General features: G+C 32.6%; 3 protein-coding genes across 11 annotated transcripts in view; 1 reads left to right on the top strand and 2 right to left on the bottom strand.

The window, feature by feature from the left end:
• The first annotated feature begins 1,797 nt into the window (after positions 1-1,797).
• Positions 1,798-7,106, top strand: LOC148598655 (uncharacterized). The gene is made up of 6 exons (XM_088560548.1): positions 1,798-1,942; positions 3,000-3,075; positions 4,720-4,783; positions 5,065-5,189; positions 5,424-5,448; positions 5,997-7,106. The coding sequence occupies exons 1-6, from the start codon at positions 1,816-1,818 to the stop codon at positions 6,075-6,077; spliced, it is 498 nt and encodes a 165-aa protein (XP_088416674.1). The 5' UTR covers positions 1,798-1,815; the 3' UTR covers positions 6,078-7,106.
• LOC148598654 (RCC1-like G exchanging factor-like protein) lies at positions 7,107-19,695 on the bottom strand. Of its 3 annotated transcripts, none has more exons than XM_088560547.1 (11): positions 19,672-19,695; positions 18,315-18,540; positions 17,542-17,639; positions 15,733-15,862; positions 15,245-15,373; positions 13,251-13,369; positions 11,923-12,007; positions 9,945-10,214; positions 9,387-9,560; positions 8,215-8,300; positions 7,107-7,351 (listed from the first exon to the last, which is right to left on the bottom strand). In XM_088560547.1, exons 2-11 carry the CDS (start codon positions 18,529-18,531, stop codon positions 7,274-7,276), a joined length of 1,386 nt encoding a protein of 461 aa, XP_088416673.1. In that variant the 5' UTR covers positions 18,532-18,540; positions 19,672-19,695; the 3' UTR covers positions 7,107-7,273. The 3 variants fall into 3 exon arrangements, with proteins under 3 accessions (XP_088416673.1, XP_088416671.1, XP_088416672.1); XM_088560545.1 differs by lacking the exon at positions 19,672-19,695 and adding an exon at positions 19,199-19,558; XM_088560546.1 differs by lacking the exon at positions 19,672-19,695 and adding an exon at positions 19,293-19,557.
• A 34,436-nt stretch (positions 19,696-54,131) lies between these two features.
• The window catches only part of LOC148598653 (transcription factor GATA-4-like), a 22,073-nt gene continuing 14,014 nt past the window's right edge, over positions 54,132-62,190 (bottom strand). For 3 of the 7 annotated variants that reach the window (XM_088559936.1, XM_088559937.1, XM_088559938.1), the window contains exons 3-7: positions 61,548-61,720; positions 61,188-61,295; positions 57,224-57,349; positions 56,243-56,345; positions 54,132-55,579 (exon numbers count right to left, since the gene is read on the bottom strand). In XM_088559936.1, coding sequence (XP_088416062.1) covers positions 55,269-55,579; positions 56,243-56,345; positions 57,224-57,349; positions 61,188-61,295; positions 61,548-61,720 — 821 coding nt within the window. In that variant the 3' untranslated portion in view covers positions 54,132-55,268. Of the gene's footprint in view, positions 55,580-56,242; positions 56,346-57,223; positions 57,350-61,187; positions 61,296-61,547; positions 61,721-61,770; positions 61,833-62,190 lie in introns of all 7 variants that reach the window. The other 4 variants (XM_088559941.1, XM_088559942.1, XM_088559939.1 and 1 more) reach the window with 4 other exon arrangements.

The raw sequence follows: 62,190 nt of genomic DNA, 5'->3' as shown, positions 1-62,190 counted from the left end.
GTGATAGACGAAAATCTGCATGGCCATTGCACCCAAAGCATAACAAGCGAACATGTCCGAGAACTTCCACAATAGTACAAAGATGGAAACAAATGATTCAATAATATTTGTTTGTGATAAAAAAAATCATGAACCCAAGGGTCAGTGGTTTTTATATTGGAAATGGTTAGAATAATTTTGATAAAAAGGTCTGGAATGAGTGTAAGGATAATCAATAAACATCAGATAAACATGTTTTTTTAAACTAAAATTTATACGATTTTTTTTATAAATAATATAATCATCACCACGAATGTTATGCCTACATTATAATGGATATATGTACTGCTACAATTGATTCCTGTTCTCTGACTACAAAAACAGTTTCATCGTCTCGTATCTTATTTTTGGTATGAGAAATTATAGATAGTAAGAAACTTATGACAACCCTTTTTGATTGTTCTATACTTGTTTACAATGTAGTCTATAATAGGAGGAAACTGTCTATAAATAACTCGATACAATTTAAAGTTCTGACATCAGTGATGCACAATTAGAAATAAATACGAAACCGTATTTTTTAAAAATTATATAGACCCCCTGTTTGTGTCAATGCTCACCTGGTCATGGGCAGGGACGGATCCAAAAATGTCTATATAGATTCCCATTTGGTGCTGAGCAGTTTAAATTAATTATTTCTTCGCTCCAGATAATAAAAATTAAGATTTTCAACGCAAACTTAAGCGATCATGTTAAAATCTGAATTAACCTTATCCTAGAAAATCTAGCTGAAGGAGAATAGGTTTATCCCATGCAATCTAACCCCCACCCCCCCCCACCCCCCAAAAAAATGGTTTCAAATGGGAGAAATTGTATTACAGGCTTTTAGTACCCATGTTTTGTCCTTAAACTGACAATCGCTTTAATTTATCCTCGGAAAGAATGTGAGGTCAGCAACCATGCATTTGATTTTCTGTGGGGCTATGGATATTTTCCTGATAAACATGTACTCTCTCTTTAATACGCCTTTTGCGAAAAAAAAAAGACAAACATATTTTTAATTGGAACAAGTCGATTTTTTTTCATCAAATATACGATTAAAGCTAGAAAAACTGATAGTAAAACAGACAATTTTATTCCCAAGTTGCTGATGACAAATTTTATTTAAAAAAAAATGCAAACAAACTTTAAAAAATTCCATAGCCTCCCTAGAAAATCAAATGCTGACCAAGTAGTGGACCGGTATATCCAGAAAAAGAAGGAGGGGTCATAGCAATGATATTCCATGCCCTTTCTGCCAAAACTTTGCATAAATGAAAATAGCAAAATTTTCAGAAAAAAAAATAATGTGATGTATGTTATCCATAAGATAAATTTTAATTTCACCAGGACAGTACCATATATGTCTTTCAAAAGGGACGACACTATATGATTCTTTTAAGCACAGGGACTTGTTTAAAATAATTTATTTTATTCCCTTCCCTTTACACGTGATATAAAACAAGTGGGGTGGGCAATTTTGATCGGGGCAGAATATTTATAAAATCAGGAGAAAAAAAAGAAAATATGGAGGCCAAACAATTATTTTGTTAGGAGGACCGAAGAATGTTTATTTCTAAAAATATTTAATTACAAAAACTGCCACCCCTAATCAAATGGTCGTCCCCTCAGCATCCCCATTTGACAGTGTAAAGGAAATGGGTACTGCCGATCCAGGCGAGCCTTTTTTTTATTAAAACTCGTGACTCGGTTTTTTATGTCATGTGATGTGGCTTTTATTTAAACTCGTGACTCAGTTTTCTATGTCACGTGATCGGTGTTGTTAAACAATACAAAATGGCGACCTCCATGAAGTCTTATGTCGGAAGCTTTCTTTTTGCCTGTTTAGTGATAGATGCGTCATGTCATCTGTGCTTATTGAGTCCAAAGCAGAGAGGCTCAATGACTGGGCTCAACAAAGCAGGTCTGTTTTTCTGTTCATTCTACTGTCTATTTTTTTAGCTGTTTTAAAGAAACTACCGGTATTAAATGAACCACCGTGTAAATGTGAAGAAAAAATGTAGAAATGTGTACAATAAAAATAAAAGATATAGTGTCAGTGTGTATATAATAGAAGAAAAAATATAGTATTAATGAGAATAATAAAAGAAAAAAAATATGCATGGTGTCAATGTGCATAATGATAAAAAACAGTGTCAGTGTGTACAATAATATGCATTGACGTTATATATATATTTTTTTCACAATTACTCAGTTTATTAATCATGAGAACCTGTAGTGCCTTAGTCGCATGGTCCTCGGGCTTATATGGGAACGGGCGTTGAAGGAAATCTATTTCCAGGTTTGAATTTCGGAGAAATCCCCGGGCAAAGTTAGGTGCCTTGATACCTAGATACATGTTGGCTCGAACCCACAGAGGTGTCGACTTCGTGATTACAAAGTGCAGCGCCTTAAATGGTTTATCAAAATGCTTTTTATCAATATCACTCATGCATGCATGTATCTGTAAACAAGTACTATCTCTAAAAAAGATAGCCGACGCAGTGATTTTTTCTTATTACTTAAAATTTTCTACGCTTCATTCGGGAAGTAACACGACTTGCAATTTCAATTCCCGATGCAATTTTTTCGAAGGCCACTAAGTTATCAGTATTGGCTAATCGGGAAACATAATTTCGGTCAGGTGATTTGCGTTTCTATGGAAGAGCGTCTTTGAGGTCAAAGGGTAATAAGCGAAACTATACCGACTGCGTCGGAAAAAGAGAGAATAAATGTTTTCAACCAAGAAACATTCAGTTAAGCAACACCACCATTTAAACAAAAGTTAATGAGCAACCCGGACTCCACCTAAAAAATGGGAGCACAGACCAGAATGCGCCGGTAACGTAAGCGCCCTTTGCTTTTCTTATAAACTGTCACGTCAGGGGTAGACGAAAGAGGAAAGAAAAAGAAAAATAAAATAAAGCATATAATTATTGTCCGTACTTGGGTAAACTTTGGTTGATTTGATTTTATTCTAGGATCTCCTGACTGTTTTCTGATTAAGCCACAGTGTGGGGGTCGTGGAGCAGAACCCGATAGTGTCATGCTTTTAAGGTATAATGCACGTACCATGGTAGAAAATATTAGATTTAAAGTGTTCTAAACCATATACCATAACTGATTAGAGTGGAGGCTATTTTTTGCAATCACCTTGTCTGTTACAACTTTTTGTAACATATTCAAAACTTCTATGGGAGGGAATGCTTGGTCATTTGTTAGATTGCTATTGCATGATGACTCTGTTTTTTTTTCGTTTCCGGGTTTGACTTAAATGGTTCAAAGGGGTATATATTCGTGGCATGACGTAGCGTGTATCTTTTTGTTGTGTCAGTCTGTTATCCACTTCATATACGTCTATTGTAACCGGAAATAAACACTAGGACATGTTAAGTTATGAAAACAAAACAAGTGAATTGTTTAATATCTAGTTGTATACAAATTGGACACGTGGTATAATGAATCCACCAAAAACGAAGCAACGAACGATTGATTTTCTGTAGATCACCACACGGTCGTCAATGATGGGCAAAACCCATACCAAGCTGTAAAAGGTCCCAAAATAAACGAGGGAATGAAACTATCCATAAAAGACGAAAATCGACCTAATCTATATAAAAAACGCAAAACGAATAACAATAAACATAAAAAACGACAACATGACACAACTGTATAACTTGAAAAGTATTATACATCACGTGGTATTTTAAGTGTCTGCACGAGATGCGTAAAAATGTATGAAATATCATTTGTTCCAGTTTTCCGTCTTTTTGAGCCACATGCACACTTTACAAAAACATGAATTCATTTAAGCCAATAATTATTTTATGTGTACTTTATTTCTCACAAACTGCAATTACTGTGGTGTAGAGAATAATTAGCATAAGATATAAATTATACCAGCAATATAAATACATGATATACATAGTTCGCTAGACTTGTTACAAGTCCCTGTGTTTATATTAAAGAAATATGAAAAAGTTAATTGATTGCATGTATCCCTCTGATAACAGATCTACTAATTATTGAAATGGCATTATTATATAGATTTTCTGGGTCATTTATAAAATAAAGGGGGACTGTAGCAAGTCTAATATTTTGTATTTTGATTCAATTTTAAGCACATAAGTAGATAAAATAGATATAGCTTGGAGAGTTCACGTTTTTCCATTGTTCTTGCATAAATTCCTTCATCTTTAAAGTATTTGGTCGTACTCAAGTGTGTATTTCTATTCATATTGAAAAGGGAACAGACAAATAAGAAGTGGAATTCATTACCAATATCTGCTAAGTTACATATATTACATAAACGATCATTACTGTCTATATTTCTCCATCTTCCTGTTTCAGTCTGAAAACTATCTGTTTTTCTAAATCGTATACAGAGTTTTTACTGTTTAAGATTCTGAAGTACTCGCCAAACTGAAACGTTTCTTTAAAATACAGTAATTCAGCGCTTTGGGGGACATTTGTAAAGATGAATTCCAACCTTGGATAAATTGATCAATAAGAGCTCGTGTTACAGAGTTGTACAACCAAGGATTACTATTCGATTGCACCATTACTTATAATACCATGGCTTTTTATAATTTATACCCTGGCAGTATACTGTGCTAATATATTCAGATAAACTTGCATCTGTTAGTTTGGTGAGAATGGCATTTTTACTTAATATAGTCACAATACTTTTATCATTTACAGAGCAGGAGAAAACTTCACTGTAACATTCCAAAAGAATCTCAACCACTACACAAAAGCAAGCCCTGTGAGTATTTAGACACAGACCATTTTCTTCTCGAGGGGCTGGTATTTCTTGTTGAGTAAGAATTTTTTTTCCGCGTAAAATGAAAATGATTTTTTTTCAGAAGCAGCTGGAGTTGAAAAAATATTTGAAAATCTACATTGTTAATTTTAAGTAATAGGGAAAAATTGAACCATATTATTTTTTGTCAATGGCTTTGTACAATCTTTACTGAGTACTATCAATTAATTTTCTCGGTCAAGATCGAAAAGTTTTAACAATGTTTTGACTATTAATACTTGTAGGGAGAATTCCGAGTGATGCTTGGTCAAGAAAATACAGGAAAGTTTGAAGCACTGGCTGTAGTCAAGGACAACAATGAGCCTGCTCCTTACCTGTACAGTGTACAGGTCACCATTCCTTCATACAGGTCAGTATGTGAAGGTCACTGTCATTGTTCTGAACTAGTCACAGAACTTCCAAGTTTCCATATCAACAGCCTTCAACCACCAATATCTAGACAAATGACTTCCCTCAATAAATAGTCTTTGTCATGGTAACACATGTATGACCTTTTGTAGAAGTTATGTGTATGAGTGTCTTTGGCCTTGAAAAATGAAGTCAAGCATAGATATATCGTTATTTTTTTCTCTTTCTATTTCAGAGTTAAACAGCCACTAGTAATGCAGGTAGGTACTATTCAATCTTTCCCCTAAACATTATATCACTATATAAAAACTTGAATTTGGTACATATGTATATAAGGATATTGGACTTTGTCAAGAGTTCAGAAGATTCATATACATTGCAGTTCATTTGGTAATGTATTGTTGTTTGCAACATCTTTGTCTGTTGTCTTCTAACAGAAAATATGTAAATCTTTTTATACATTTTGGCATGACATTGTTGTCAGCACAAACTCTTGGGATCAGGATTTTTTTAATCACAAAAAATATCATTAAATCATTTTGTTTCCATATTTGAGTTATTTTGTGTGTTTTCAGACATGTCCGCTTGCTATTTAATGCTGTTTATACAATGCCCAATTTTTCGTGCATCTCCTTCTCTATTCATAAGAATTTATATAGTTTCTGGCCTCGCTAGAGAAGAAGATCGACGAAAAACTGGGCATAGTAAGGCTCTGGATTTTCTGTTTTATTTAAAGTTTTCTAGACCCCCCAAAAAAATTACGTAGTGTGCAAGCTCTGATTGTCTAAATCACTTTCCTGTATTTCAGGCTGTGTATGTGACCAACAACCCTAAGGCACCACCAATGTTCTATCAGTGTAGTGATGTCATCATTACAGACAAGTATTGAAACAATTGTGAAGAGATGATGATGACTAAAAGATTGTTTTAAAAAATATCGTGTTCTGTGAAACAGTTTAATTTGTATTTTCAGATCTTTCTATCAACTAAGACTCATTGCTGAAGAAGCAGGGTTTGCATAATACTCTTTTGTGTTTATAAAAATTGATACTGAAAGCCAGTTCCAATTTGACACCAGATTGTTATATAATATGCCCATACCTACCAACTTAAACAATTTAATCATGTTTTCATTGTTATGACCATTTGTCCTACTTCCACAATTTTTCATCAATTTCCGATTTTGTCAAAATTACCTAAGAAACTCTGAATTCAAACCCTAAATTTGTGTTTCTTTGATAAGAAGAGTCATAAATCTGACAACAGATGTTAATTACTGTCTTAACAGGTAAGGGTACATTTTATGGCATGTAAATAATCTCAAAGAAGCAATCAGCTGATCAGGCTTTGACAATTAGAAAATGGATCCTGATTGGATCTACTACTATTTTATGAACACCCTATCATAATGCCATAGCAAAGGATTAATTTTGTTTTTAGTTGGCTTCCTGCTATGAAGTTAACACACTGCTTATTCATTCACTGTCAGATTAAAAAAAATTATGTACAGTAGACTCTTTCAAGACTGTATTTTAAACATATGACTGTTCTCCATCATTCAAAAATCCTAACAGGGAACATACTCACCCAAAAATAAGGTTACATATTTGTTTTCTTCAGATGATCTCCTTTACCTCTTTATGTTGCTTGTTTTCTTGCTTTGTTTTTGTTTTTTGTTTTTTAATTAAGTATAACACATTTATTTTTGTGGGGAGGGGGTAAATATAATACATTTATTTTTAACTTATATAAACATAAAATATATCTTATTCTGTAATAAAAATTTGAATCTCATAAAGTCACTCATTATCAATTATAGGTAGTATTGATTAATTCATCTTTTACAAAATCTACTCTGCTTTTTTTTTGTTTATATTAATGTTTGTTTGACATTTTCTATTAAAAAAGCCAAACGAAATATTTGTATCATTTTTATCATTACTATTCATGTTAAGATGATTGATGTAAACATTGTAAGTGTTTAGACACTACAGTGTATTTATGTATATCCTTAACTTCATAAAGAAATGTCAATCAATTAATATCACAGGGCCATAAATGGGCATTACAACATCCACTGCTTTGTCAACTAAAAGATTTACACAATACAACTGTATGGTCTACTCCACATTGTACTGTGTGTGCTTCTGCAGGCATTGATACCTAAAATAAAAAGTAAAAGTACATGTATCAAGTACCAATCCCATTAGGCACTGCCAAAGGTAGATTCAAGATGAGAAAAACCCACCAAACAAATGATGCTTTTATAATGTGACTAAAGGGATTTTGGGATACAGATCTGTACTTTGAAGAAAAACAAACATTCATCTCCACCTTAAATCAACCTAATTAAGAAAAATAACTCTTGCAATGTGGCAATTTTATATACTATTTATACAATGTACATTTCAAAAGTGCAAAAACCACATGACAAACAATATTGATTACTTTAAACAAATTAATTTTTGCGGTGCACTAACTTACTAATGTACAAAAAACTTTGAAAATCACCACCTACAAAATTGATGTTTAACATTATATAAGGCTAGTCATTTTTGAAACCGTGAAAATTGATGCTCGCAATCCACTTTACAGAATCCACGATAATTAGCAGCCGCGAAATTAAATAGGTTTAGAGTATGTAGTACCAGTATGCAAGAAATTAAAGTGACTGTACAAGAAGGTCAACAGATGTCTTAGCTGCTGTGGACTGCTCACTTTCTAAAGTTCAACTCTTGTACTTTGAAGAGTTATTGGTAGCAATGTTTACAGACAATTCACTTTGATGCCATTCTGGTGGACTTCAGGTTGGCTATTCAAGTACAAATTTGCCATTAGTTTTGATAGAATAACAGACTGTCAGATGCATTACCAGAGGCAGACCCAGAAGGTTGGAACCTTTCTTTAGTTGAAAAATTTGGTTAAGAAAAAAATAGCCCAATTCCCTCTTTACAAAATTACAGGATCTGCAACTGCATTATATATACCTTGCTGTAATTGGTGATCATGATAAGCTAATAACTTACTTTCAGAGGGAAATACTGATCTCTCTCGACACCCAATCCTAAACAACCATGTTTGTCTTTACCCCAAGTGTATACAGATCCATTACCTGAATTGTATAAGGAACATATATATGCCATTGTAACAATCATTCTTTTATCTGAAAAGGCAAGCTATTCTGACATTATTTCGAGGCCAATTAACCTGAAAATGTTTCATATCTAGGAATTATTGCTAAAAATCATATAAGTGTATTTCTGTTGTATAAAATTTATCTTTCCTTGAAAGTGTTGTGTACATAATTGAAGTATTCATTATATTGTTCTCTGGAGATTAGTACCTTTATCAAATTGACAAGATTATTACAGCTGCCCTATACACTCTCTGCAAAGAATTGTTATATTTAATAATGTATTTTGTTATAAAAAAACAACAAATTACTTGTATAACTTTTTTTTGTATACAAGGTGTGCTTTTCAGTTGCATTTGGATTTTGAAGTCGCTTACAGAAAAAAGCGAGTACTCTTTCGTGGTAGATACAGCTTGTTGTCCTTTGTCCTATTTGTTAAAGTGTTTGTATTCAAATTCAACAGATTTTTGTAGCTTTTTTTATTGTTGTATTTTCCCACCACTGTGCCTGGTTAGGGGAGGGTTGAGCACTCACAGATTTAACCCAGCCACATACTTTTTGTGCCTTTAGTCCAGTAGTTGTCGTTTTTTTTATGTTCGTTGTTATTCATTTTAAGTTTTTGTATGGATTTTGGTCTTTTATGATTAGTTTCACTTGATTTATTGTGAGGCCTTTTACAGCTTGCTTTATGGTATGAGTTTTACCCATCATTGAAGACCATGTAGTGACCTGTAGAAGTTTAATTGTTTGTTGCTTGACTGGATCATTGGCAATCATACCACATATCCTAGCTTTATATTGTTTGACCTGTCCCCTGATATTCTTTTAAAAAAAATTACTCTATACACGATTTTACAGTTGATCATTACTTTTAAGCCCAACAATATTCTCTTAAACTTTGTGAAAATTTTGCCAAGTTTTTCATAAAAAAATATCATCTACAAACCAACAGTGTGGCAGAGAAACAGCTGGACAGACAAATGAATATGATGCTCACATATACCCCAGCTCATCAAGCTGTACATAGGGTTGTTGTTAAACATAATGATAAATTAAAGTACATACTTGTTAAAGCAACAAAATGATGGAGTCCACAAACAATATCAGTGACCTTGACATTAGGTTCCAACTCATTACAACCAAACAGGGGAGGAGGTATCTTCTCTGGAAGTTTGGCTGATTCTAATTTAGGACCCTTTCCTAGGATTCCATAGCCCCATACAAATAGCTCTCCTAGATCTGAAAAAAAAAGATATGGGTTTGATATGGATTGATTGCTTTAAATGCCCAAAACGAGCAGATGAACTTACATTAAAATGTGAACCAGGAGTCAATTTCATAATAAGATGTAAGTCTATTTGAAATATTATCGATACCCATGATTTATTTTTCTTTTTTTTTAAATGTTTTTGTTTAATTTTTTTCTCTTTGTATGTATTTTTGTCCTTTAAATTTTTGTACTAGCTTACAAAGTTGTGCTAACGAAAGTGTGACAGACAGACTAATACATGGATAGGACAAAAACAGTAAGTCTCCCCACCAAAGACGGGGGAGACATTATAAAACAAAAGTACATTCACTAAACCTCAAATATAGTTATTTAAATCAAACATCAACACCAACCATTTAGTATTGCACATTTTGATCCAGCAGAAGCTGCCTTTACAATCTTCCCACAATCCTTCAATGGTAGATAAGTAGGTGTATTTATCTGCGTTTCCTCTGTAACCAATGACAACTGATTGTACTCTGAATTTCCCCAGGCAAAAAGGTCACCCTCATTTGACACGGCAAGAACACAGTCCCCAGTTGAAGCTATTTCTACAATTTTGACCCCATCAATGGCACCTTTAACTCTTGTAGGTTTTGATGTAAGCTGGTAGTGCCCAAGTCCTGCAAGTAGATATATTTATTATACAAACAAATTTGTCTTTAGTGACTTTTTTACTAACAAGGAATAGTCACATGAGACAGATGGTCTTAAAGTACAGGTCAATTTCACATATAATACATAGGAATAATTTAATCATGTCCTTTAAAAAATATTATTGAATTGCTGAATACACATAGTTCTCATGAAATGTGTGATTGTATAGATAGCAGTGAGTTTTCAAATATTTCACATGTCAAATTCTATAATATCACTTTCAAATTTTCTTCCACCAAAGGGTTACAACCCATTTCATTTGTGATGTTAACTTTATTTGAGGCCAAAAAAAAAATTATGTTTCCTGTCACCCAACTGACCCTCCTTCAGACCCCCCTATCCAAAAGTTTTTATTTGTGATTTGAATACAAAATATAATAAAAAAGGCTGCTTACTGTCTTACAGAAAATCAAGACGAAAAAGCCAAAGACTTTTTTTTATCTTAGGTGGAAAAACAAAGAAATAGAAATAGTGGTTGTTTATATATAGAATTAATTGTAAACAAACATGTGAGTGTGCTCTTAGCCATGGATTAAGTCTATTACATTTTTAATCTTTACCGATTTGGTTTTTATTGTATTCTGAGTCTGGTATCACACTTACTTCATTTCAAAATTTAAAAGAAAAATCCTACCTAACGACACTACAAAATCATAGAGGGGTGATCGCAATCACATCATTATTTTTTTTTCAGCCTGACATTTCTGATGATTTGAAATATTAATCCACAGTTCACAAAAAAAAAATATTCAAAACAGTAAAAATTCTTTTAGAAAATCTATATAGTCAGGAATTAGGAATAACCAAAAAATAAAATAACTTATGCAGAGAATGCTTGAACGTTTTACTCATGCATTGAACAAGCTCCACACTTTGTTAAATCTTGGCGTTCTTCGGCACTTGTGATCATATTTTAGTTATGAACTCTTTCCATTTAATTATCATGTTATTATGTCATTTCTAAATTTATGGTAAGTTAGACTTCCATAAAACTGGAAATAATTGCAAAAGTGGTAAATGTAATTGCATTTACTTTAAAAATGTGCATAGTGGAATTTTTAACAAAGCTGAAGTGGGATTTTTTTCTTGATATCACAAAAAAAGTCAAATTTTGGTAATTAATGACTTAAAACAATATAAATACACAAACTTTTTTACAAACTGACTGTTACCATCTTTTTAACAAAATTAACTTAAGTAAAGCCATTTATAAATAGTTTTTTTTAATCAATTAAAGTGTTCGATTAAAAAAAAAACACAGTACGAACCTTAACTGAATTTCATATTTACTCGACAGTATGCATTTGTATTAAAACATTTCAGTGTATTGGAAAAATTATGTAAGTTTAACATGAATTTCACATGATTTTCACCTGAATTGAGCAAATAAACTTCGTGATAAATTTCACGTTAAATTCAGGTGAAACGAGTCTTCACATGAAATTCACATGAATTGATAACATGAAATTCGTGTTAAGTGAATTTCACGTGAAAATCACGTTAATTTCATGTCAAGTTCAAATAAATTTCATGTGAAGCTCGATTAACATGAACTTCACATGAAAAAATATTTGCCTGTGTACGAATTAAGAAAGACGTGTCTGCATTCAGAGCTTTATACTCATTATTAACTGCGTTGATCTAAAAATGTACTAGTTCTAAATGTGTAAATACCTGTCTGTCCATCACAACCTAAACCACAGCTATAGACTTCACCATCAGTTGTCAAAACAAAGCTGTGATCATGGCCACAAACAACCTAGAAATACAAGACTTTGTTAACTTCTGTAGTAAATATATACAGTGAAACCTTATTAATCTCTTTCTGATCAAAGGTCTGTTCAGTTTAGGTAGGTGCTAGGTTTAACAGTTTCAAAATGTATTTTAACTATTAAAATTTCATTTGTTTTGTTACAAGCTTTCTGATTGGTTTTGAGCAAACCAAGTTATTTTGTATAACTTGCTTAGGTACTGTGACTTCATAAATGCCATTGATCAGTCCACACTTCACATTTTCTGGTTATTTCAAGATTTGGTTAAACAGGTCTCACTGCATATCCCCAACCTTAACATAACGCCAAAAAAAATTTGTCTGTTTAGGGTTACATTCCTCCCAAAAATAGGGTAGGTCTGTCGGCATTTTTCATTTTATTTTATTTTTTTCATTTTATTTTTTCTCGACTAAAGTTGAGCCTATATTTGTAAAATAGCATCATGTTTAAGTCATGAAAGTGTTTGGTTTTAAGTACAAAGTTTAATTTTTAACATACACACCTATTAATCATGTATTTTATTACAATACACTTATTTTTTGTAGGAATTTTTAACAGAATATAAGTACACTGTATTTACGCTTGGATTTACGTGATATAAATAAGTCTCCTATTCAAATGCTATTGTGACCTGGTTTTTAACGTACTTTCGGTTTTACTGGAAATGATCCGTATTATACCGGAAATTGGTGGAAATTACCGATTTTGTCAATTTTGGAGAAAAAATGTATTAGGGTTGGTCGGGAAACCCGAAACAGACATATTTTTTTTGTTGGCCTAATGGATATTGGTTATGATTTTATTCAGGGTTTATTAAGACAGGTTTCACTGTACACATAAGCAAAAATTACATTTAAAAACCAACTCACTTTTCCTAGCTGTAAACAACAATACAAAGCATTAAATTAAATTACCAAATGATTGTTTGATTGCAATTATAAAATACAGAATGAGTATGACAGTGAATTTGTCATTTTTCCATAGCAAATAACTACAGATAAGATAACTTAAACTCATGGCGTTACTGTCCACACAAAAACAAATTGTACCAAATGTACAAAATAAACTCCCTGGTTCACATATCAGCCGTCATAATGCTAGAAACTCCCTGGTTCACATATCAGCAGTCACAATGCTAGATAGCATTCTTTTTACCAAATCACTTTTGATGGGGTGGACACGTGATTCTCCCTTCCTTTTTCTTTTCCCTGTTTGATTTCCCACATTTACCTTTGCGATATTATCAGGTATATCCTCCATCTTGTGTACACGTGGGTTATGTCCATAGATTTCTCCCTCGACAATACGCCTTCCACACTGTCCATAAGCATTGTTACCAAGTGTAAAAACTAAAATAAAAATTAAATGCTTTGCAGAATGCAGCTTAATATGACCATACAGATTAAACCCTGAATGTTTAGGCATATTTGTACACAACATGCAAGCCTGCTACATCTCTTGATTTGGATTTGTGATAAAAGGTTCATGTTACTTCCTTAAGTACCAGTCCATATAAAATTCAGACACTGCCTATAGTAAGCTGATTCATGGGGTCGAAAAAACCCACGGAACAAGCAACTCCTTTTTCGTATACAAATGCTATATTTTTATGTGACAATAGTCCTTTCTGTATTTAGATCTGTACTTTTTGCACTATAATAAACCAAATCAAACCAAATCAAGATCAATAACTCTTGCAAAGTGCTAATTTCATGTACAATAGTTTCTGAACAAGAAATTAAACAGAATTTGGTGGGTTTTTGACATGCATGAATCATCTCCTGTCTGATTCTTATAAAGACTGCTACTTAAAAGGAACAGTTCAGCCTAATTTTGGTTTATTTTAGTATAACATCTAATGGCAAAAATTTCATGCATTTCAGGATGATGAATTGAACAAAACTGCATAGTGGAGATACAGTGATAACCAATTTCAAAGTCTTGGTAAAACTTGCGTGGAGATCAAAACACATCCTCCACTGCAGTGGGGTTCAACAATTAAATTTATGTGTTAATTGATAATTGTAAATAAAAGTAAATTACAGACATTGAAATATATTTACATTATTAATTTTTACACAGCGGAAGTTAGAACAGATAATTAGAACAGAAACCAGAACATACGCAAAATTAGTAACTGCAAAAATAATACTAAGTATGGTATAAACTGGTTCACTGCTCACACACTACCTACATAACTCTGTATCTGCCAGCACAAGAGTATGGACCATTCCACATGCCAAATGTACAAATTTCAGTTAAGTTGTCTCCCTTTGTACAAGATTCTTTAACTACCTGCCTCTGTGACTGTCAGGACTTGGGTATGATACAGAGTTGTTGAAAACTGTTGGACCTATAGACCAGAAATTTAAAGGGGCAGCAAGAACTGGTTTGGGCATTTGGGGCTGTCAAAATCAAATTTTTGTCAGTCCTGAATCCTTCCTTGCTTCGATTTATCCATAACAAATGCTTACTGTAACTTTGAAACTTTGAAATTTTCCTGATAAACAAAATCAGGAAACAACATTCTGTTACTTATTGTTCTAATTTACTGATAGCTTTGCACCAAGCTTGAAAATCGTAAACCAGTCAGTTTCCGGATTTCATGTCCTCACCGTCAATATTTGTAATTATTGTATTGTTTATGAAAAACAGCATGGCTTTGTTTTCTAATAAAGTTTGTATCTGATGTGAAACCAGGTAAAAAAATGGGCTCTTTCAAAAACCCACGATGCTGACGACAAAGCAACAAATGTTTTTCTTATCTCAAAGAATTTTTGTAAATAATGTGAGTCAATATTCAATGAAGTATTAATAAGGTGGTGTTGTTCATAATTTAAAGATCAATGTCAGGGTTATTCAGGAAGTAGACTACTTAACAGAGGTAGGCAAGTGGTTACTCTTTGTATCAGTGCTATTCTGTTGTTGTCAGTCAACAATGATGTAACTTCATATTTATATGGAAATGATTCAAATTTGGTGAAAAAATGCAGATCTGGCAAAGATCACTTTCTTGCTGGACCCAATGTCTGACCAAAAAAAAAAAAAATTTCAAAATCTCTGGTGAACCCTACCAGATCCAGTTGGACAAGTTTAGTTATCATCCTTTAATCAAGTTTCTCTACCTACCTCCCTCTGTGTCAGTCAGTACTAAGGTATGGACCCTCCCACATGCCACTTGTACAAGTTTAGTTGTCTCCCTTTGTTCAAGATTTTCTACCTACCTCCCTCTGTATCAGTCAGGACTAGGGTATGAGCCCTTCCACATGCCACCTGGACAAGTTTAGTTGTCTCCCTTTGTTCAAGTGGTAAATCTATATAAACTGGTTCTATCAGATAATCTAAAATCCTCCCTAAAATAAAATGATTACAAGACAAATACAATTTAAAGTTAATTAAAACATGAAATGTTTTATCTCATTATTTACTCATGTGATAATTGTTTTTGTTCTCCTCTTAAAACATTAAAACTTGTACGAGTTTCTATAGCCTCACAGAGAAAAGGATATCCATGAAAGTTATCTACCAATCCATAATTTTTTGTGTTGGGATGTGTACATGTTTTTTGGAAGAACTAATAATCATGTAGTAGTAATTTTTAATGGTCTTCCTATTCTGGTCAAACCAATGTGCTCACTTTTATCAAGATAAACATAATTTTCAGACAAAAAAAAAGAGGTGTGTTTCCAACCCAAGACCTTCAACCAAATACCTGAATTTCTTGGCATTTCATGGAATCCAATCTGAGAGTCTGTATTTATACCAGTACCATATAATCTGTTGCCACGGAAACTCTTTGTAATGTAAACAGTAAATCCATAGCCACAACCCACTTTTGTAACCTGTTTTAAAAATAATTCAATAGGAGAGTTTGTCAATCTCATTAGTGATGTCATATTCACTAATTTGCGTATCATTAAGTGTCAAATTGCTTGGCAAAAAAACAACTAAATAAACAATTGACAATTTCATGATTAGAATCCCAATTTTCAAAACTTTTTAACTTTGTTATTTTATATCCAATTTTGGTTCTGTAAAATGTTTCATTTAGATAAAATAATTCATATTATGTATGTGAATTTATATGTAAACCTCTATTTTTGTATAAAGTTATAATTTAAATCTTACGTACATATAGTCTAATTACTGAATATTTATTTAAAAATTCCATGGATAAAAAGAATTTTATTTGCAAAGTTGGGAACCAAAAGAATTTTTCAATTATCTTTAAAAATGAAAAAGTTATGATGATTTAAAGTTGATACCCTATGCAACTCAATGGATTTTTTGCCAACCAAAACCAATCACAGGTAAGTGATGACATCACAAAGAACTCTCCTATTAACTGACTTATATCTGAATATATCATCTTGTATAAAGAACTTTTGTTTGATTTATGCAGAATAAACCGCAATGTGATTTATGCTATGTGTAAATAGAACCAAAATTCATTATAAAAGATTAGAAATTAGTTACATTCCTTATAATTTAATATTTATGCAAAAACTATGACCAATTCATAATAATTTATTCCAATATACATGCCTCAATTCCATTGGTAAAAGTAGTCAGGTTAAAAGGGGTGTGGTTTAAAGTTCATGACCTTGTATTTTGACCAGGAAAAAAAATTGTATCCAAGATAAAATAAAATTTCTAACAGTAAAAATGGTCATATTAAATCATTTGAATTTAACAAAATTTACTTGGTTAAGCATTCTACTTATTTAATGAATGTATTCAATTTCTGATTAGTTTATAAACTATAACCTAATTTGGGTCCGTTTATGCTGAATAATCCGCAAAGTGGATTATGTTTCAGCGTAAACGGACCCAAATTAGGTTATAGCGTATAAACTAATCAGAAATTGAATACATTCATTATATTTTAATTAAAAATAAAAAATTATATATCCATCACTTTTATTAACACTGAGTAAACATCAACTTTAATTTTCCCGCCGTGTAGTAATTCTAGTAAACAAATTGGTCACCATTTTAAGATCAGCGGCAAGACGCTGTCATTTCATCACTGGGAAATGTTCAGTTATTTTCCAAAACTGAAGACAGTTATTAAAGCAGGAATTTGACATAAACCCGGCGGACATAAAGTTAGTTAATAATTTATTGTCACAAAAACGTTTCAACGTTACAATGTGACTGAAAACGTTGTTTCGGATGTTGACAAACAAAAAGAAGTTCCGTAAAAGGTGGGCGTGGCCTAAATAGCAAGTTATTTATACAATTGAAACAATGTTGATTTTTGTCAACAAACCAATCAAATGGCAGGATTCTCATCAAATTAAAATATTAAATTATAGAAAACCTTCGCTTTCCTTATAATCATTTGTGTCTTCAGGTTTTAATTGTTTTGCTAGTAATTCTTTGTTTTTTTTTATATGACAAATGACTAAATATGGATTTTAACTATCAGTTCTATTCCCAATTTTTAAGTTGAATGTGATTTTATTCTCAACCAATTTCTCCCAAAAAATTAAAACAAAGAGTTGCTGCCTTGGTATACCTTTAGATTAGCTTTGTCCATAAATTTGACTCTAACAGGATGTCGAACTGTATTTATTACATCTTGGTGTTTTTCTGGACTTAAATATGACCGAAGACCTAAAATATACAAATGCAACAATGATATATATCTTCTAATAAACAGAAGATATTTTATTAGGATTCTACCAGTCATTCCATACATCTTGTATCTGTCAAAACAATCAAAGAGGGAAAAATCGTGTTAGTCTGCAATATTAGATTTATAAACAGAAATAGGGAAAAACTACATCTCATTCTCTAAATGGTAGAGACTGTTTAAGAAATAATTCTGAAAAACTGTAAAGGTCAAACATGGAATTTACTTCTTCACAAATATTGAATCTTTCTGCCCAGTAAAATTGGACTAGGAGAAAATTTCATGAAAAATTAAATTTCAACAACATTGAAAGTCAAAAAGATAATGGACCATTCTGATTATCATGAGCCACCTTGACTCATCATAATCATTAATAGGCCCTTTCAAGTTCTGATTCAATAGCACAGGTCATATCAAATTCTAGTACTATTTGAGATCTAAAACAAAGGTCCACACAAAGTGAAAGTCCTTTATAAATCATCAGTTTTTAATTATAGAAATACTTGGGCTTATGCAATCTTATTCTAAAAGGTTCATTTCTGAACCTTGACCTTTCCTCTTATTTCGACCACTGAAAATGATCCATAGGTCTAACATTCAAACATTTTGAAGCTAAGAAGATGAATACTGAGATAATGAAAAGTATCTGTATTTACCAATAGCACCTGTGGCTGCACAGCCCCAAGCATATACCCTATCAGCTCTCTTGACATTATCTCCAACATACTGAATAATTTTTTCCTCCCTTTCAAGCCTTTTCTGGTCTTTCTTTGATAATGTTTGCTGCTGAGATGCAAATCTCACAAATGTCTGTTTCCATGGTAACTGTTTTCTTAAACAATTCTGACAAACTATTCTGGTAACTGGGTGCATTATTTTGACCTAAAAGTGTATTAACCACTCCTGAAATATACTGCATTACAATTTTAAAAAAATTAAAATCACTATAGAGTTATTGTGTGAAACATGTGCATGAATCATGCCAGCATTGATTATTCCGTCACTTAGTGTTACTTTTGGTTTTTAAATAATTTACATGTATACATACATGTATATACATGTATGCAATGTATAATTGGGACATTTTATATAACAATTTGCCAACTGTCAATATCTTCCTTTTCAAATAAATACATGTATTTCTAGGTCATGTAAATGATGGATTTTTATGCTCCAATTGGGTTAAAGTGTGAAACATTGAAAATTTTAATAAGTTGTACTGTCTAACAAGCTATCACAAGCCTGCCTGCAAGACCAGCCAGCAGGATGTTTCATTCAATATTCTGATAATTAATTCGCATGTTTCATGGTACAGTTACACATATATATTTTTTCATTGATGTTCATTAAATACAAGTTGTAACCAAAATTTCTGGTGTATTAATATCTCTTTCTGTAAATTAGACCAAGTTTGTTGTATGATGAAATCTTCACCTCTCATGACACGTTTCAAAAAAACTATTGGGCACATAGATATAACTGGTGTCAATTTGCATTTTTAATATCACTTTATGGAAATAATGTAGGGTAATCTACTGACCGTGGTCAATCATGTGACCGATCTTGAAAGAGTTCAATCAAAGTCATCCTGTCAAAAAGGTATTGCTTCGGCTTCGAGCATTCAATAGTCATACCTTTAAAACAAATTGCGATTCTATCTCTTCAAAAATACTTTTTTATGACAAAAGCTATAGAAAAATATCCAGTTATCTGAGAACACATAAAATGACACTTTTTAATTTGAAATTTCTTCTTTCGTGTTAATTTTCATGGGCGCAGCCATCTTTAGAAAATAATAAATGGACGAAACGCGGTGAATCTCCGGATTAGGCGTCAACTGTATTATTCCCCTTTGGCTATTTAGTATTAAACTTATAGGTCTCCTGTTTTAGGTCTATTGTTATTTCATACAGGACAGAAAGTTCAATAAAAAGAAAATTATGCTTGAAAATTGTTCACATGTCTCCATATAACCAAGTAAAGATATACACTATCTTTTAAATTCCAATTCACCTCAAAATCTTTCTAAAATGGCATTTATACAACAAAAACTAGAACTAACATGGTAATTGAGTTATCAGCCTCAACAATGAATTTGACACGACTATAAGTCATGAGTTTAGATAAACAATTACGTTAATACCTCAGAACATTGATATAATCAACTATTGCCCAATAAAAGAAAACGATAAAATATCATTTCACCTGGCGGTTGTCACCACAAATTATATCATTGTTTTGATACACCTTGATAAAACAGTCACATCATGTCTCAAAATTAAGTTCGAAGAAAAAAAAGAAAGAAAAAGAAAGAGAAAACGGGACGATTCCATGAAAGCACCAAAGGACACTAATTTGACAAAATGGCTATCACCCACATTTAATTAACTTTTTTATTAAAACAATATAAGTGTAAGAAGAGTCATGAGTTATGCACACAGGGGCAGATCCAAAGATTTTGAAAAGTGGGGGTTCCAGAAAAAGTTGGGTCTAACGCTATTTTTTTATATACATTTTTGCCTTAATTTGGCACAAAATTAATAAAATTTTTCAGCAAAGGTGGAGGGGTCCAATCCCCGGACCCTCCCCTGAATCCGCTACAGGCAAACATGCTTTAAATGCATGTGATGTACTTGAACGTAAATATGTATAATGATTTGTGATAAATTGTTTTCTTTTTTCATCATGAGTATTGGCTGCTATAACAAATGAAAGGACTTATTATTTAAGCACTGTAGGGGCCGGGGACAACGGGACCACTTCCTCCTTTTTCAAAATTGTATTTGAATTTTCCCTTTTACTGGTTAATGAAATACACAGTGAGTGTGCGTTGTCTATCCAGTCCTTTGAAAAACGGAAACGAAACTTTTCTTGCTTTGGGAAGCATTTTCATATCTAGTCCCTGGATTACATTCTTTTGATTAACGCTATAACATTGGTTCCCTTGATTACTCTTTGTAACTTTTTGCTAACGCCATTAGTTTCAAGCCTCTCATTATCCTTTTCAAATATCATTTAAACATCAAAACGATAAATGCTGTATTCAAACCCATGAAGCGTCCTACGAAAGTTTCACCAATTTCCATTGAGTGTTGTAGGGTCCATAGCGTATAAGATGATGGGTACCCGTTTGCATAACGGAAACTTGTGCGGACGGACGGGCACCTTATCACTATGTACCCTAAATGAGGGTATCTATATAACTAGTTGCTCCAAAGAGCCTAAATCGCTCACATGGCCTGATAAGCTAAATTCTATTTTTTGTAAAAGCGGCCACGTTTTTTTTTCATGATAATAAATCACTAAATCCCTACGGTAATTTTGTGTAGGATGCATTAAATAACGATCATATCAACTTCCACTGAATTCTGTCTAGAAAAAAATAAAATAAAACAAGAGGTTCCCAGGAGCCTGAACATTCAAATTCAGTTAAAGTGCCCCAATAGGAACAGAAAAACCGCCATACATTTTGAACACTGAAAACAATTCAAATGATTCAATTTCAATAAAACAAAGTTTGAATTGCATGAAAACGCATAAAATAGCTCTCGATGGGTTGATTTATGTCCTGTACGAAATTTTGAACATGTCAAGTGTATTTTAGTAGTGAATTTCGTTACTTCTGGACACCCATGTTAAATAATAATACTTTCATCATACAATTATTCAAAACTGCGCTTCAAATGATATCATTCGATGGATAAACAATAAATTCACAATACGAAACAAAATATTTTGTTCAGAAATTGTTATCGTTTTTAAGATACTCCATATTTTATAACATCCAGTAAAAAAATTAATTAACCAAAATGAAATTGAAAACACGTTTTCTTTATTATTCTTTGGAAACATAATTAGCAAAAAATGAAGGCCAACTTAACAACCTATTTCCATTAATACATCTTTTAGGTGATACATAGAAAACAATTGTGCATTCAAATCCAATTTGAATGTTCCACGGGAGCATGGACCAGATGTACCAGTAGGGTAAGCGTCCTCTTATATTCTAGAAACATCCGCCGAGCTGCTCATAAAAGTCAAGTCAAGGGTAGACGAAAGAGGAAAGGAAAACTATCACACTTGAACAAATCAGTTTTCATGGTGCAGATGGATACAGCATAACGATCCACGAGTTCAAGAAGACGAACATAAAACTTATGTAGTGATGACTTCAATTTTGTAGCAACATAACCCTGTTCCAGAAGCCTAACTGTAAGTCTAGCGCGATACAAAAAGTCTACGTAGCTACGGCAAACTCTGGAATAACGTATGAGTTGTGATATGAAAACTCCATACGCTGGTGCTGAAGGGATGTTGCCACAGATGAATGGAAATTTGACAATTCTGAATGAAAAGTCATCACGTTTGTCGTAAAGTTTGGTCAGTAGTTTTCATTTACCATCGATCTCTACGTGTAGGGCAAGATATGAGGCTGACATCACATTGTCTGTAGTATCCTTTATCTCAAGTTCTTTGGGGTAGATGCGATGTATCAAATCCCCGAAACTAGGATTGTTTAAAGATAATACGTCATCTGTATAGCTGAGAAATGGAAACTGATCGTTGGTGTATGCTTAAAGGTGCATTATCAAATATTTTATTTTAATGATGCTTGATTTCATTTTATATTCCTTGTTTTCAAGTAATGTGAATAAACGAAAATAAAAAAAAATAACTATAAGTTCTCGAAGATGCAAACATCGTTTTTGTGATTACTTAAATTCTTGCAATTATTAAATCGATTTGAATGGCTTTTGCCTTTTGAGTTTCTTCTAACTTTGTTTACCATTAATATAATGTTTCTCACGAGAAGTTGTCATGTAAAACCATTTTCTGTAATCAAAATACAGTTTATGAACCGGTGAATTACGTTACACCGTAATATATAGCAATGTTTGATTTATATATCATACATAGCAATATCCCATTGCCATAACATCTTACCAATACATGTATTCTCCGTTTCTAAATTAAATTAAACTGAAAATCAGTAATATCTAAATAATTGCACTTAACAGAAATTAAGGACACTTACGAGTAGAGGGAATGTTTACACCAGGAACGCCTCTTCAATTGTTCCCGCGTCACAACTTCCTTTCTAAAGATGCCCGTATGATAGGCGATGTCACTGGTAATGATTTATAGTTAATTTGTTCAAAGAACAGTGCTTTTATCCGTTTAAGAGAGAAATTACCGTAACGTAATTCATGGACGTACTTTACCAAGGATGTAAAAAAATACGTAGCACCTGAAAAATCTGTTTAAGAGTCATTTACGACTGAAATTGGTGTGTGTACAATTAAGAATATGGAAAGTTTGCTACCACCATGAACAGATGCAAGAGACACCGTAACTTAATTCACAATTAAATGCACATTTGGAAAAAAGATAAAAATCGTGTATTTTTTCAATAAAAACATTATCTTTACGTGGGAATCATTCATTTTCATATTGTTTAGAATTTTATGGTATTGTTTCCTTACATAGACGTACCATATGTGTCAGTTACATTTGCATTACAGCTTCAGGAAAATTGTAACGTAATTCACTGTGTTCCATGGGACATCCGTATTGTGTGGAACAAATTTTTAAATCGTTTTCGATGTAAAAATAACTGTTAAAATTGTGTTTTCTAGCCATTTTTGTCCCTAGAAAACTTATTGGGCGTTATTCATTTGGAGTATTTTATATTTTTCTATGTATTTTTTTAGATGAACCCTAATTTGTGACATAGGTTTCTTGTCGATTGAGTCTTAGATATTTATCGATTTGTTCAGTGAATCGGATCAACGTCCCGTAAACTATGTTTTTACAGTCTGGCATAACCATGATAGTAAATTGAAACCAAAGCTTTATCAAGAAATAGCTTTTTGTCTTTGAAAATAGATTGTGATTAAGAAAATTGGCTTTGGCGCACTTTAACTGAATTTGAGTGAATCGCTCATCTGGTTAAAGTTTGCCTTTCAATGGCTGTAAATTTAACAAGGAATTGTCCAAAAATTTTGACTCAAGAAGAATTTGGTAGGACTTATGATCAGGATCATTTAAGCAACTGAAGGTTTCTTTCTATCTACAATAGTTATCAAGATATTAGCTGAAAACTATAAAACAACACATCATTTTTCACCTTTCAAACGCAATAACTAACAAGGAGTCGTCTGCCAACTTAGATTAATTCAAGACTTTTATAGGTCTTATAATAAGGATCATTTCAGCAATTGAAAGAATTTGGCTAAACCTAACGGTTTTGGCGATATGATATGCAAAAAAACTACTGTCTGACCCCAATGATCTATTTTTAGTGACGGCAGCCATGTTTTTGGACAGATAAAAAATCCCCAAATCAGTCCTATGCAGGATACCCAAAGGAACATTTTATTAAGTTTGGTTCCAATTGGTCGAGTAGTGTCAAAAGAAAAGATTTTGGACGTCAGAATTTGGCTAAACCTAACGGTTTTGGAGATATATACGAAAGACAGTACTGTCTGGCCCCTATGTTTTATTTTTAGTGACGGCGGCATGTTTTGGACGGATCGAAAATCCCCACATCATTTCTATGCATGATACCCCAAGGAACATTCATACCAAGTTTCGTTTCAATTGGTCAAGTAGTGTCAGAGGAGAAGATTTTGGAAAGAAATAACATTAAAAATAGCTATAACTCCAACATGGCTTAAAACATCAAAACGAAAATTGGACCATATATATAGATCTCATCATGCTGAACACTTTTATCCTCGTCAGAATTTGGCTAAATGTGACGGTTTCGGATATATATGCTAAAAACTACTGTCTGACGCCTAAGTTCTATTTTTAGAAACGGCGGCCATGCTTTTGGACAGATTGAAAACCCCCACATCAGTTCTGTGCAGGATACCCTAAGGAACATTCAAACCAAGCTTGGTTCCAATTGGTAGAGTAGTGTCAGAGTTAGAGTTTTGAAAAATTGTTAACGACGACGACGGACGCCAAGTGATGGCAATAACAAATGGCAGTAAACTCCAACATGGGTTAACAAGGCATTTGTGAAAACAAGGTTTAAAAAATAGACAATGATTTGAAAATCGAATCCTTCACGAATAAATCTATGAAGGTCATGAGATAAGTAGATAAATCAATTGGACTTTGTTTTAACAAATGTGCTTTATAAACTTTATTTCCATAAAAAACTGGGTGAGCAACACATTTTTAATTAAGAACCTGTAAGTGCTACTGAATTATGTTTGTGTATCAAACTTTTATTGCGGGGAAAAAACTTTTTTTCAGAAGTTTGTGAAATTGATAACCCTGGTGCGAAAGCTTTTTCATGAGGAATCTGTTGCGTTAATTAAAATCTGTCCTTAGTTTAAGCATATTTTATTCAGAAATAGTTTGATTACAATAAATTAAAAAACATAATAGTAATAAGACAAGGATTCGGAAACAAGCATAGCTTATACTAAGTCCGTCTCCTCATAAAAATGACAATTTGGTTAGCACATATGTTCTATTGCACGCTTACATGTTGAAGAATATAATATGTGGCGAGGAGAAAATCAAGTATTTAGAAAAAAGGGATGAAATGCATTAATATGTAATTGATTATAGTTAAGTGTTCACAAACCGTTTACTGTCTACTATACACTTTTGCACATTTGTATATATATATATATTGTTCTTAAGTTAGAGCATCTGATTCATGAAGCAAAAGTTTTTTGAGTTGGTAAATCTAACGACAATATGTATGCCTGGCGAATGGCTGCATACTTGCTACAGTGAAGAAGATAATGGGCTCACGTTTTAGATTGACCGCATGTACAATATGGGTTATCGACAAGATTTCGCGCAAATAAATGATTCAAAGAACTACTATCCATACGTAATTGTGCATTGAGCACCTGACCGATTCTACTGCCGATATAGAAGTATGTTGGGCATTTTACGTTTTGAACTTTCAAATAGTTCTTGAACGTTTCTAACGACGACGCCTTACGAATGTCGAGAGGCAAGTTGTTCCATAACTTGACACTTGAAGGTAAAAAGTAACCAGAATAGATATTGGTTCTCGTACGTATTTTGGCCACGTTATTGGAATGTCCAGTAAAATGACGATGCAGGTCTGAAATCGTGTTTGGTATCAAGTTACAAAGATAGTCAGGAGCATTCTTATGCACCATTTTATGAATCATGATAAGTTTATGATTCTTTCTACGATCTGCGAGTTTTTTCCACCCTGTCTCAACGTATAATTTTGCTATAGAAGTTAGTTTAGTCCCACCCGTTATTAATCGCATGGCCTCGATTTGCACACTCTCGACTTTTTCAGACAAATATTCTATATTGTCCAAATGACGTCGCCATATTCCATTAGTGGTCTAACGTAGGAGAAATACATTTTTTTCGAGTGTAAATCTATCAAGAGCTAATCTCAAGCGACGAAGTGCATTTACACGGGTAATTGCTTTTTTGACAATATTGTCGATGTGATTATGCCACTATCCGTTATCTGAAAATGTTATACCCAAATGCTTATGGCTTGTCACCTCCTGTATGTCGCGATCGTTCATCTTTTATACCGGATGTAACACTTAAATACGAGCAAAACGTACCAGTTGTGAAACTTTAATACTAGAGGAGGGTGTTTCGGGAATATCAACATCTAGGAAAGGAATAATAACAATAGGAAAACCAAAAGTCTCTTTTATCATAATTTTTTTGTATGAAGGCTAATTTTATTTCTAAGTATAATCAAGGGAACCAAAATTCTAGCGTAAATCAAAAGAATACACATAATTAACATTAAAGAACATGAAATAACCAAATAATACATACAAAGTAACAAAAGTAAATGATCAACCCGGACTTCCCTTAAAACCGGGAGCATGGACCAAGTGCACTGTATTTGATGTTCCAATTTCCGGCGCAAAATATAGGTTCCTTTAGTCGGGCGGCCATTTTGAAAAAATGGCGGCAGCTGGAAATTTTTTTTCCGAAGTTCTGTATCCTTCGAAGAGTAGTTCTAACTTCTTCAAAAGTTTCATCTCAATCGGACCAGCCACTTTCGAGAAAAAGGGCGGACACTTTAAACAATTTTTATGACAGGAGAATTAAACTAATAATAATAATAATAATAATGAAAAGAAGAAGAAGAAAAACAGTAAAACAAAAAGTCACCGCCACTTCGTGGTCGGCGACTTAATTACTCAGATGTCAGAGAAAAAGCCGAGCAAGAAAAAAAGTTTGCAGGAACAACAAACAACATAAAGAAACCGAGAAAAATAACAACAACAACGCACATCGTTAAAGGATCAATTATGTCAAATTTTAAAATTGTATTTGTGCCTACTCTGTATGTAAGATTTTAGAATTTACGAGCTAGCTAGGTCGTACGAGAATTTGGACCCTTCGCATACATTCATGTTACTACAACAATCAACACAAATTAACACCGCGTTAAGATTTATAAATGCAAAACAGACATTTGAATAACAATGCAACAGTTCTTTGACAGCCGTAGATCTTTTGAAGCATTACTTTTAAGTGACACAGTCCTTCATGAAAAGTTTTGAGATCAGAATTTAAGAACGATCCATGCTGCACTTTTTGGATTCAGCAAGTGTTCCAACATTTGTTTTAAAAATGAAATGTGATTTGAATTCATCAGAATTTCAAGTTATGTTTGATAACTTTACACGAAATGTTGATGGAAAATTAAAGTGGAAAGTCGATTTTTACTTTAACATAACTAGAATTTATAAATCGTCACATGACAACATTTAATCCATTAAAATCTAGTAGACACATTTGTATAATTGTTTATATCATAACAGAATGTTTCCTTTACACCATTTATTTACATATTGCTGTTATTTTTTGCTTGTCTTGGTTCATTCCTAATATTGCTTTTTTTCATTTTTGTAGTGATTTATTGTAGTTCTAAAATGTCCCTTGACGATATACACCAATATTTCTCTCTATTTCTGGTAAAACAATCGGCATAATTTTATGACATTAATTTAAAATTCTGTTCCTTTTTGCAACCTATTGCAGAGCTGCATTAAACCACGAGAGAATATTTATCTGTTATGATAATCATGTATACCACCTTGGAAGTGATTGTGACTAAATGAATCGCTCAGGGAAGATAAGATTTCCGTACCCTTAGTTCATCTCCGTTCCGATGCGTTTTGTGTTTACATTCCATCACGTGAAATTTATAAATAACGCTAATTGAACGCTGAAACATTTTTTTGTCGTTGCGGCGATGTAATCTGTTAATCAAAAATGTGTTGATTTTAATTCTCCTATGTAATATACGGCACATTAATACAGATAAGTTTTTTCTATTTTCCAGATCTTTGAAAGATTGATGAAACTGGCTATATGGGCAGAGCAGCTGCAGCGTATTTTTAACCTCACAAGAGACATACTTACACGGAGTGACAAAAACAGTTGAAATTCGATAAAGAACTTTTTTTGCATTATGATTGAGAAACCGTATGTATCACCATGTTATACATTTAACGTTAAATTCAGAATTCGTGACATTACCATTTAATACAAGCTATATACAACTGGGCGATCAGTATCGGAACGTAATTTTTGCTTGAGTTATTGCCTAGTTGTGCAGTGTCTATTACTAAAAAGATTTAAAATATGCTGCTTGATAGAGTAACTTGGTGCACTTTATTGTAGTATAAACATGTTTAGTAACAAAAATTTCGTCACCAATTCATCTGAAATTTACACATGAAATGAATATGATATTTCACTTTATTTTCTTTCTAATCATAGTTTTTGTCTCTGTCAAGAAATTTATAACCAAAATCCTTTTAAATATACAACAATACCAATCATATATATTTCAATATTTGCTGTACACGTGTTTCAAGGAGTAACCTGCAGCATTAAAATAAAAAAATGTAGGACGATCTAAATCCAAGAATTAATTGTATACAAGAAGTATTCAAAACAATACTATGTGCTCTTCATAGTTATTAGAGTTAAAGAACTTCTCGAATAAGGAACATATCTATTGTTTTAACGATTTTGTATTTCAAATATCCATAATTATATACTTTATCAAACATACGACTGATATACAATTAAGTTAATTCTCGAAGCCCAAGTCTAATCTCCTTTTCGGCATTCAAATATATGATAGTACCGATGTTCACCGTTAACATTTATAAACACTTTTAAGATTGTAATTAATCGCCCACATACCCATCGATAACTTATCGATCATTTATATCGTTAATTGATTGATGAATTTGGCATTATGAAATATCTTATCGATATCGGATTAATTGGTGATAAGAAGTAAGGAAATATACTGTCTAGCAATTAAAATTCCACGCGTGTACACATACATTAATTAAAGGTATGTTTACATTTCTTAAAGACCTTTTGTTGATCTCTGAAAGTATTATACTATTATACGCTGTTTGTTGCGTTTCATCCGTTCTTTTTTCTATCCATCCATTTGTATCAGTCGATCATGCAAGTCTTGAAAATTGTCATAATTAAAACAATTCGTAAAATGATCACAGATAACTAATAGATAAAATCCATGTATGAATTATCAAATCTAAATGGTAAAGGCGCGTGTTGTAGTGTCAATGAAAACAGAAAAAAATATGAATTCCCCTCTAAAGCTGATCAAGAAAAAAATGATCATCCCTCTAGTTCTTCTAAAATATGACACCCCTATTTTTTTCTACATTTTATTTCATCGATATATACACTTCTTGTTCAGTTGCAAGGTATTTGAATGAAACGTTTCCAGGTCGCTGCTTTTCTCCCTAATGTATTTTTACACAAAAAGTGACCCCCTTTTTTTTGGTATTTTCTTGATAAAAATGTTCCCCTTTTATCATTTTCTGCATAAAAAATAACCCCATAATAGCTATGTCAAAAAAATAACACTCCTTAATAACTACATGAAAAATGACCCCCTCAGAAATGAGAAGCCATCCATGCCAGTAAAAAATGATAAGTCCCTTAAGACTGAGAACGCAACCCTTGTGACAAGGAATCTACCGTAGTCTGATAATTCTATTGATTATTCATCATGGAATATTGTGCTTACATCGCCCACAACCCCCCCAAAAAAAACAAAACAAAACAAAAAAAAAAAAAACAAAAAAAGTAGAGCACACGGGAGTCTGAATTGGCTAACCATGTCATACGCCAAACACTATATATTCTGCTATAAGATATCACCAAGTTATTCAAAATAAAACTAAACATCTCAATGGATCACAACTCACATTATCAAATTGATCAATTACTTGTGTCTGGACATATCTCGGCGATGAATGAAATATGTTACAATCTATGAAAACCGGGAGAAATAGTAAATATGTTAGGGTCAATAGTTTTTTATAATGAACAAGCTGTAACTTATATATATAGCCTAGCTGGCCGAGTGGTCTAGGGCGCTGGACTTAGTGCAGGCGGTGTTGCCATAGCGGTACGAGTTCGAGTCCCGCGGAGGGAACGACCAAACATTTGCATCGCAAATTTGACAGTTCTAACATCGTTGGGAATTTTTCAGACCTTTCTATACGTTTATATATCTTCCCTGCATCAATTTGATCCGATGGAGCAATGTAGCGAATTACTTTCCGTACATCAGCTTTCAATTATCAATCAAACTCTCTAAAGCTTTTGACCGATTAAGTTGTATAACACAGCTAAACGATTGCTAAGTGATTGGTGGTACATTTAAAAGAGACATCAAGGGAACCAAGACTCGAGCAGTAGTCAAAAAGAATATATTCCAAGGATAAAGATAAGGCATGCAGGGAAAATAGACACACAGAGAAAAGAATATGAAATAAAACTAACACACAGAGAAAAGAATACGAAATAAAAATAACATGTACAAAGAAATAAAAGTAAATTAGCAACCAGGACTCCAATAAAAATTTTACGATAAGTTTAGCGCTGCTGCAGATCTATTCTTTTGACTCCCGGACCTGCACGGGACATAAAAATCTGGAAGCATGACCAGGTGCACCGATAGGGTAAGCGTCCTCTGCTCCTCAAGAAACATCCACCGAGTTGCTCGTGAAATGTCACGTTCTGGGTTGACGAAAGAGAAAAGAAAACATTGAGTGATTATCTATGCCTGAATATATCGGACTTTATTACTAGTATTTGTCTAATTAAGACCGGTTTACGGATTATTCAATTCTGAATATTAAATCACAACTTTATAACAGACAAAATGTGAAAAGAGGCCTCTGGTCGCAATTTTGAAGACTTTGCAATAACGTTTTGAATAAGATGTTTCATAACAGACAAGATTACGGAAGAGATAATCATTCACTAAAAATCTAAAATCTAGACCTGTGTTTTGTCAAATCTGTTGCAAATGATGTTCATATGGCGCAAGATTGTAATCTTTATAAATGTTTTAAGGAACATCCCATTAAAATACCATTCTCAAAAACACAAGGCGGTTTGATACTTTCCGGGAGGGTGAGTAAACGGTGTGAACTGCAAATTCAGAAATCATCGAGATATCCATGTTATTGCGGAATGGTGACTGGGCTGTAATAACTATAATTCACAGTAAAGAAACTTCAAAATCAAATTATGGACGCTACTTTTTTCGATATTGCAATAAACACTGAACAAAAATTTGTAGATAAAAATAATAAGAACACAATGATTAATGCACGCATCTTATTTTTATTTACAATGATACTATATTTTCGAAGAAACTGATAAATCACGGTATGTTACGAAGAGAGATACGATGACGACGAAACCTATCTTAAACAAAATCTGGATCGAACCAATCTGATTTTGTCCCTATATGCTAAGACAATTATCTTTCGTCTTAAAAAGTCCAGTTTTCCTCATAATTTCGGTGTTTGTAATACGTCAAAGAGTTGTTTTTATCTATTATGCCAAGGATTTGTATCTACTATAAAAATTCTTGATTATGCAAAAAGTTAATGAGAAATTTTGCTCTAGGTATTGTTTAAACGGGTTATTATAATCTTGCCTACCATTGTTCGAAAATGGTCAAACATCCGAAATAAGAACCAAACTTCGCTTTGTTATGAATCAAATAAAGAACATGAGTTTGCCCGATACTTTTTAGGCTTTCTAAATAAATCATCCCATTAAAATTCAACACGATTTATAATGAGATATTTCAAGTTTATACTGAATGGAAATGTTCTTGTTCATTTGCACGTGAAGAAATAATTTAAGATCCGTTATCTTTTGAAATTCCTAAAATCTACAATCAAACCGCATGAATCAAGATATCGCGATAAGGCGCGAGATAAAATGATACCGTTGAAGACGAGGTCGTGCGCCGCCATGTCAAAATATAAAAACATTTTCAAGTATTAATGAACATAGTTATTTTTTTCGGCTGGCAGCTGTTCCATAGTATCAATTCTAACGAGATTTGCTTCATTTTATTTCATACATTTTCAGCCCCCTTAAATCTTCATTAGAGTGACCAATTTTGATGGGTTAGTGCTTAATATCATGCCGAGGCTCGCATAATTTATCACCAAGCATCACACGTTGGTAGAACTTTTCCATCAAAAGTAAAATCAGATATGAAATTGAAGAAGTTTATAATTATGAAAGTGAGACGGGTTAAGTGCGTACTTTGTAATACTATAATACTTTTATATTTTCGCACCTTCTCAAAATAATTTTAAGTAGGCAAAATTATTTAAGCAGTAAAGTGAAAAAATGCAGGAAACATACCAGAGGCGTAGCACCAAAGTCTCGAATGGAATTTCGTGAAGGACGCTTAGTCATCTTTGAAATTGTTTCAATTGTGGTAAAACAACACTATTTAAATATTGACATGAATTTGTGGTACGGCATGCCGTAACAGAGACACTTGTTGGTACGACTCTACCTTTACCTGCCGTACCAAGCGCTACGCCCCTGCACACAGGCCATTGCAGATGTCGAAGTTGAACATATTTTATAATTTTTTTCATTGATCTCAAAAGAGATGATTTAAAAAATAAATCCAAAATAATTTTCAGAAATTGTGGTCATTTATTCTTCATTATATTAGAAACATTTTTAACTTATCATCATAACAAAATACCAGTGAATCTCCCTTCAGCAGTAGAAAATTAAATTTAAGCCTAGAATGGTAATATATTAAAGCCCGACTACTCATTAAAGAGGCATGGCAGGCGGTACGACATGGACTAGGTTATCTGATAACTGAATCATGATCTATTTATTTTTCTGATGGCTTGTCAATGGAAAACGGGGCTTTGCTTGAATGACTACATATAGTAAAATGACTCAAATAAATATCTAATAACATGACGAACATGCTTTTAAAAAGTTTTTTGTACTTTACAGTTTTAAGGAAGCGAATATGAGGTGAAAGGTAGCTGGAGAAAATGCAAAAACAAATATTGGTTTCAATCACTATATTGATTCTATATTTTTAGCACACTTTCTATCTATGGAATCCATACTTTAATAGACTTCCATTTCATTTTTACGATGTGCATTTTGAATTTTGAACGCAATCGCGTTATTTCTCAGCTTAATTTGCATCCAAGTTATTAAAAGGATACAATTCTATTTCATCAAATTGGTCAAAAATATTTCTGTTCTTTGCCAGTGTGTAAAAAACATCATACACTTTGGCCCAGAGAACTTAGACAAAGAATAATATGATCGTGACAACAGGGCTATATATAGTAAAATGTATCTTGTCATGGATTTGTATAAAAAGTAGGGCTATGCATTTTTTTTTCTTTTTTTATCATAATTTGATGGCGGAACATATGAGTAGCACACATTATATACAGAACATATGAGTAGCACACATTATATACAGTAATAAGACCTTAAACCATGTCCGTTTGTAAATGAAGATCATCAAATACAAGAAAAAACTATCATTGAAGTTTACGATTCAGGCCTGTTATATTTGAATAATATCTGATAAACAAAGAATGGATTTCAACTCAGGCCTGCTCTGTTTAAATAATAACTGAGAAAGTATGGCCTCCAACTCATTTCTTATGTATTTGAATAATAAGTGAGATCCAACGATTTGACTCCAATTCAAGCCTGATGATTTTTTTAAAAAAAGAATAACCGAAATGCAACAAATGGACTCTTATTCAATGCTGCTGAATTTGGACAACAAATGAACTCCAATTCAAGGTGCTGAAGTTGAACAAGTGGACTCCAGTTCAAGGTGCTGAATTTGAACAACAGATGGACTCAAATTCAAGGTGCTGAATGTGAACAACAGATGGACTCAAATTCAAGGTGCTGAATTTGAACAACAAATGGACTCCAATTCAAGGTGCTGAATTTGAACAACAAATGGACTCCAATTTAAGCCTGCTGTAGTTGAATAATAACCGAGGTCCAACGAATTGACTCCAATTTAAACCTGATGTATATGAAGAATAACTGAGGAACAATAAATGGGAACATATTAAAGGATGCTTTATTTAAACAATAAATGTACTCTTATTCAAGCCTGCTGTATTTGAAGAATAACTATGAAACAACGAAGATATGTTTATGTTCCATAACGGCTACGATGATTTTCATTGGAAAGCATACCTCCAACCCTTAGCAAAGGCTCATCTTCGTTGAATAAATATTACTTTAAAATGCTTGTCTCCTTTCTTAAGTAATATATTACCAAATCTACACATGTGTGGGACAAAGCTAACTGTGCTGTGGAATGTAACATTCGCTTCTACAAGTGAAATACAAATAAAAGCTGAATTGAAACATTTCATTGAAATAACATAAAAAATATGAAAAATTGAGTGAAGTTGATAAGGGTTTTATTTCGTTTAAAGCCGCTAAAAGGACTTTGTTATAAAACTATTAAAAAATCATTACATATCTTTGTACAGGAAGTGAACACATCACGCCGATAGATAAATACGTAATGATTATTTAGGCCTCTAATGTAAGAGTAGTTTAGTAGTACAGGCAAGGTTAATCCTGCACAGTAGGAATAACAACCTTAATTACTTATCTCTTAGGTAGTTTTGTTAGAGTGAAACACATCTTGACCGAAGCAAGCAAGAACTTATATACTTAAGAATGTGTTCGGTTAACTCAGGCTCAAAATACATTTTAACTGATACGATATTACTTCGAAAGTGTCTGGTAAAACAGTTTGTCGGTTTACTGTAAACTATTATTTTTCGCAGTGTATTATTTTTTTCCGTTATTTTCGCAATGAACAGAAAGGCGCGAAAATAGTAACCGCGAAATGGAATTCTAACACTTTTTAATGCAAATAATGTTTTGAAACCGCTCAGAAATGACAGAATCTGCGAAAATTAATACGTTTATAATATTCAGGTTTGTTTTAAGGAGGTTTAACTGTAATACCTATTTACATAGCAGTGTTTAAGCAAACCACATTCATGAATATTCGCAAAAAGGAACTCGTTCAAAAATTATGTGCTATTCCATTTTAAATTCAGACACTGCCAATGGTAAAGTGTTGGTGTAGAAAAACCACCAAACAAACAATGCTTTTTGGTTCTACATATGCTATATATTCATCAAAGAATAATCCTTTTTGTATCAAGATCTGTAATTTTGAGAAAATCATACCTTTATTACCCACTAATATTCAACCGAATAAAAAAATTAAGAACAGCAACTCTTGCAAAATGCCAAATTCATGTACAATATATAATTTGTATCTTAAAAGCTTAAAACTATGTGGCCAGACAAGAAATAAAACTGAATTCGGTGGGTCTTTGACATGCATGAATCACCAGGTGTCTGATTTTTTTAAGACTGCTACTTAAAGTCATATCTTTGGTCATAAGGTTGACATTTCTCCTCTGTTGATCCTTAAAGAAAGGTCAATATGTTAAGAAGTCAATTGTATTGATATAGTGTCATAGAAAATATAATACTATGGAAGTACTATTGTTCGTGGGGTACCAATTTTCGTACTAAAAGTGATATTTGATAATTGTCACAAAACTTTGTAAACACATTGAATAAATGATAGAGCATTTTGGATATAGTAACGACTTCATTGCATTCCTTGTATTGCACATGCAGTAATCTCTTTTGTGGTGGATTTGACTTCCTATTTTCGTTAGGTCGGGTTTTGAGTACTTTTTGTTTACAATTATTTTTTTTTATATATTTAGGTATTCCTTTGATTTTAATGCTGCTGCTGAGAGGTTACTCATTGAACCACGTGTACAGCATATTAAATTTCGCAATATATATGATTAGTATTTTCGTTATTATATAACTGGTTTTCGATTTCCTAATTTGTGAAAAAAAAACACTTCACGACTAAGAGATATCATTAACTCCACCAGAATAAAACTAAATGTTAAGAATTGTGGAACTTGACTTACATTACAAGAATATAGAAGACCCTATGACAGAAAAAGGTCAAATATAAGTGGAATGTTTTTTGTGACTTCACGGTAAAACCAGAAAAAAACTAAAATTTGGGTTGTTGGTTCCCTCTTATAAAATTTTAAGTATTTTAGTAAAATTACTAAAGCACATGTATTTCTCCGACTTCAAACTTACCAAAGCACATATGTTTCTCCGACTTCAAAGTTACCAAAGCACATGTGTTTTTCCGACTTCAAAGTTACTAAAGCACATGTGTTTCTCCGACTTCAAAGTTATCTTATGTTACTATCAATTTCTTTTTCTGATGACTTGTCAATGAAAAACGAGGCTTTGCTTTAATGACTACATATAGTAAAATGGTTAAAATAAATATATTATAACATAAGATACAAGGGGAAAATGAGTATTTGCAGAATAACTGAGAAACAAATAATAGACTCTTAGATATGTTCATGGTCCACAACAGCTTCATTGATGGCAAAAATTAAGCTGCATAACGACAACAAATATATCAAAATCCCTTTCCTTTTTTTAAACTGAGCTGATTTATTCAGCGTGTCATAGTTTTCCTTTCATCTTTCGTCTATCCCAGACTTGTCTTTTAATAAGCACCTCGGCGGGTGTTTCTAGAAAAGCAGAGGACGCTTACCCTCTCGGTGCACCTAGTCCATGCTCCCAGTTTTCAGTGGAATCCAAGTTGCTTATTTACTTTTGTTACTTTGTATGTATGATTTCAGTTACTTCGTGTTCTTTGTTGTGTATGTCTGTTTTCCATGACTGGTCTTTGCCCTTGGATTACATTCTTTTGTAATGGTAGGGTAAGTGGGTAAAAGTTCGGGGTAGACAAACGAGGAAAGGAAAACTATGACCCGTTAAATAAATCAGTTTTCATGGTGCAGATGGATACACCATAACGATCCACGAGTACATGATGACGACCATAAAACTACTGTAGTGATGACTTCAATCTTGTAGCAACATAATCCTGTTCCAGAAGCCTATTTGTTAGAGTTCTAGCGCGATACAAAAAGTCTGCGTAGTTTAAGCAAGCTCTGGCATAACGTATGAGTTGTGATATGAACACTCCATACGCAGGTGCCGAAGGGATGTTGCCACAGATGAAAGGAAATTTGACAATTCTGAATGAAAAGTCATCACGTTTGTCGTAAAGTTTGGTCAATAGTTTTCCTTTACCATCGATATCTAAGTGTAGGTCAAGATATGATGCTGACTTCACAGTGTCTGTAGTATCCTTTATCTCAAGTTCTTGGGTAGATGCAATGTATCAAATCCGCGAAATTAGGATTGTTATAGATAATACGTCATCTATATAGCGGAAACTGAGATTGAATGATCTAGCCAAACGATATTCTTTCTTTCTGATCATATCAGCTATAAAGTCAGCCTCGTGAGAGTGAAGGAATAGGTCAGCAAGTAAAGAAGCACAAATTGTTCCCATTGGAATACCGACCGTTTGTTGAAAAACACGTCCACCACACTGGACAAATAAGTTGTCGATTAAAAATTCCAGCATTTTGTAAACATCTTCCTCTGTATACTTGGAAGATGATTTGGAATTATTTCTTACAAAGTATGAGGAATCTCTACCAAGAACTATATATTTGTATCTAGGTGTACCATCTTCTTTGGAAAAACAATGATGTATAATGTTTTTAAGTCGGGATTTGAACTGAGTATGGGGAATAGAAGTATACAGTGTTGAAATATCATAGGTTTTAATGCTATTATATTCAGATAATATTCTTGAACTGATTGTCTCCAAAAGATCTTTCGAATTTTTCAGGATCCACATTGAATTAATACCACTACGGGAGTAACAAGTGTTGTGGTAAATTAAGCAACAGAAAACAAACATTAACGCAGATAAAAAATACTTAACAGACTTCAAGTTGGTTAGGACTCTCTGTTTACACTCCCGTATTGTACAAGGACTTAAGGATGTTTGCTGGTCATGTTCAGCCATATCCGTCAGATTTCCGGGCTCCTCTAGTTTTTTTCTCTCCATTTGATAGCATTAATATTTGTTACTCAGTTACCTCCACTTTTCTTTCCTTAATTTCATCAAACACATCTTAAAATGTTATTTGGAAAGGATTTATGAATCCTTGAAATTTCTTTAGTGTCTTTGATAGATGAAAGCTACCAAGACAAAATCTATGGAAAATCAAAGGAAACTTTTTCCCGCCAAAATTTAAAATGCTTACATCTAAAAACGAGCACACTGACCGTTTAATTTTTTTTCTTCTGATATTTTTTCTAGCATAAAAGATCTCATAAAGATTTCATAACCCGTTGAAAACCTTGTTATTCTTAAATAGGTCAGCGAACAGTCCATCCATAAATTAAATGCTTGCTTCTCGTCTACTGTTTACCTCAGAGCAACTTTAGGGCCAGGGGAGACTTCTGAATGGAAAGAATTTTGGAAAGTAATCTTCTTCTTGAATAAAAAAACCCAGGCTTGATCCTGATCATACACTTTTTATTTCTTCCAAACAGCAATATGTTTATTTATATAATAGTTTAATAGCTATTTTAGGATCATTTCTGCCTACATGTCTGTTTTTCATGACGTTTTATACACTTGACATTTAATTAACATTTCGTTGTGTTCATTGCATGTGATTTAATTGTATATTGTCACATGACTTTGCTTATGTTACGTAATAAACAATTTGATCTTTGATCATACCTAGTTATAATTTTGCTGCATAATTGAAAAAGATAGGATATCGGAAGATAAATGGGGTGACTGTTTCAGATAATTTTCACATGATAACATAGAAACCATATCTCGTTCATAGTCTCGTCCATGCAAGTCGTACACTAAGATATCTCGTAAAGGGAGATAACTTGGTTGATAATAATCCGCACTGGATCCAATTTTGGGGGCCAGTATCAGTTCGTTCGTGTAGTTCTTGTCTATGAATACACAAAACAACGATACTGGCTACACGTTATCATATATTTGACAAGATTTTATTATAATATGAGCTAGTTCTTGCAAGTATAGGGATAAATTTATCAAAAATATATCAGATTTGCCTCAGTTTATTTCGTTTTATCATTCACTCAAATTACCATAGATTCTAGTATCTATTCTAAGTTGATAAAAGTTTAGAATATAATCGTAATGAGATGGGGTTCCTGTCAAATTTGCTCCCTAGTTTTGTTGTTAAGGTTTACTTGTTATTTTTAAAGGAATAAATTTCCAAAGTATTTTTCTGGATTTTTATTTTGATACTCACGGTAATTTTATTTCGATTCAAATTTGGACTAAATAAGGGATTTATATATTTCCGGAATGTAAGTACATTGAAGGATTGTAGTAGCAAAAGAGACGTTTTGATAAATATATGTCTATGCGCATAGTAGACTTTGCATAATGGCTCAATTTATTAGTCCGTTGGATATTCCTGTTTGACGAAATATGTCAAGAACTCCCTCCTCCATTCAGAACTCGGTTGGTTTGATCTTATCGAGAAGCAAAAAAGGTTATTATATGCAGAAATCTTTCAGGGAAGCGGAAACTGACTGGGTTTCCAAAAGTATATGATCGGATCGCGGAAAAGTTTGATTAAAGCATTGCATTTAGCTGTAAACTAATCAGGACTATCATATCTAGTTCTCGAGTATTATATCAGAAATCAAACATTGTATGGATTTCTTCCTCGGTTTAGAAGGTTAAAATATGATTCCGATTTTTGTTATCTGTTTATTGAGCTGTTTCCACCAAACATTTCCTCTTTGTCTCCGATGAATTGTTACTGTATGGACAGTAGTCGAAATCGTTTTTTTTTGTCGCATAGGCATAAATGTTTAAAATTTTTCTGTACTTTCTCTTTCTTGTCATTAGATGTTTTCTAGAACTTAGCTAAAGAAATGTTGCTTCTTAATGTGTTTAAGTTTTAGCACAATGCGGTTACATGTATTTACATACAGTTATTTAAAAAAAAAATTCTCAAAAATTCGGAAAATTTTATCTATGGATTTTTTGCAAACAAGTATTTTACCAGAACTATGCCTATATGCCATAGTTATTTATTTATTTTCTGGGTTCTCTTTATTACACAAAACTCACAAATTGAGATATTTCTCAATTCCTTCTTCTAGTTAATTTCAGACCAATCAGAATCATTCAAATTGAAGATTTTAGCAATATTTTAAGAATGTTATTCCTTAAGCCCTGGAACGATTATCTATATTTGGTTTACTAAAAACATGCCTCACAATATTGAAGTCTAAGGTATTTGAGGAAAATTTTGAGAATTTTTGTTTTTCAGGCCATATGTTATTTACTGGGGATTTGAAAAATAATTGTTTTTGATTGCATAAAATTCAAAAACTTTATCCTAAAATGAGCTTTGGTAACTTTGAGTTGGTAACATAAAGCATAAAATATAACAATTGGTCATATTGGGAAAAAATATAAAGTCATATTTTTATTTTGTTACTTTATGAAAAAAAAGATAAATTAATAAATTGATAGAAAACAAATATAAATTACCATAGAGGTAAAATACAAATAGACCATAATTCTTTACTTTTAAATACATTGATTTGATCATTTAGATGGCTATAGAAAGGTACGTTTGTATTTAATTGCATCGGGATTTTTCTGAATTTCTTACAAGAGACATTTTAGTATATAAAACTCAGCATGATATTTTCCCACAGAGAGAGATAAACAGGCATTTTTGTATCACATAATAAACTGGTGTATCTTTTTTAATGAGTTTCCTACTAGATGTGATTTAATATATTCTATTCCGAACTGTTTGCTCTATTTTGTTTTTTGTTTTTGTTTGTTTGTTTCTTTTTTATTTCTTTTTTTGTTTGTTTTCTGTTGTTGGTTTGATTTACTTTGATTGTTGTTTTATAATGATTTTTTCCGTTTTTTTTTCAGTCTGTAAAATTTCTACACTTTGTTTCTTTGATGTTTGAATACATTGACCATTTTAGTGTATACAGGAAAGTATCTATTTGCATTGAGATTTTTCTGAATTCGTTACAAGAGACATCTTAGTATTAGACTCAGCTCAAATATGTTGTATCATTTTTTGGTATTTTGTATCATCATCCAAAATCATTTTTAAATGACTTTTCTGATGGATATGATTTAATTTATTCTATTTATATTATTTTTCCCCTTTCTTGTATCTTTTTTTATGTTGCTATTGTTGTTGTTTTGTTTTGGGTTTTTTGTTTTGGTTTTGTTCTCACAACGATTGTTTCTGTAGCTGTTTGGTTGGCTTGATTTATTTTGATTATTGTTTTATACACATTTGTAACGTTACTGTTGTTTTTCAGTCTGTTAAATTTCTATACTTTGTTTTTTGTTTATGCTTTTACGAAATCGTATGTTTAATTTTGGAATTTAAGTCGTCATAACAGTGCAGTGCTTAAAACACATTAATAACAGATAATGTTTCATAGAAATTTTCCCTTAATGAATACTTTGGATCTGTCATCCATAACCACAAGTTCCTTAAATTACCTTTATTACACTGTTCTGAATTTTAATTTTGGTTTATTTCTTGGGGAAAAAAGCGTTACTAAATTTATCTATAGAGGTAGTCATCGTCTACAAAAATTGCTATCTTTCAACAGCACTTACTCCTCTGGAGAAAAAAGAAATCAGATAACTTTTAGATTAATGAAAATTTAATACATTTTGACAGGTAATGTGTTGTTAGCTAAAGATATTTCATAAACCTAAATATTTTATTTTACGAAATTGTGGCTGCATGATTTCCAAATTTATTTTGACAAGAAATCAACTGTATAAATTAATGAGTCAATTTTCGGGCACCCTGTTGAGTCCCAACTGCATATCCCTGGTCTCAAATAATTTTATGTTTTCATAAATGGGCGATGCACGTTGTAGCTTGGTAAAATGAAATTTATTTTAGCCTATCAATTCGATCTTTGTGCGATCAAATTAGATATAAAATGGCGTACATAAATATCTCGAGCAAACAAGATTCCGATAAGATAGTACATACCACTGTGTTTGTCAATCAGAAGACTAAGAATACGAAGCTGTCATATTCGTACCGGAAGAGTTCTGGCAATTACGCCAAACTAAATTGGTCGATAGTGAGAGAGCAATTTTTGGTCCGCCATTTACGATGGGGTTAAAAAAAAGAAAATCAATTAGAAAGATTTTATTTGAATACTTATTGTTGTCTTAAAAATGGGAGTTTATCTGATTCGTTCATTAATCCAACATTAAGAAGTCATTGTATTTTGTTTAAATTCAGGCTGGTGAATTTCAAATGTAGTCGGTTTATTTTGAAATGATTCGTTTTTATATATCATATATGTTGTTATTAATTGTTAATATATAGGAAAATTTCCCGAACTTCATTCTTCGGTTTTGTTGTAACCATCTCTACAGTGTAGGTGTTAACTGCATAAAAATCGAATCTGTCGTTTTTGGTTTGGTGTCGGCTTTTATGAAAAGTTTCCTTCTTTATTTTTTATATACAAACTGCACATCGATAATAGGTTGTAAAATAATTAGTGGTAGATTGGGCCAAACCCAGTCAGTCGAATTGTGAATGCACACCCCTTAACTTGAATTGTCATGTCCTTAGTACCCCGACTACTTAGTTTTACTGACGAGGCAACTTTAACGTCGAAACAAGTTTTTATTGCCGTTAATGTTCGGTTTCCTATCATAACAAATATGTTATAGATGTCAAATCAATATATTATCATGCATTTACCACATTAACTAATTCCCCGACATGGCATGCGCGTGACGTTCTATTTGTTTAGACCTGTTTTATTACCCACAATGCGTTTTCCAATTTCGCGCCACAAACCAAAAACACATGTAGGCCATTATGTAAAGAGACACCTCTCAAATTGAATATTAATTAAGCTGGTTTCTGTCCCGTTTCATTCTTCAACTCTGCTCATTAACCGGAAAATTCCCTTGAGAACAGTGTTACTGTTTTCTCGTCAAATTAACGCGAGATTTAATAAGCTAAACCGTGAATTTAATGGGGATTTTAATTACCGGGGGATAGTTTTATGAAGGTTTTATACGTCTAGCTATTTATGTTATTAATGAGGGGCGAGTCTGGACATTTTCTTAATTATGGATGGGGAAATTTTACAAGTTGTAAGTGACTTGTTACATGAACTGTGCGTCAGTCTGTTTGATGATTTCCAGAACCACTGATTCCAAGCTTCACAGCCCAAACGTTGAAGTGGTATGATTTAGATCATATAATTAATATGTTAACTTCATATTATGATATATAACATACAGTAAAATTCATTCCAATCACAATATGTAGACTGTCAGTATTCTAAGGCAACCGACGCCCTTAGGAAACTGTGTTAAATGCAGGAGCAGACAACCAGCCGTTGACGAAGATACTGGATATGTTTTACTATAATTGTTTGATACTGAAAGCCGTTTTATAAGGATACGGATAATATCTTTAATTTCTTAGAGAATTCTTACATGAGAAAAAGCCTTTCTTGCTTTCATGATTTGAGACATTTTCGACCTTAAAGAATTCATTAGATTCTTATGGAAAATGTCAAAATCCCACTTTTATTTTTATTTATATATGTAAATTCTTACAATGAAAATTACTACAAATCATTAAAAAAAATCAATTATGATACTACTAAACAGAAAATACAAAAAAAAAACAACAACAACAACGACGACAAACAAACAAACAAACAAAGTTTTGCCGATGTGGTTTCGACAAATAAAATCAATTTTTCAGTGGAACAGGGGTGTATAATTTTCATTATTATAACTCAAAAGCCGTCCGTAAAAACGACCGGAACTTTCCTGATACCACTAGAAATCATGTGTATTTGACCGCCTGGTGATTTCTACGTCAATTAACATCATTCTTTAGGAAGAAGAATCTTGAAAAACTAAAGTTTTGGATTTTTACCTCCGTGATGTATACAAAAAAATATAATATATAAATATTTCCCTTTACTTTTGGCGCTAAATTTATTTGTAAATGGGAGGAATAAAGGTACATGAAAGAAAATCACATTGAAGTTGATGAGTGTGAGGGGTACACGGGGGCTTATCTTAACCCACATACAATAATTCGATAGTATTAGATATTAACTGATATCACATTTTTATTTTGAAAAAAAGCCAGTCAAATATGCATAAAAATGCAGGTTTAAGTAAACAGTATAACAAGATTGCATGGATGTGGTAAATATGTCAAAGAGACAACATACCCACCGAGATGAAAAATGTTAGCTCAAGACCATCCGAAAACTACAGGCACTGTTTAAAAACGCGTGCTAACAGTCCGTTATTACTGTATTTGTAATAAATTACCAAGATTTGTTTTAATTTTTTTTTATCATTTTACATTTTTTTCGACTTGTTAAAACGCGGTTTTATTTTTAGTATCAATCCTTTTTTTTATCGTCTTTTTTATCTATCTTTATTACTTTTTTTTAGCAGTTGGCCCGTTTAATTAAATAAAATAAATATTAACCCCCTTTTCGGGGTTTCAGTATTTTCTAGATCCTTTTTATTTGGTGTTCGTTGGTGCGTTTCCGATTAAAGCAACTCGAATTCATTTTTTCTCCGAATCATATTAATATCCTTATCAAAGGTAATAGGGTTCCATTCTCAACCCTATTAACGACCACGACGGATGGATTTTTTGTGTCTCTTTGACAACAAACGCCCTAATTATGTTAAATTAAGACAAAATGAACAGCGACACCTCATTGCATATAAACCATCATTATTCAGATATCTTTGAAGAACGAAAACATTTAGATATGGTGTATTTCAACCTCGAGATAAAATTTTGAATAGCGATAAGACCCGAGGAGTAACGATCGAGTTGAGGATTAAGAACTCTCCTGCGATGAGATATGAATTCATCATTTGCTCGTAAATTACATGTAAAGTGGTCAATTTTGTCAGCTTTAATTTAGTTAAAAATATAATTTATGAGCTTTGTCGAGCGTAAACAAAGCATAAATACATCATACAATGTCTAATTTAAGAAGTCGAGACCACGATATAAGATTCCGCCTTTCTCAGTAGCAGACAAACTGGTTCCATTTCGCTTTGATCTTTTTTCTTTTCTTTCTGAGAAAATTGTAATTGGTTACATTCAACTTTTACTTTTGTGTTTCTTTTAATTGTTGCATTTCCATTCCGTGTCAGTCCGATCTAATGAAAAAAATTAAATTTACAACCTTTTGTTACAAATATCACTAAACTTCCAAACTGTGATGCTAACCGCACATCAATTTTTTTCAATTATTATCATATATTAATTATTATTATTATTATTATTATTATTATTATTATTATTATTATTATTATTATTATTATTATCAAATTTGACTAGTATATCATGGGTGGAACCTGAAATTTAAAAAAAAAACAAAAAAGAAAAAAAAAGGTCATGATCAAACTTCTAACTTGGAGAGCACTTTTTAAAGTTTTTTTGTGTTTTTTTAATTATTAGGCATACCATTTGCAATACAATTGCGTCTATGATAATTCAAATAATTCTCACGGACTCTGTTTCATATGTAATTGAAAATTAGATACTGATGAATTCGATTCAATAAAGTAATATCAAAATGCTGCTATTTCAGACGTGTCGTAAATACTGTCCCAACCGGTCTACAAATCTTTCCGGCGGTCACTAAAAGCCTTACGCTTTATGACTTTCTCCGCCCTAGATCGTTACGCCAACTTGTAACTAATTGTTCAAACTTTCACCTAATCATTATTAACTTGTCGGACTTCGAGATAATTATTGATACACTATCATATTTATCAGGGAGTTTGATAATTTCCATACGTGTTCAATTGTCGCGATATTGGTACATAATTATGAAGTTAATTTTACAACATTAACGTTCTGATTTACGGTTTGTTTACAGAGCAATGCAAATTAGGACGGAAGATAAGTATGTCAGTCCGTCAATAGTGACATGTGACACCAATAGCAATCAGAACATAGAGAATTGAGACTCGGACGGTGTTGACAATTTGCATGCCGTGAAATAGGCTTAATTATTTAGAAACTACGTCGAAAGCCTACATGCATATAAGCCCAGATTATATTTTCGCAAGGTTTCAAATCTACCATTCACCAGATGGATTGTAAATCTTAAAGGAAATAATAAAATGCATGATAATCATTTCCCATGTTTCGAAAAAAAAAATACGCCTCTAAGTTGTGGTTAGTAAATTGACATAAATATGCAATTTCATAGTAAGACTACAAATATTTGAAAAACTAATAGTTCGTCTTTAAATTCATGAATCATTTTATGTTTGTTTATCAAAATAATAAATGCTGTGTTTGTTATTTTTCTTAGAATCTTACACTCGTGTAAAGAATTGTTATATAATGCAGGATTGCAGATATTTCTAATCAAAATATTGGGTGATTCAGTGCTATTTTTGTGGTGTGTCTGGAAGTTTTTGTCCGTTTACTAGTTTTCTTAATGCTTCAAAATAGTTGTAACTATGACTCTCAGATCTAGCGATAGAGTGAATATAGGTTTTGTTGTAATACATAAACTTGACATATACTACGGGAATGACTTGCAAATAAACTAATTCCATCGTGATTTCTAAATTTTGTTTAGCAACAATATTCCATTCATAGAATGTTTCTCACAAAAACAAAGAATTCATTTTAAACCCAAAACCAATAGATTTTATCAGAACTTTAATGCTCTAAGCAATCGTCTCGTGGTGCATGAAACTATATTAAGACCATTGCACGTACATTTGATTCCGATTACACGTGCGGGAAAGTAGTTTACTCAGTTGTAAACCAGTGTGAAATCCTCACGTGCATCCCCTGGACCATAAGAGAGAGCATGCTTTTCAAGTATAAGTTTCCAGGTTTTAATATTTTCATAATTAATCTTATCGTCATCTCAATAGGGTAGGTGTGATAACAGCTCAAATCATACCACTAAGAGTCCGAACAAACACTAAAGTGGATACTTATAAAAAATTGAAAAATGAAGATTGTTTATTTTTTGAGTTGCCCGGGAAACGTACAGTACAGTGTATTATTGGGCCTGTTTCTTGATATGACTTTAATCCAAACTTCAAATTGTATAATCAATCTAACAAAATATACTAAGACAAAACCGTCACGGTCAACCTTAAGTTTTTTTTTTTTTTTTTGTTTTTGCTTTTTCAATTTTTTTTTTAGGTGGGGGGTGGGTTGTAGTCAAGTTGTCAATTTCGCTGAATCGTTTCAGGGCCCAGTCGAAGGCAGACTCGTGGTATTGATTGTTTTCGGTCATAGAGAACCCATGAATTATCTAGATCTTTGTTTACTGTTTGGTAGATTTGATTTTCCAGTTTCCACTTTCTTTTCTATCATGAGTTCTTCAACATCTGATTCTACTAATAATCTGTTCTTATGCCTGTAACTATATCCTTAAGTAATTGTCCTGATACATTTATAAGCAAACCCCGTTTAGTATTGTTTTTGAGGAAAAAAGTTCCGATTGGCTAATTAGCATGTGAATCTATTAGCTGTCTAGCCTTTAGTAAGTAGCTAGATTATGTTTGACAACTTTTCGTGTATCATGTGACTAAAATATTTGCTTGAAAACAGTTATATCCTGTTTTGATACAGAATTTTATTTAAAGATGTTTAACCTAAGAAAAATGTAGGAGCGTTGTTTTTCCTTCAATTTTCGCTTGTCAATAAGCACACCTTCTTGAACATTTATATGTCTAATAATGTGATAACAACAATTATCACAGCATGTTTAAGACAACTGAAGTGCAGTGGACATATCTGATATGCGAGTAATTTGACCACGTGTTTTTTCACCGCGGTCATCACAAGGAGTATCGAATAACCGGAAACATGCAAAGTACCTTGTTAGTAAACATCAGCTGCCACGTGCTCTAAATAAATAAAAAGAATCTGTTATCAGAACAGTAGGGGCTAAAAACTGCAAATTAATATAAAACCCGATAATAAGATAAGGAAAAGAAAGAAACTATTCGTGCAATGCTATTTGTCCAGTTGAGTTTATTTTTATGAATTCCGAGGTTACATTGATAAATTGTGGCTTCGTCGTTCAAAGACATTCTTGAAAGGACATATGATTAATATGAACTGGTAATAAATCTAGAACATTTTAACCCATAACTCATATATTTCTGCTGAAGCAACTGGTTGAGACAGTAAACGCGTGGTTTTTTTTCAATGTAGTAGTATGCCTATTATATATCACTGCTTACTCTTTATCATTTTTCTATATTTTTTAAACTTATTTTCTTAAGATTTGTCACATATTGGTAGAAAGAAGTTAAAGGAAACAAACTGAAGGTTTTATAACACTGTTCATTTGTCTTGTTTACCACATCTCTGTGTGGTACGCATTAATTCGAAAATAATAAGTGATATTTTTTTTTCTGAAACTCTGAAACTTATGCTTAAACCCCAACTTGTAGGTCTTGTAGCCACTATGTTACAAAGTCCTTTTCAAATTTGAGAGCGTTTTTTTTTTTGTCAATGAAGCAACGACAGTGGCTGAAATTGACCTTAGCATCACATGAAAATATTGCTAAATATCATAATTTGCGGTAGCACTCACATGCATCCGCGATCAATACCATTGTGAATGGAAAAGAGTGAAACGTGAAATGGATAGGAGTGAAAATAACCACGAAATTGATAGTTAATCAAACAGCATGCAAGGGAACTTTTGCATCTTCCATTTTATTGATAGGAATCCGTGTAATATTTACGCACTATTTAATTACTTGTTTCTTCGGACTGTTGATCACGTGGTGAAAAATTGTTACAGTCACCGGTCATCTCATGCGTATGAATATCTCACGTGACCTTGGAAGAAAAGTTTCTGAAGCTGAAGGGGAGGCCAAACGGGAAATAGTTTGATTAAATAAGGTGGGTTACTGCACGAATGCACTCCCTGTTGTAGACACAATTCTTTCATTACAGCCCCGTGCAGGTCCGGGTGTTAAAAGAATAGGCCTGCAGCAGCGCTAAGCTTGTCGTAAAAGGCGACTAAATAGTGCTCAGAAACCTAGCTGGGGGTTAGGCGCTCTGCCCACAGAGCAACTGGGATGTGTGCCCCAGGTGGTGGAATGGGGTACCCCTGGCATATTACATGCTGGGGTTGTCAGGCTATAATACGGTAAAACCTGACCGCAAACCATAGTGGTGCACCGTGTTGGGAAAGATGCCACGTTCCTCGCACGTTAAAGAACCCTGCTATGGTATTCGATAGGAGTAGGAACCTTTGCGCTCCGCCACAGGAGGCTAAATTGCCCGACCTTACCCATCCCCCCATTTTCCAGTGGCAATCAAAATTTGTCGACCCTATTATCCTTGTGACCCATCCTTTCTTTTTTTTTCATTTCATGTTCATTTTGTCATCCATATCATGTTCATTGTCTGAATATAGCTGAAATATTGCTGCTCGGACGTTAAACCCCAACAACCAACCAACCAACTTTCATTACAGATACTATTTGCGAACAAGTTTTGATTAACTTGAGGGAAAAAATGGATTTTTTTTTCTGTATCTGTAGCCCCCGCTAGTACCCTCGCGTCATCCCGCCATCTTGTATTTCTCCAGTTGAGCATCATGACAAATCTAAATATATTCTTTAATTTGCCTGACAATTTTTAGATGTAGACGTAAAATAGCTGAAAATAGTATTTGAGAAACAAAGTTTTATATATTTTAATATTGAAGGGAAATGAATCTTTTTTTCTGCCAGTCAACCCGTTAGAACAGTGCTTTCGCGTCACCCCGCATGCATCTTAACAGACGAGCACCATGTCATATCTTCTGTATTAATCCTGTTTGATTTTTTTTTATCATTGATGTACAATATTTGTAAAATGTTCTTTGTACTCTGTTAATTTATGATAAATAGGTAAGAATCTATCGTGAGCTCATAGTCCTGATAATTTACCCTTTTTTGCTCTATAATGTATGAATGTATTCATGTTACAAACTTTAGAAGGTTTGAACTTTTTGAATCAGTTTACAATTATGCAACAACAGCGAAAGTATATGTATTGCATGCTAAACATACATTGTATGTACCAACAAATACTTGTAACAAGTATTCTTTTTCCGACGCAGTCATTTCCAGAATGAAATGTAGAAAATTATAAGTAAAAAGAACAAATTTTACTGCGTTAGCTATCATTTTTTTGAAAGATAAGACTTGTTTACAATGTGTTACTTGTAAACAGTACAAAAACCTAGTTTCAATTGATGTATTCATTTCATTGTTTGTCATCTTAATACATATACACATGTTTACAATTAACAACACGTTGAAAACTGTGTAACGTACTTGTTAGATAGAATAGATAGTAAAAATGTTATTTACCAAAAGTTTTCAGATTCTGTTTATTTAGAATATTTTGACTGCATTGCATTTAATAGGGATGGGACTTCATAGTTATCTGATTTAGCCATTAAACAAATATATGGGGTCCATTAGTACTGAAAGATACAAGTTGTTTGAATGACATGAAAATACAGATTGTTTCTATCACAGTCTTGAATACCATTTTTGCGTTTCTCAGGACTGCTCCATTTTATGACTCTGTTAGTAACTCTATTTAGTAGATATGAAAGAACCTTGGTTTTGGGTGAATTACTATGTTGATGCTTTGGTCTGATTGTAAGGCCATAATTCATTTTGAATTTAATTAGACATCAAAAACGGCAAATTTACATGCTTTGACAGGAACACAAGATTCAACAGTGGTTTAACTAAAGAGTCTTTGTCCATGTATGACTAAGGGAGAACTGGGAGCTGTATAAATATTTGCTTCAATTCTATGATAAGTAAAAGCAAAAGCTATGTTGTGAAGTGATATAAAAAAAAACATGGAAGAATGAATTAACATGCACATGTATATTTTTAAATGTGTATCGTCAAATCAACTCAAGAAGCAATGGCTGCTCAGCTAATAAACGGTCTTCGAAAAAATTTTCTTCTAAGAGAAAGAATGGTAAAAATATTACTTTCCCTAGTTTAAAATATTACACTCCTTTTTTAGAAATGTGATTGTGTAGTAAGAAACAGAGCAAAGGATGAAGGCTTCATTGACTCAGTACTTCAGTACTTTGATTTTATCATTGTTTTGTAATGCAAATTAATGTTTTGAATCGGAGATTTATTATACAAAACGAAAAAGTCAGGATTTAAAATACATATAAATGTATATTACTAAGAGCAGAATTGTCCTAGCATAAATCGACCAATAAACATAAAAACACAGAGATTGCAGTTTTAATTTATAGTTGATCTTGTTCGTGTCGATGTATTTGTGCATGAATTTGAATAATTGTATTTCCAATCCGGAAATAAAATCTTTATCTTCAATACAGGTAAAAAAAATATTTTGAATCTGCTGTATTTCTCTTAGAAAACATTCAATCATGAAAAATAATTGCATGTTTTAATACGATGTAGCATGTTATAGTCAGTTTCGAAATGATGCATGATGACCCATGTAACACCTGTTTACGTAACGATGTCTGCAAAACGCGCAACAGATCCTGCATCAAACAAAACAAGTCCAGGTACCAGTACGTGGAGCGCATGCTTGGTCATTGAAATTACAGATCTCTTGAACTCTTTATGAAACGGTTCCGCCTAATTTGTGATAAAAGAACTGTTCTTATCTGTTGAACATCTGGACGCGTTTTCTGCTTCTATTCTTCTTGCTTTAATGAACAATTTCAATATTGAAATCCGTGATTTCATCATTTAATTTACTATGATTTCATGCCTAAGTTAAACATGCCTTAATAATGTACAAATTCGATTATCTTAATAGTCATGGGAACAAAAGCATTGAAAATCCGTTGGCGATTTTGGGGTGCCGAACGTTCTGTTTTGTCCATTGAGTATTCTGTTATGGCCAATGTAGTGGTAGTTTCTTGCATTTGTAATTTTTATATTTATGTATATTACACTTTTGATCAATCATTTTTATTGTGAGTACTTGTCGGCAATATTTAATTTATATTCAACGGATAGCATTAGACTTCGTTCATACGAGTTATTCTGTTTGTTTTTTTATTTATTTATTTTGTTCATGTTTTTGTTAATTATTTTTCTGCACGAACTTCATTTTTGGCTTAAGTACACCTGTTATAGAAGGTGTGTGTGTGTGTGTGTGTGTTTATGTTTGTGTTTTTTTCTATTTTATAATTTACGATTATCGTGTTCGTTGTTTAGTAATCACGTTTGCATCTAAGATTGTATACACTAGACATTGTACCATATTTATAATTCTACAGTCAGAAACAAAACAAAATGCTGACTTCGAAGAATATATATAATGTACTCCGATTATACATATTTGCCGCTAAGTTAACTATATGTTAAAGATGAATGTATTTCATCTAAATTTTATTAAATTCCAATTCTCAAACTTAGAGTGCAAGTCTTTAAGAAGTGGAACTTCGCCAAAACCTCTGATCTTTTGATTTAACATGCATCGTCCCATATACCATTGAAATGTAAGGGTTACTTGAATTAACACAAACCATCCCTACGTGAAGGTTAGTGTATGTGCTTTCTTTGCAACAGTTTTCGGTAAGTACTAAAACCAGACTTGGTAATACGAGCTCTTATATTCCTGAAACTCCCAATGATAAAGATTGATTCTGCGCTTATTTGAGTTTTGAGGCGTAATCCAAGGGTTCCTTCCGTTAATAAGTATAGTCTGTGAATATTTACTTTGTGCTTTTTTCTTTACATTTATCGTCGTAATAACATGAACAAAATGCCCAAAATATAATAAAAAAAGTTTTTTTTTTAATTGAAATAAATAAATAAACATATCCTTCGTTACATATTAATGAGAAATTCTAACAAATTTCACTAAGTCATGTCAGAGGTGGTATACCAGTACCTTATAAATCAATTTTAGGCTGAAGATACATAATACTGGTGTGAACACGGAGATCTCTAGGTCTCGAATGCAATTATTAACGAAGTATGTTATATATCTCCAAAACCGTTTTGGTTCGGAGGGCGGTAAGTCATTCAGAACAACGAACTCGTGTTATTTTATCGTAATAATCTTTTAAGGCTGAAAATTGATTTATATCTCAAAATGGAATTTTTCTGCTCCGCAAATCTCTTATGTATTTCAAATTGTTGTTAATGTTGTAAATGATATTAATTTTTAATGTTGAAAAATAATTTAACATTTCAAAGTACCTGGCATTTTCGCGTTGCAAATTCTCTCATGTGTTTCAGTTTCTTGTTTATTTTTTCTTCATTATGTAAATGTTGAGCTTTATCTTTTGAAAGCTTGTTTTATTCTCAGACTAATATGGTGTGCAAGTCTCGTAAAGTGACTACATGGTATCACGAGAATGGGGCTGAAAATCTACCATTCAAATGCATGGGAACTTTGTTATTTATAGAGTGTTGTCTTCATAATTAAAAGTAAAATATCTTTTTGTGTACAAATACCGATAAAAATAATAAATATATATTTCTTCGTGATAAAAATGTTATGAAAATCAATGAAAATAGAATAGTTTACATTGAAATGCAGCGTTCTGAGATCCCGGAAGTAAACAATAAAATGCAGATCGGTCTTCGGATTTCAAGACCTTCTAAATCGAAATTCCGGTAAGGAAAATGAACCTAGAATCTAAACTTCAACTGTTTAGTTGAAACGTCAAGTAGTATAGCAGCGAGATCTCAAACCTCTGAACTATAATTATCTGAAACATCTATCATTTTTTTGTCAATCTTTTCTGTCAAACAACAATGGATGCACCCGTCTTTCCCACTGGAATCCAATCACTCGGAATACAATGATATACTAAAGGACGCTGCCTTTCACGATGAAATGCATGCTGACATAAATTGTTAAGCTATCGTAAAACGTGTGCAGAGAAGGACGGACGAACAGTGGTATGCCATACCATATAAAATAAAACTGCCGTCAAGGGAAATTGCAAACATCGCTTTCAAGTACATCGAATGTAAGTACAGTTGTAGTATATCAGATATGTAATAATACAGGTATAAAAACAATTGATTGCATGTTTTTTTTTTATTTTGCGAAAATATTTATCTCAATTGATTGTTCATTTCATAACAAATAGTATTATCTACATAAAGTACACATTAACAAACTGGCATACATAAAATAATAAGGCATGCCATCATATTCGTTCTAGGTCATCAAATTATGTGGTAAACAAATGAAGTGTATCTAGACACCAGAAACAAAAACAAAAAAGAAAAGAACCAATTAAGGTTTTCTAAAATTAAATTTTCTGCTTTTTTGTAACTGGTCTTTGCGTATGAAATAAACTCTTCAAGAAGTAGTAAACTTCGAGGCCAAGACGAAAACAGCACTGAAGATGAATACTCTGTAGATGCTAGAAGCCGAGCCATTGTTTAAAAATATTAAGAAATCTAATTAATTGTATCTAGCAGAAAATCATCAAAATATATTTAATGGCACAGCAGAATTCAACTAGCGATCTACTAAAGCAAAAAAAAAAAAAATTATAATAATAATAGAATAAGTAGCAAAACGGAAGAGACAGACAAAAAGACACATTCATATCAGAACTGTAAATTAAAACAATGCCGGATTAATAAGTCCTTGAAAAGCACAATTATAAATTTAAAATGACCTACTGACCTCAAAACGTATTAACGAATAAATAAAAATAGTTGGCAAAGCTAAAATTGACAACGGGCAAGACTCGACACAAATTATCATAAACTGCTGGCATCTTCTATTGATATTTTTCTGTCAGTATCAATATTTATTTTATTTTCACTCGCAAAATGATCGAAGATTTAAAAAATCAACCAAATTATTACGAAAAGAAGGCACATGTACAGAACTTGTAATTTCAACACATTTAAGGAACATAAATATCACATTTGATATGAAATGGAATTCATCAAACCATATAATTAAAATTTAATTCAATACATTATAAGGCAGTTCATAAAAGTTGAAATACACATATCCAATGATATGTCCATATATTGAGTCACGTGACTGGTGAACACAAGCGATGAGTTAACCTGTTAGTCCTGAGGTAGGAAAAGTAAATATCTCATGATATCTCGTATGTTCTCGCAAATTCTCGTCGCTCCAATTGCAGCAAATGCTACTCTGCACTATAAATTAAATGTCGTTATGTAAAATCGATCAGTTAGCACCAACGGTAACAGCAGTTAACCCCGATGGGGATTCCGAGCTATAACTCTGACCATGTGATTCGATGACGTCATGTTGTTCTAATTTGACTGGGACGGCTCTAGGAGGGGATGGTGATGGGTAATGTACACTGTTTAATGGACTAGACAAACTAGAAGTATGTTCAGAAGCCAGAGAGGTTACTGGATTATTATGGACGAGCATTTCGATGGAGCCTCCATTCATTGTCGGAGTGCCTACTGGTGTGGCATGCGTACTTTGACTTCCGGATAACTGTGGCGAATGAGGAGAGGTTTTCACATCTGAAGAAAATGAAACATTTTAATACTACATCTATACAATGATAGCGTTGAAAAAAAGATACAACAAAACCTCCAAAATTTCAAAAACTAGTCATTGTGAGGGTATTATTTTAAACTATGAGCAAAATCACATTACTCAAAACCTCATCCTGAAGTAACAATAAAGCTATGAAATATAGTTAGAACATTGCGCACACATATTGTGCGCACGGTATCCCCTAATTTTCTTAAATTAATCCAGAACAGTAATTTTGACAAAAGATTTGATATATAAATATTATCATGTTCTAAAAAAATATACTTCAAAATTGCAAAAAAAAAAAAAAATAAAATAAGAATAATTTTGTATTATGTTAAACTTATAATGAAATAACGGAGGAATATCTATCTCAAATACAATGTAGTTCTCCCCACTTTATCAGTTCTTTTACTGTTTTTCTGCAATTCTTCTTTGACATTTCCACTCCTACAGAAACTTCAGGAAGACCATGCTGTCAGTATCGGTAAATACTAGTATGACCACACCTACATTCGGATAATGTCAGGGTGGCCACACCCACTTTCGGGTAATGTCCAGGTGGCCACGCCTACTTTCGGGTAATGTCAGGGTGGCCACGCCTACTACCAGTATGTCCATTATTCTTAATTTCTATGTACGTTTACCTTGTTCAGTTTTGCCTGATTGTGTCTTGTTCTTTCCAAGGTTCTTTGGCTTTCTTTTTCTAGTCTGGATACCATCTTTCTTCATAGCTAATGGGCGGTTTACCTACAACAGTAAAATAGTTAATATACTCCACAAAAATGTTAAAGGTCACTTAGTTTTTTTCCTAATATTCAAAATTCGGATTTCCATCATTACGACAGTGATTTTAAACGTTATTAAACTGTCATTTGGTTTTAAGGAGATTGTTTTTATTGTTATAGTGATTAATTTATAGAATTTATTTTACATATATGCTGATAATAATAAAATTAAATTTATAGAATTTTCTACAGTGGCCCTAAACATTTTCTGTGGAGTATAGTTTCCTAAGTAGTAGTTCTAATATGATTTGTGGCAATGATAGTTTTGGTCAGTTTAAATGTTTACCACATGTTTTTATGGAGTAAAGACGATTGATTAAACCATAGAATTGTTTTGTTGTGTTTTCGATCCTCCCTTTCAGACACGATGTTACAAAGATGCTCTTTCTTTTTTCTCGTCAATCTGCCACTTGCATTTTATTTCAAATATGATTTAGCACCTCTTATAAAATTAGATAGTTGCTCTAAAACATATTTTCAACAAACACAGAATTTGTATAAGCAGTCACTGATCAAGGCTACAAGACTATAATACTTCTTTCTGTAGAACCGAAACAAATGTAAATGTTTTTTGTCACTGCAAATCTTTGACCGAGCTCGATGATTTCATGATAAAAACATCTTAAAGGAAAAACAACAAAAAAACAAAACAAAACAAAACAAAACAAATAGAAAAAATGTGTTTGCAAAATTCCACAATGCAAAGAAGAAACAAACCATACAATTCAATAAATAATTTGAACTCCGAATTTTCTCATAATATCCAGACGTCTTCAATCACATTGTCAATGTTTAAAACGAAAGATTTAATGTTTCATGATTTTGAATAAACATACATACCCCATGTAATTTGTAGTAGAGTCCGCATGCGTTACATACGGGTTCTCCCTCGTTGTTGCGCCTCCATAGAGTTGTGGTTGATGTGTGACAATTAGCACAAGATAATCCAACTCGTCTGGAAGCACTCTGAAAGAAAAAACATAATTGTAACGTTGGTACATGTATAAACAAAAATATAGCTGGCGCGCCGTTTTTTCGAAACAGGACGGGCATAATCCTCATCAAATAAACAAAGCCGGACGCAGAAATTAAAAAAGGTAGTTCTCACTCAGAATTTGTTTTAAAAGGAATTTCCAAGCTATAAATTGTTCATTTGTGCAAAAATTTGCACAAATTCACCAAATTTTCCAACAAAAGGGGGTTATGACGCCCGAAACTCTCCCCGGGATTCACCATTGATGTGAGTAGCCAACTTACACTTTGGTTTACATAGCTTTACACAGGTTTACAATCATGTCCATTATATTGAAACAATCATTTTTATACATTGGCATTGATAAAATTCGAACTTAAAAAAAGATGTATAGAAGACGAACAGACGAACAGATCGACAGAAATATGGGTAATTTCCTTTGAACTACAAAACTTCGTATTCAAGGAAAAGAAAAAGTAAAAACCAATTTAAAACATTTTACTATTTACTGTTGAATAATTCATAAAATGTTTCCGAAATAAATTCGTATAGGATATATATATATTTATTTCGGAAATTAAGCAGACAAAAGTCTTATAGTAATTATTTTTTGACATTTATAAATGTATTCATGAGGACAAAAATAAACCTTTATTGTTAATTACCAAACCTACAATATGCCATTACTGAAAATTACATGGGTTGATTTGTTTTTATTCTGCAGCACAGAACTTAAGAAACGTAGCGTAAAATTAAAATAAATTAGATTTCCGTTGGCGCATACATGTAAATGTTCTTGAGTTTTAGATAGCGATCTTAAATCTTGATAGTGTATCAAAATTTATCAAAATACCACTCAACTTTATCAAGTAAAATATCTTAAACTACCTCTGATTTATCTAGAAAAAAAATTACAAGACCACCTCGAAACGGTAGCATCAGTATGGGGAAAACGGGAACCAGCTCTTATCTCTCCCGTTATCGCACTTGATAGATACTTGGTTTTAGGACATACCTGATGATGTAAAAAGCACGCGACGAAATGCGGATTGCAGCATAGCATTAAATGTTCTTTTTATCTTTTTGTAGATAAAAATTAAGTATGGTAGCTTGTTTTTTGATTACTTCAATAGATTTGAGATTTTTGAGGGAAGAAATGACATGAGCCAACTTTCTGTAAATTTGACAACTGACTTGTGATAGAATTATATTAGTGATACATGACGACGCTCAGCTTCATCACCAAGTTGAGTGGCCTTAATTCAGGACAGGGTGAGAGGAGCAAGGTCAGAGGGGACAAAAGATTTACAGAAGAAAAACTTTTAACATAAGAGTATCCCGGATTTAAAGAAAGTTTACAAGCAGGCAGAATGATCTATGTTTTTAAAGTTCATAAGGATCTCAGGACTAAAGTTTGGGAATAAATGCAAAACACCATGACGATTGTTTTTTTCAAGGGAGAAAATGTATTACCCTTCTTCGTATCTAGGCATTGAAGATAGTACAGGTATCGGAATTAATGTTTTATTAAATTTAAGACTGTTCATGTTTTCATGTTATAGCCTTATTGCATTTATTGTATGTTTCAGGTCTTCGTCAGCAATCACTGCATTATTGCATTATATGGAATTTTAGGAAAATAAATGTGTGGGCTCCTGTTGAAAAAAGGACATATAACATTTAAAACAATTCCATTTTGCTGTTCTATTTTTCTTCCTGCTTTATCTTTACCACAACAAAACTTTTATTCCGATATTCTTGCAATGTGTCGAATACAGAAGTTGAGGCACGCGCTACCTCTTGACAAAATTTGAAAACATGGAAAACGTCTCTTTCAACATGTTAAGTAACGTCTGCTAACCGTTTACTCTTAATCCTGTCAACGTTTGATAACATGTGCTTAAATCGTTGATCGAGTTAAAACATTTGATGAAATATTGTCATCAAAACGCTTAAAAGAAAAATGCGTAAAACAGAAAATTGGCAAATTTATTGGTTTTCAAAGGAAACGAATTTGACGTGTTTACACAAAAAATGATAAGACTGAAGATGATTAAGCTTTGTATCTTTTTACAGAATTTATTTAGCAAATGGCTGAACCATATGCTAAATGTCCTTTATTAAAATAATGAACTATTGAACGACAGCGTATGAACTTTCATTTCTAAATTACCAATCTACTAGTATATAAAATTCAGACACTGACAGTGATGGAGGTGATGCAAGGGGTAAAGATATCCATAAAAAAACCTGAATTTGTTTTGGGTCTACATATACTTTAGTTTTACATATAAACTATAGTCCTTTCTGTATTCAGATCTGTATTTTTTATTTAACCATACATTCATCTTCTACTTTTACAAATTAAGAACTCTTGCAAATTGTCAAATTCAAGCACAATCTACATGTATATATTGTCCCAGAAGTCCAACAAGCAAATGAAATAATAAGACTGTTCATGTGGTCTGTAACCGTTTCTTTGCATGAGAAATAAAGTGAATATACAAGCATATATCATCTTTTTAGCTTAAAATATACCTTTTTTGTATATGCATTATAAGTGATTGTTTAAACCCTATATCACATACCCTATACCGCATGCCCTATATTACACCTCTAGACCTATATCGCATACCCTATATCACACCCCTAGGCCCATATCTCATACCCTATATCACACCCCTAGACCTATATCGCATACCCTATATCACACCTCTAGACCTATATCGCATACCCTATATTGTAGCCCTTCTCTGAACAAACTTGAAGTATAGTTAAAATATATGATATAATGAACATGACATGTCAAAATCTGTATCACGTGTGGTATTAACCCTCCACCTATATCACCCGAGGGCCGGTTGCCCTTGGGGTGATATAGGCATGTTATATAACGAACGCTACTTAGGATAATAAAGTACCTGTACTTTTAAATTGAACTTTTTGATCAGAATAGTTAAGACTAATAGGTATAATCATACAGAATCTGATTTTTAAGTATTTAGTAAAATAATCATTAACAATAAATTAATTGTTGGATTTATATATACATATGAATTGTGCTTGAAATTAGCAATTTGCGAGAGTTTTTGATTTGGTAAATTAGAACATAAATGTATATGGTTAAATGAAAAATACAGATCTGTATACAGAAAGGGCTACAATTATGTAAAAATAAAGTATATGAAGGAAATTTTCTGCTTTAAATTTGACGTCCAAATCATCTATGATTCCATTCTGCAAAAAACAATGCAATGAAAACAGGACTGAAGAATTTAATTGTTTGGTTTGGGAAAGTGTTCGGGTTTTATAGGCTTATATAGTATTAAAATAGAAATATAGGGACTTCAGAATGAATCTCGTTTAGACAGGTTTCCGGCATATCCAGGGCTGGGTTTGAACAGGTATAAATTGTATGAAACAACAATATGGAACGGAACACACATTCAATTACCGGTTTTAATCTCAACCTGAAGAGAAAATGATTTAGTCAAGGTAGCAGGGCTAATACAGATGGAAATGGAACTAAAGCAATATTTTTAATAAATATATTGCTTGAATGCATCCCTATAAAGAATAACTTAAATGTACTGTGTATATATGTATGATCTTTGTAGTAATTGGTAGCGCTATAGCACTAAAAGATGAAATGAGTATATATATGCAAGCGATTATAAGTAACAAAGCTATATTTTCAAGATATATATTGAAAATGCAAGTTTATATTTTTGTGGTAATATTGCCTTCTTGCGCTTGCATAAATTAATCTAACTTCATCTTTTAGTAGATTAGTTGAGGTGTTAGTTTTGAAAGGATTGAAGAAAAACATACTCTAGATTTTCCAAGTACCTTTCCGCCAGTTGTCCAAGGACCGAAAGCTTGCAGGGCGTCACCAGTCGGATATTGGGGTGCGTTCGAATAAGCGTCTCCAAAATCTCCCTATAAGATCAATAATAATACCAAGTTTTAGTTTAGTGAATGCAAACATCATTTTAGTAAGAGTCAAGATGATACCTAGTAAAATATCATTATACACAAATGCGCACAAATCCGGATTTCCGAACGTGGGATCGGCCTCGGTTTCGTAATTGAGATGAATATAGAAAAATATATGCAAACGCTACCTACTTGTAACACAACATATACTTGGTTAAATATTGACTATGTTAATTTGAAAACAAAGAAACTAACCAATCGCCTTTGTGGTTTAATGAGAGGGCGATTTATTCCATTCATCTTATGATATAATCCACAGGCGTTACAAAGGTAATGGCCGGTACCATCTCGGCGCCATAAGGGGGTGGATATTGCTCCGCAGTTGACGCATTCACGCCCTTCCAAATCCGCGAAGTAGTCCTGGTTATCTGTTAAATTAGAAATAATATTTTGTAGAAAAGAAGACTAATATACTTACATAAGTTAATGAGGCGTATTCAGGTGCATAAACCATTCCTGGAAATCCTTTGGCATGGTGATCTACGAAGAAAAATGATAGAAATTTTCAAATTGTCAAATTTCCATTTTCATTTGAAAACATAAGGATTTCTATGAATGGTCTATGACCTATAAAAAAGGAGAAGTTAATATGAGACATTGTGAACCAAGTTGTTTAAAATTTGATGAATATCATATGATTGACTGCACATGCTCATGAAAGTTTCTTCGACTATAAAATACATCACATATAGTGTAAATGTATCTAATTCTGAAATGTGTGATTTTGTTTTTGGAAAACATAAAATACACAACAACTTCTTAAATCATATTTCTATAGTTTTTATTTGAAATCCTTACGTTCACAATTGATAACGCTTGAAAGCATATCAGGTCTTGA

Source organism: Perna viridis, chromosome 14 (assembly GCF_037379345.1).
Source record: "Perna viridis isolate PV_CMFRI_1.1 ecotype Kerala chromosome 14, ASM3737934v1, whole genome shotgun sequence".
Lineage (NCBI taxonomy): Eukaryota > Metazoa > Mollusca > Bivalvia > Mytilida > Mytilidae > Perna > Perna viridis.
The sequence above is the reverse complement of the archived record's forward strand: the minus strand, read 5'-3'. Positions and strand labels throughout refer to the sequence as shown.

What these genes read in the sequence shown, in the direction of transcription:
- LOC148598655 (XM_088560548.1), top strand. Translation starts at nt 1,816, where the DNA reads ATGGCGACCTCCATGAAGTCTTATGTCGGAAGCTTTCTTTTTGCCTGT. An exon ending in ACTACACAAAAGCAAGCCCT is followed by an intron (nt 4,784 to 5,064) that starts GTGAGTATTTAG and finishes TAATACTTGTAG; the next exon opens with GGAGAATTCCGAGTGATGCT. An exon ending in AACAGCCACTAGTAATGCAG is followed by an intron (nt 5,449 to 5,996) that starts GTAGGTACTATT and finishes CCTGTATTTCAG; the next exon opens with GCTGTGTATGTGACCAACAA.
- LOC148598654 (XM_088560547.1), bottom strand. Translation starts at nt 18,531, where the DNA reads ATGCACCCAGTTACCAGAATAGTTTGTCAGAATTGTTTAAGAAAACAG. An exon ending in CCTGACTGATACAGAGGGAG is followed by an intron (nt 13,370 to 15,244) that starts GTAGGTAGAAAA and finishes TTTTTATTTTAG; the next exon opens with TTTTTACACTTGGTAACAAT. An exon ending in AGGTTGTGATGGACAGACAG is followed by an intron (nt 10,215 to 11,922) that starts GTATTTACACAT and finishes ATCTACTTGCAG; the next exon opens with GACTTGGGCACTACCAGCTT.